The 63,697-nt window shown below is 43.5% G+C and overlaps 1 protein-coding gene across 1 annotated transcript; it reads right to left on the minus strand.

Annotated features, from left to right (window-relative positions):
• Positions 1-33,314: 33,314 nt before the first annotated feature.
• Positions 33,315-40,299, minus strand: LOC123156779 (T-complex protein 1 subunit alpha). Its single transcript, XM_044574955.1, has 17 exons — positions 40,111-40,299; positions 39,950-40,014; positions 38,693-38,782; positions 38,520-38,606; positions 38,369-38,428; positions 38,215-38,265; positions 38,025-38,120; positions 37,635-37,700; positions 36,820-37,037; positions 36,520-36,616; positions 36,001-36,087; positions 35,499-35,633; positions 35,290-35,394; positions 34,649-34,777; positions 34,461-34,564; positions 33,852-33,942; positions 33,315-33,764 (listed from the first exon to the last, which is right to left on the minus strand). Exons 1-17 carry the CDS (start codon positions 40,181-40,183, stop codon positions 33,681-33,683), a joined length of 1,638 nt encoding a protein of 545 aa, XP_044430890.1. The 5' UTR covers positions 40,184-40,299; the 3' UTR covers positions 33,315-33,680.
• Positions 40,300-63,697: the final 23,398 nt, after the last annotated feature.

Here is a 63,697-nt window from a genome sequence, read left to right on the forward strand (position 1 = left end):
ATATGATTTTTGGGACTAAGCTATTAATCTAGAGCCCAGTGTCAGTTTCTGTTTTTTCCTTGTTTTTGAGTTTTATAGAAAAGGAATACCAAATGGAGTCCAATTGACCTGAAAATTTGCGGAGATTGTTTTTGGACCAGAAAAAGCCCACAGAGCATCGGAGATGGACCAGAACAGTCCCGAGGCCACCACGAGGTTGGAGGGCGCGCCCTACCCCTTGGGTACGCCCACCTACCTCGTGGCTTCCGCATGGACCCCCTGACTTGCCCCTGATGCCAACACCTCTTATATATCCCAAAACTTCCAGAACAGAACCAAGATCGGGAGTTCCACCGCTGCAAACCTCTGTAGCCACCAAAAACCAATTGGGACCCTCTTCCGGCACCCTACCATAGGGGGGTTCCATCACCGGTGGCCATCTTCATCATCCCGGCGCTCTCCATGACGAGGAGGGAGTAGTTCACCCTCGGGGCTGAGGGTATGTACCAATAGCTATATGTTTGATCTCTCTCTCTCTCTCTCTCTCTCTCTCTCTCGTGTTCTTGATTCGACACGATCTTGATGTATCGCGAGCTTTGCTATTATAGTTGGATCATATGATGTTTCTCCCCCTCTACCTTCTTGTAATGGATTGAGTTTTCCCTTTGAAGTTATCTTATCAGATTGAGTCTTTAAGGATTTGAGAACACTTGATGTATGTCTTGCATGTGCTTAGCTGTGGTGACAATGGGATATTCATGTGATCCACTTGATGTATGTTTTGGTGATCAACTTGCGGGTTCTGTGACCTTGTGAACTTATGCATAGGGGTCGGCACACGATTTCGTCTTGACTCTCCGGTAGAAACTTTGGGGCACTCTTTGACGTTCTTTGTGTTGGTTTGAATAGATGAATCTGAGATTGTGTGATGCATATCGTATAATCAAACCCGCGGATACTTGTGGTGACATTGGAGTATCTAGATGACATTAGGGTTTTGGTTTATATGTGTCTTAAGGTGTTATTTTACTACGAACTCTAGGGTTGTTTGTGACACTTATAGGAATAGCCCAATGGATTGATTGGAAAGAATAACTTTGAGGTGGTTTCGTACCCTACAATAATCTGTTCGTTTGTTCCCTGCTATTAGTGACTTTGGAGTGACTCTTTGTTGCATTTTGAGGAATTGTTATATGATCTAATTATGTTATCATTGTTGAGAGAACTTGCACTAGTGAAAGTATGAACCCTAGGCCTTGTTTCGAAGCATTGCAATACCGTTTTCGCTCACTTTAACCACTTGTTACCTTGCTATTTTTATAATTTCAGATTACAAAAACCTATATCTACCATCCATATTGCACTTGTATAACCATCTCTTCGCCGAACTAGTGCACCTATGCAATTTACCATTGTATTGGGTGTGTTGGGGACACAAGAGAATCTTTGTTATTTGATTTCAGGTTTGTTTGAGAGAGACCATCTTCATCCTACGGCTCCCACAGATTGATAAACCTTAGGTCATCCACTTGAGGTAAATTTGCTACTGTCCTACAAACCTCTGCACTTCGAGGCCCAACAACTTCTACAAGAAGAAGGTTGCGTAGTACACATCAAGCTCTTTTTTGGCGTCGTTGCCGTGGAGGTTAGTGCTTGAAGGTATATCTTTAGATCTTGCATTTGAATCTTTTAGTTTCTTGTTTTATCACTAGTTTAGTCTATAAAAGAAAACTACAAAAAAATGGAATTGAGGTTGCCTCATATGCTTCATCTTTTTAATATCTTTCGTGAAAATGATGGCAAGGAAAATTGTGCTCAAGTGTTAGAAGAAGAAGTCTATAAAATGTTTGGCACTAAATTTTTGAATGATGAGCATGATTGCAATGTTGTTAGTATGAATTCTTTGAATATCCATGATGCTAATGATATGCAAAGCTACAAGCTTGGGGATGTTATGTTTGATGAATATGATATTTTTAGTCCCCCAAGTTTTGATGAGAATATTTATTATGATGAAAGCATGCCTCCTATTTATGATGATTATATTGATAAAAATGGGTTTGGAAGAGTGTCAACTTTAGGAAGTAATGATCCCACTATTTTGGAGGGTGTTGAATCTTATTGTGATAATTATTAAAGTGGATTTGAAGTGGTCATGACTTTATTTAGTGATGAATCCACTATTTCGGAAGAGGTTCCAATTGATTATGAGAACAAAGTTGCTATCTATGATGATTATTGTGATGACATGTATTCTATAAAGAATAATGGTAACCATTCATCTTGATTTTAATTTTCAATTGGGTTATGCCTCACATGATAGTTATTTTGTTGAGTTTGCTTCCACTACAGTTCATGAGAAGAAATTTGCTTATGTGGAGAGTAATAAAAATTATATGCTTGTGCATCATGGAAAGAATGCTTTATGTGATGGTTATATTGTTGAATTCATTCATGATGATACTGAAAATTATTATGAGGGAGGAGTATATGCTTGTAGGAGTTGCAATAATATCAAGTTTCCTCTCTGTGTGTTGAAAATCTTGAAGCTATGCTTGTTTTGCTTTCCTATGCTAGTTGATTTTTGTTCTCATAAGTTGTTTTCTCACAAAATCCCTAGTCATAGGAAGTGGGTTAGACTTAAATGTGCTAGTCATATGCTTCATGATGCTCCCGTTATGTTTCAATTCTTATCTTTTATGTGAGCATCATTGAAATCATCATGCCTAGCTAAAAGGCATTAAATAAAAGTGCTTGTTGGGAGACAACCCAATATTTACCCTTACTATTTTTGTGTGTTCACATAATTAAGCTATTGTATTAATCATGTTTCATAGCTTTATTTTCAATAAGGTGCCAAGTAAGACCTTTGGGATGGCTTACGGTAATAGTTGATTTGATCTTGCTGAAAAACAGAAACTTTTGCACTCACAAAAAGAATTTTCGTAATTCACAGAAGCGAGATTTTAAGTTTATTATTTTTTCAGAATATTAATAAACAAATTTATTAGGACTTCCTAATTTCTCAGGATTTTTGGACTTACAGAAGTATTCGAGAGTTACATATTACTACAGACTGTTCTGTTTTTGACAGATTCTGTTTTGTATGTGTTGTTTGCTTATTTTGATGAATCTATGAGTAGTATCGGAGGGTATGAACCATGGAAAAGTTGGAATACAGTAGATATAACACAAATATGAATTTAGAATGAGTTCACAACAGTACCTAAGTGGTGATTTATTTTCTTATACTAACGGAGCTTACGAGTTTTCTGTTGAGTTTTGTGTTGTGAAGTTTTCAAGTTTTGGGTAAAGATTCGATGGAATATGGAATAAGGAGTGGCAAGAGCCTAAGATTGGGGATGCCCAAGTCACCCCAAGGTAATATTCAAGGACAACCAAGAGCCTAATCTTGGGGATGCCCCGGATGGCATCTCCTCTTTCGTCTCCGTTCATCAGTAACTTTACTTGAGGCTATATTTTTATGCACCACATGATGTGTGTTTTGCTTGGAGCTTCATTTTGTTTTGTTTTGTTTTGCTTGCTGTTTGAATAATATCCCAGGATCTGAAATTCTTAAATGTTAGAGAGTCTTCACATAGTTGCATAATTATTCTACTCCTCATTAATCTTCACTTATATCTTTCGGAGTAGTTTGTCGTTTGCTCTAGTGCTTCACTTGTATATTTTTAGAGCACGGCGGTTTATTTTAAAGAAATTGATGAACTCTCATGCTTCAATTATAATATTTGAGTGTCAGGACCCCGACTCAATGCCACATCGATCTAGCATGTAACACCTCATATCACTTTGCGGCCTCACGCACAGTATTCCCACGGGTGTCGCCTTACCTTTGCCCGGGACCGTTTGCGCCTTTTGGCACACGTATATGACAGTGTCGCTAGCATCCATATGATAAGGAGCCCGGGCTGACATGGCTAGTCGTAAACCCAAAGTGGCACAGACTTACAGGGACAGGCATCCATGACCCAGCATCGAACGTGTCGGTCATCAACGAGTGAATCCAGGCTGTAGCACTGGGCTAGCAGGACTCCGGTGAACCGGGCTGTAGTAGGCTAACAGGACTCCGGTATTCATCGCGTGACATTTCCCCGAAGGGACAGACACAGGAACGAAGAAGGACACATGCCGGCCAGCCTAAGTGTTCCGGAGCAGTAGCAAGCTACCATGGCTCGGTGGAAACACTAGGAGACATTTCCCGGTAAGAGAGGCTACTAAAGATAAACAACTAGATGGTCAGATCCCACACATACCAAGCATTTCAATAACATACACACAATATGCTCGATATGTGCAAATACAACATGGCATCACAACATGACTCTACGACTCAAGTATTTATTCAATAGGCTCCGAGGAGCGAGATATTACAAACATGGGTCTCATGACCCAACAATCAGAGCATACAAGTCAAAGCACAAGCGGAAGCTATCATGTCTGAGTACAGACATCTATAAATGAAAAAGGCTGAGAAGCCTGACTATCTACCAGATCCTGCCGAGGGCACAAGATCGTAGCTGAGGTAACAAGCTAAACGTCGAAGTCCACGTGGAACTACTAGTGAGACTGAAGTCTCTCTGCAAAAACATAAAATAGGCAAACGTGAGTACAAATGTACCCAGCAAGACTTACATCAGAACTAACTACATATGCATCATTATCAACAAAGGGGATGGTGGGGTTTAACTGCAGCAAGCCAGCTTTGACTCGGTGGCTATCCTAAACTACGACTGCAAGTAACTCTTTTGAGGTGGCGCACACGAGTCCACATATTCACCATATCAATACACCACTATGGATCCGCTCCCGTCTCCCTACGAGAACGCCATCCATAGCACTCACGCTTATCTTGCGTATTTTAGAGTATCCACTTTCACTTGTCTATGAACTGATATAAGCAACCCAGAAGTCCTTTACCGCGGACACGGCTATTCGAATAGATGATGTTAACCCTGCAGGGGTGTACTTCTTCATACATGTTTCCACCACTTAGCGTCTGCACACGACATGTGCTCGGCAGACTTCAAGCGAAAGCCGACGTGGGTGTAGACCACGACCTACCTAAACACTCAAGTCTCTAGTCCAGGTTTATCGCCTATTCGGGTTCCATCCATGAGGAGATCCGGCCGGAGTTTCGCTCACAGCCCCAAACGATGTGAACAGGGTTCCGTGACACCAAACGGGCGCCCGGTTTACCCGGCCACGTGCCTACCGCATCACAGCCCACCCCTACGGTCAGCGCTGTCCACGGCCTCCAGCATACTACAAACACCAGAAACTACTTGCAACTCCTGGACAGAGGACTAGGGTGAATAAGAAGTCGAGCGGGGTCATATTTCAGGGCCCAATGTATGGTAGTAGCTGAATCATGGATCACAAACACAGAACTCAGTTCCTGAGGACGGCTTCAATGAGACAACCCACCATGTACTCCTACATGGCCTCTCACCGCTACCTTTACCAAATTGTGTTCACACACTTAGCTCACACACAGTAGGACATGTTCACACGCCTCTGATTCATCCCCGATGAATCAGACCTGACTCAACTCTAAGCAGTAGCAGGCATGACAAACAAACATGAATGAGTAGGCACAACAGGGCTCAAACAACTCCTACTCATGCTAGTGGGTTTCATCTATTTACTGTGGCAATGACAGGTCATGCAAAGGATAAAGGGGTTCAGCTACCGCAGCAAGTAACAGATGAATCGTTGTTGTCCTAATGCAGTAAAAGAGAGCAGGAGCGAGAGAGTAGGATTGTATCGGAATGAACAAGGGGGTTTTGCTTGCCTGGCACTTCTGAAGATAACATTGAGTCTTCATCAGTGTCAACGATCACATCATCGGTATCACGTCTATCGAGAGGGGACAAATACCGGCAACATAGAAAGGAACACAATCAATGCAATGCACAATATGATGCATGATCATGACATGGCAAAATGAATGTGTTTTGGGCTAATGCAACTAAAACCAGATTAAATGAAGTTGGTTTGAATACAAGATTCAAATTCAAACTCCATATGTGATTATTCAAATGCCATTTAATTGATTTGTGCTAAACAGCACCTATAAGTTGTTCTAACATGCATGAAAATGGTACAGATGGATTCCTTGAATTTTTCTGATAATTTTTCATATATAAATTATTTAATTTGGAGTTACGGTTAATTTTCTATGATTTATAGAAGTTTTAGCATTTTCTGGAATTATTAAATCATTTAAGATTATTTAAATTCCAGAAAATACTTATTGCGTCAGCCTGACATCATCATGACGTCAGCAGGTCAACAGGGCGCCTCCAGGTCAAACCTGACCAGTGGGGTCCACTGGTCAGTGACCCAGGGCTGTTTAGCTCGCTGACAGGTGGGCCAGGTCAACGGCCACGTCAGCAGGGTCAACTCTGACTGGTGGGTCCCGTGTGTTTATTAACTAATCTAAACAGAAATAAAACGTAGATTATTTAGAGCGTGGGGCCCAGGTGTCAGTGAGCTAGGTGGGTTGGTTAGTGGGGTCATTAGCGCTAATTAAGTGACACGTCGACTTCGCCGGAGTTCGGCCGGCGACGACCAAAACTGCGGCGGGAGCTCGCCGGAGTGGCGCTGCGAGCGGTTTTGGGCCAAGCCAAGGGCACCAGAGGGTTGCCCTTGCTTGCGCGCATCCAAAGGAGGCATGCGGGAGGCGCGGGGTGGCCGGAGCTCGCCGGAGTGGAGGCCGCGGCGGCTGCCGGAGCTCGGGTTTGGGCGGAGCGAGGTTACGGAGCGCTAGGGGGCTGGCTGAGGGGCTATGCGGACTCCTGGGGCAGCTAGGAGCACGCTAGGCTCGTCGGACTGGCCGCAACAGCACGTCAGTGCCATGCCCGGCGTCCATGGCGGACGGCGGCGCTCGGTACGGTGGCTAGCATGGCTACTGCACGGGAAACCAACGGGGAGAGAGGGGAAACGTAGGAGAGCTCACGGAGGGGCTAGCGGAGGAGACGACGAAGTCGGGGAAGCTCTGGACGCGCCGAATCGGTGGAGTCGATCTCCGGGCACCGGAGGTGAAGACGACGATGCTCCGGTCGGCTGGGGCCTCTTCTGGTCGCGTGCATCGAGTGTGTTGCTCCACGGGGTCGTGGCGGAGCTCGGGTACGCAGAGAGGGAGCGAGGGAGTGGCTGTGGTTGCGGTGGTTGCGAGCGGCGGCGGCGGCGGCTCTCGGTGGGGAGAACAGAGGAGGGGGAGGAGCGAAGAAGAGTGAGGGAGAGAGGCAGGGAGATGCGTGGCACCACCAGAGAAGGCCAGGGCGTCGAGGGGGAGCGGCAAGCAGGAGGTGGCCGAGGCGCGTGTGCGCGCACGGCGGCCACACGCCCTCCTGCCCACTGGCAGGAGGTTGAAGACAGTAGGAGAGAGGAAGAGGTGGGCTGGGCTGAGCTGGGCCGGTCCTGTTGGGCCACCAGGTAAGTGGACCAGGTGAGTACTGTTCCTTTTAATTTTTCTGTTCTGTTTCCCTTTTTATTTTATTTTGCCACTGTTTTCAAATTCAAAATAATTTCATACAGTGCCAAAACATTCTGAAATATTTTATGTTACCTCTCTGGACTATTCCAAAAGTACATAAAACATTTCAAAGCATTTGAAAATATATTCATTATATATTATGAATATATCCCCAAATTCAAATAGATTATTGATTTAAATTCAGAGACCAAATAATTCCTTAAAAATATTCCAGAATTTTGGTTTGATATATAACTCTTGCCAAAATTCACAAAACTATTTTTAGGGCATTTTGGATTCACAGAATGCAATTTAAAGGGTGCTTGCCCTTCTTTTAATTAGATTTTGAGGTTTCCAAAATTCCTCAGTTCAGGTTTCAGAAATTTAAATATGATGCACACATGAGCTAGCCTAGAGCACTACCAGCAGCTAGGGATGTGACAACTCACCCCCACTAAACAAGAATCTCGTCTCGAGATTCAAGCTTAGGGTAGGATGAAGGGGAAACGCAAACTAGTACAATCTTCACGATCCAGGGTGCACTTCAAATGAACGTTGATTTGAACACCATCTTTGTCTTGTCGTCTTGCTCTGAGAAATCCTGTCAACATGACATGGAGGGAAAAAGGAGACTCTAGAAGGGTCGATCTCCTCGAAGATCGAACAACTCAGGACTAACTCGCGGAATGAGACATAGAACCATCTCTCGAGCTGAGAGACGAAGCATACCTCTAGAGGGATGGAGTGGAGCAGGTGACGAGGTTCACTAGGTAGACAACAATTCCAGACTTAAGAATGTGGCGATCGGTTGTCAACGTAGCGAGGAGTTGAATTGCCATGATACCACGACGAAACATCCTGGAGAAGGGTGATTCGTAGATTATTATCTTAAGTGGCAAAAAGAATTACCTTTGATTCAGAGATCATTGAAACTCTTTAAACCAGCCTAAGGCAACTCTCGAGCGATCATTTGGAGGGGGTCGGTAGAATGGCATACTCGGACTTGGATGATGTGGATTACCTTGTTGAAGACAACGCAATGGATGAATTTGCATATCACCGGAAATGGAAGGGACCCATGGTTGAATGGCACATTGGTGGTGCAAGCTGGGAACAAAATGCAAATGCTGGGAACGATTCTGGTAACTGGGGAAGAACCCAACAATAGGGAGTGAATTCACTGTTTGAAAAGGTCGTAGCATTGCCGGGGAAACTGAGAGGAATCCCAGTTTGTGCCGATGATAACTCGTAGCGCTTGTGCGTGCTCTCAAGAACTTGAGCATTTCCATAATCATCAAGGTTTTACCAACATCCGTGTCAAGGGTCCGGCAACACAACTTGCCACCATGATGAATGATGATGGAGGATGCAGATGCAAAGAAAGATAACACCTTCTCAGATTTCATCTTAGCGAGGCCAAGGAAACAAAATCTGGATGATCGACCGAGAGACATTTAGCACTCCGCTTCTAATGTTCTCCTTGATGTGCTAGTGTAACCCATTCATAGAAGTGGTCTGGTATCTAGGACATCAAGTAAAAGGTCGGACTTCGGGATCCCAAAATCCATAGGGGCAACTAGGGAGTAAATCCTACGAAATCCCTATGGGGAGGTGGCCAACTTCCTCAATCAAGATACTACAATAATAGGTCTTCCGGCTGGGTGTGTTGGCCACGACATTCACTTTACCGGTTATCGAGGGACCAATTCTATAGTTCTTGGGAAAAGTTCCAAACCATCATATCTGCCTGAGATTCAGATCTGGTTGGTGTCAGGATATTCCAGACTTATCAAGTCTAGGAAGAAAAATGAAAGTTTGCAACACAAATCGACGAGATGACGTTGCGGGATTCTCGGAAGATGAACTACGATAGCAAGCTCCAAAACATGAGCTGGTTCTGCTACAAACATGTGAACACGTTGTCCAAGACAAGCATGACCACAAAGTAGTCTTATAATAAAACACTACCGAGTTCAGGTGGGGAACCATTATTAATGACATCGAAGTCTCCACGCGTGGAAGTCCAAAGAGTTCACCTTGGACAGACTCCTTTATCTTTGAACAACTCAATCAGTGGCTTGGTGTGCTCGGAACACATATGGAATGAAGGTTGCAAGTCTCCAGACCACAGAATACTTCGCACGTATGCATGACTGACTTGGGATGATTCCAGAGGAAGCAAAACTAACTTTCTCAGATCCACGGCGGCAACTTTCACCAAATGCACGTGTACAAGAGGAAGTCACTCCTTTCATCAAACAAATACTTCATGAGTTAGCATGAAGAAATGCTTTCAAAAGTTTCCAACACTAGCTTAATGTTCAACAAAATCATGGAGGAGATAAGGATGTTGTCAATGGGCTCAACAACAATTCTTCCGGGTTTCCCTTTAAAAGGAATTCCATAGTTAAGAGAACAAGTGTTAGCATTGGTCAGACCCAAAAGATATAATGGTGTATGCTCGAGGGATCAACCACGAGTAAGACAACATTACGAATATCGTTGGTTCTGGTCTGATTGGATGATAGCCCATACTCAAATTATAGATGGGGTAAGACAATAGGTCCAACAACTGATCACAAGGACCAATTAATGAAGATATCATCTTTCTTCAACACACACACATACACAGAAAGATATCCCTTAACATGAACTAAGTCAGACAAGCTTTTATCTTCCAACTCTCCGAGTTGTTGTCTAGCTTAACCAACTAGCTCCGGGATATCCATCACAGATTCTTGGAGAAAGGGTGGTTCACAAGAACCCGACTTGATCACGAGCTCAACATAGCAGTCAGGTGACAACCTGGTAATACTTCCGAGAAGATATTCGGAAAATCACGAACCACCGGTATGTTACTAAGCTTGAGAACAATCTCGCTTTTGAGGGCAAGACGATATGATCAAATGAGTGAGGACTTGACAAGATCCTAACTCATCAATCGAAGGGTGCACCGAAATAAGGACTAGGTAGCACGATCAGTCTTAGAAGGATGATTCAAAAACCAACATACTAAGAATGAAATTATTATCCTTTAACTACCAAGCAACGAGGTTGCTGGGAGTATTGATTTCACACATCACAATTCATTTGTCGGTATTCCGGTTGCATCAACACGAGGGCCGAGGAATGACTAATGATGGTGAGAAGTATCACTGTACCAAGAGTTCATAGGATGGTGTGCAATTCCTATAACAATCTCGATATAGAATAAGGTAATACTCCAAGGTAGAACAGAACCAAAAGCTGGATTGGCATTTGATCTGCGGAATACAACTACTTTGACCCAATCCTAGATATGGATGAGGTACTGGAGTTTGTTTCTCCTAGTCATTCCGCGATAGAATGGCTTGACGGACCACAAAAGTAGTAGGCATCGATAAACGAACGCATGCATACTCTTGACTATCAATTGATAGACGAAGGTCGGTAGACAACTAAAGAGGGACAACTCAAAGGAACATATAACTTTCTGAGTTGTGGATGCATAGACTAGTATGTCGAACCAAGTTCAACATAATTCTTCCGGATAACCCATGCAGAAGGGTTGAGCTGGCAGAGTCACAATATAGCATGGAGAACTCATCGACAGCACTCTTGTTGTCATCTTTTGGTTCAGAAGAACTCCTGCCAAGAATGGTTCATGGTAATTGGAAGAAGGATGTACCACGAACCTCGAGGACTATCGCAAAGGTTACTACTATCCTAAAGGGACTAGCAAACACTATCAACATGAAGTAAGTAGAGTGAATCTCGGGTTCAAGAACCCAGGAATAGAATGCCTACTAACTAAATGGCATCACAGGATGCTTTCGATAATAAAGGCCAGAATCTTCACACTGGGAACACAAAACGTTGCTAGATTACTAGGTGACTCTCTAAAACACCTAGGGTCATAATAATTATTCCAACATATATGTCGAGGCAATAAAGTACCTCAACTCACTAATTTGTGTGATTAATCTGACCAAAGGCACATCGGAAACAGAAGGAAGGGATTTGCAAATGCATCGGACTATTTAGAAACCTGGGATGACTCCGATAGCATAACGGCTGTAAATGCTCAAAGGATTGGAGACATGCTACAAAATGGTGGCATAGCCACTCAGAAGCACAATATCAAGGTTTCGAGATCAACAATTAACATACGGAAGTAGAAACTAAACTCAAGCTTAGAACCATCAATCCTACAAGTCTGCAGATTAGTAACACGTGATCCTGATAGAAAGAAGAGATAGCCTAGTTCTTAAACCCCGTAGGAAAGATAAGATGACTCAGATCAGAAGGGCATGAGGTAAAGGAGTAAAAAGAGCCTTACGTTCCATCCCACAATCAATTCCCTTATATAACTAAAGAATTTCTAGACTCAACTTCGATCAGCTTGGCTTGGTAATCCTACAGGCAGTCAAGCTCTGATACCAACGCTGTCAGGACCCCGACTCAATGCCACATCAATCTAGCATGTAACACCTCATATCACTTTGCGGCCTCACGCACGGTATTCCCACGGGTGTCGCCTTACCTTTGCCCGGGACCGTTTGCGCCTTTTGGCACACGTATATGACAGTGTCGCTAGCATCCATATGATAACGAGCCCGGGCTGACATGGCTAGTCGTAAACCCAAAGTGGCATAGACTTACAGGGACAGGCATCCATGACCCAGCATCGAACGTGTCGGTCATCAACGAGTGAATCCAGGCTGTAGCACTGGGCTAGCAGGACTCCGGTGAACCGGGCTGTAGCGGGCTAACAGGACTCCGGTATTCATCGCGTGACATTTCCCCGAAGGGACAGACACAGGAACGAAGAAGGACACATGCCGGCCAGCCTAAGTGTTCCGGAGCAGTAGCAAGCTACCATGGCTCGGTGGAAACACTAGGAGACATTTCCCGGTAAGAGAGGCTACTAAAGATAAACAACTAGATGGTCAGATCCCACACATACCAAGCATTTCAATAACATACACACAATATGCTCGATATGTGCAAATACAACATGGCATCACAACATGACTCTACGACTCAAGTAATTTATTCAATAGGCTCCGAGGAGCGAGATATTACAAACATGGGTCTCATGACCCAACAATCAGAGCATACAAGTCAAAGCACAAGCGGAAGCTATCATGTCTGAGTACAGACATCTATAAATGAAAAAGGCTGAGAAGCCTGACTATCTACCAGATCCTGCCGAGGGCACAAGATCGTAGCTGAGGTAACAAGCTAAACGTCGAAGTCCACGTGGAACTACTAGTGAGACTGAAGTCTCTCTGCAAAAACATAAAATAGGCAAACGTGAGTACAAATGTACCCAGCAAGACTTACATCAGAACTAACTACATATGCATCATTATCAACAAAGGGGATGGTGGGGTTTAACTGCAGCAAGCCAGCTTTGACTCGGTGGCTATCCTAAACTACGACTGCAAGTAACTCTTTTGAGGTGGCGCACACGAGTCCACATATTCACCATATCAATACACCACTATGGATCCGCTCCCGTCTCCCTACGAGAACGCCATCCATAGCACTCACGCTTATCTTGCGTATTTTAGAGTATCCACTTTCACTTGTCTATGAACTGATATAAGCAACCCAGAAGTCCTTTTCCGCGGACACGGCTATTCGAATAGATGATGTTAACCCTGCAGGGGTGTACTTCTTCATACATGTTTCCACCACTTAGCGTCTGCACACGACATGTGCTCGGCAGACTTCAAGCGAAAGCCGACGTGGGTGTAGACCACGACCTACCTAAACACTCAAGTCTCTAGTCCAGGTTTATCGCCTATTCGGGTTCCATCCATGAGGAGATCCGGCCGGAGTTTCGCTCACAGCCCCAAACGATGTGAACAGGGTTCCCGAGATACCAAACGGGCATCCGGTACACCGTGCCACGTACCTACCGCATCACAGCCCACCCCTACGGTCAGCGCTGTCCACGGCCTCCAGTAAGCTACAAACACCAGAAACTACTTGCAACTCCTGGACAGAGGACTAGGGTGAATAAGAAGTCGAGCGGGGTCATATTTCAGGGCCCAATGTATGGTAGTAGCTGAATCATGGATCACAAACACAGAACTCAGTTCCTAAGGACGGCTTCAATGAGACAACCCACCATGTACTCCTACATGGCCTCTCACCGCTACCTTTACCAAATCGTGTTCACACACTTAGCTCACACACAGTAGGACATGTTCACACACCTCTGATTCATCCCCGATGAATCAGACCTGACTCAACTCTAAGCAGTAGCAGGCATGACAAACAAACATGAATGAGTAGGCACAACAGGGCTCAAACAACTCCTACTCATGCTAGTGGGTTTCATCTATTTACTGTGGCAATGACAGGTCATGCAAAGGATAAAGGGGTTCAGCTACCGCAGCAAGTAACAGATATGTCGTTGTTGTCCTAATGCAGTAAAAGAGAGCAGGAGCGAGAGAGTGGGATTGTATCGGAATGAACAAGGGGGTTTTGCTTGCCTGGCACTTCTGAAGATAACATTGAGTCTTCATCAGTGTCAACGATCACATCATCGGTATCACGTCTATCGAGAGGGGACAAATACCGGCAACACAGAAGGGAACACAATCAATGCAATGCACAATATGATGCATGATCATGACATGGCAAAATGAATGTGTTTTGGGCTAATGCAACTAGCAACAGATTAAATGAAGTTGGTTTGAATACAAGATTCAAATTCAAACTCCATATGTGATTATTCAAATGCCATTTAATTGATTTGTGCTAAACAGCACCTATAAGTTGTTCTAACATGCATGAAAATGGTACAGATGGATTCCTTGAATTTTTCTGATAATTTTTCATATATAAATTATTTAATTTGGAGTTACGGTTAATTTTCTATGATTTTTAGAAGTTTTAGGCATTTTCTGGAATTATTAAATCATTTAAGATTATTTAAATTCCAGAAAATACTTATTGCGTCAGCCTGACATCATCATGACGTCAGCAGGTCAACAGGGCGCCTCCAGGTCAAACCTGACCAGTGGGGTCCACTGGTCAGTGACCCAGGGCTGTTTAGCTCGCTGACAGGTGGGCCAGGTCAACGGCCACGTCAGCAGGGTCAACTCTGACTGGTGGGTCCCGTGTGTTTATTAACTAATCTAAATAGAAATAAAACGTAGATTATTTAGAGCGTGGGGCCCAGGTGTCAGTGAGCTAGGTGGGTTGGTTAGTGGGGTCATTAGCGCTAATTAAGTGACACGTCGGCTTCGCCGGAGTTCGGCCGGCGACGACCAAAACTGCGGCGGGAGCTCGCCGGAGTGGCGCTACGAGCGGTTTTGGGCCAAGCCAAGGGCACCAGAGGGTTGCCCTTGCTTGCGCGCATCCAAGGGAGGCATGCGGGAGGCGCGGGGTGGCCGGAGCTCGCCGGAGTGGAGGCCGCGGCGGCTGCCGGAGCTCGGGTTTGGGCGGAGCGAGGTTACGGAGCGCTAGGGGGCTGGCTGAGGGGCTATGCGGACTCCTGGGGCAGCTAGGAGCACGCTAGGCTCGTCGGACTGGCCGCAACAGCACGTCAGTGCCATGCCCGGCGTCCATGGCGGACGGCGGCGCTCGGTACGGTGGCTAGCATGGCTACTGCACGGGAAACCAACGGGGAGAGAGGGGAAACGTAGGAGAGCTCACGGAGGGGCTAGCGGAGGAGACGACGAAGTCGGGGAAGCTCTGGACGCGCCGAATCGGTGGAGTCGATCTCCGGGCACCGGAGGTGAAGACGACGATGCTCCGGTCGGCTGGGGCCTCTTCTGGTCGCGTGCATCGAGTGTGTTGCTCCACGGGGTCGTGGCGGAGCTCGGGTACGTAGAGAGGGAGCGAGGGAGTGGCTGTGGTTGCGGTGGTTGCGAGCGGCGGCGGCGGCGGCTCTCGGTGGGGAGAACAGAGGAGGGGGAGGAGCGAAGAAGAGTGAGGGAGAGAGGCAGGGAGATGCGTGGCACCACCAGAGAAGGCCAGGGCGTCGAGGGGGAGCGGCAAGCAGGAGGTGGCCGAGGCGCGTGTGCACGCACGGCGGCCACACGCCCTCCTACCCACTGGCAGGAGGTTGAAGACAGTAGGAGAGAGGAAGAGGTGAGCTGGGCTGAGCTGGGCCGGTCCTGTTGGGCCACCAGGTAAGTGGACCAGGTGAGTACTGTTCCTTTTAATTTTTCTGTTCTGTTTCCCTTTTTATTTTATTTTGCCACTGTTTTCAAATTCAAAATAATTTCATACAGTGCCAAAACATTCTGAAATATTTTATGTTACCTCTCTGGACTATTCCAAAAGTACATAAAACATTTCAAAGCATTTGAAAATATATTCATTATATATTATGAATATATCCCCAAATTCAAATAGATTATTGATTTAAATTCAGAGACCAAATAATTCCTTAAAAATATTCCAGAATTTTGGTTTGATATATAACTCTTGCCAAAATTCACAAAACTATTTTTAGGGCATTTTGGATTCACAGAATGCAATTTAAAGGGTGCTTGCCCTTCTTTTAATTAGATTTTGAGGTTTCCAAAATTCCTCAGTTCAGGTTTCAGAAATTTAAATATGATGCACACATGAGCTAGCCTAGAGCACTACCAGCAGCTAGGGATGTGAGATTGAGAGTCTTAAACAACATGGTAATTTTCTTTGGTTATGAATTTAGTCCTAATATGATGGGCATCCAAGAGGGATATAATAAAAACTTTCATATAAAGTGCATTGAATACTAAGAGAAGTTTGATTCCTTATGATTGTTTTGAGATATAAAGATGGTGATATTAGAGTCATGCTAGTGAGTAGTTGTGAATTTGAGAGATACTTGTGTTAAAGTTTGTGATTCCCGTAGCATGCACGTATGGTGAACCGTTATGTGACGAAGTCGGAGCATGATTTATTTATTGACTGTCTTATGAGTGGCAGTCGGGGATGAGCGATGGTCTTTTCCTACCAATCTATGACCCTAGGAGCATGCGTGTAGTACTTCGTTTCGATAACTAATAGATTTTTGCAATAAGTATGTGAGTTCTTTATGACTAATGTTGAGTCCATGGATTACACGCACTCTCGCCCTTCCACCATTGCTAGCTTCGCTAGTACCGCGCAACTTTCGCTGGTACCATACACCCACCATACCTACCTATTATGGCAGTTCCATAGCCATTCCGAGATATATTTCCATGCAACTTTCCACCATTCCGTTTATAATAACACGCTTCATCATTGTCATATTGCTTTTCATGATGATGTAGTTGACATCGTATTTGTGGCAAAGCCACCTTTCATAATTCTTTCATACATGTCACTCTTGATTCATTGCATATCCCGGTACACCACCGGAGGTATTCATATAGAGTCATGTTTTGTTCTAAGTATCGAGTTGTAATTCTTGACTTGTAAGTAAATAGAAGTGTGATGATCATCATTTTTAGAGCATTGTCCCAGTGAGGAAAGGATGATGGAGACTATGATTCCCCCACAAGTCGGGATGAGACTCCGGATGAAAAAAATGAAAAAATAATAATATTAAAAGAGTGCCCAAAAAACAAAAAAATGAGAGAAAAAGAGAGAAGGGGCAATGCTACTATCCCTTTACCACACTTGTGCTTCAAAGTAGCACCATGATCTTCATGATAGAGAGCCTCTTATTCTGTCACTTTCTTATACTAGTGGGAATTTTTCATTATAGAACTTGGCTTGTATATTCCAATCATGGGCTTCCTCAAATTGCCCAAGGTCTTCGTGAGCAAGAAAGTTGGATGTACACCCACTTAGTTTCTTTTTGAGCTTTCATAAACTTATAGCTCTAGTGCATCCGTTGCATGGCAATCCCTACTCACATTGATATCTATTGATGGGCATCTCCATAGCCAGTTGATACGCCTAGTTGTTGTGAGACTATCTTCTTCTTTTTGTCTTCTCCACAACCACCATATTCTATTCCACCTATAGTGCTATGTCCATGGCTCACGCTCATGTATTGCATGAAAGTTGAAAAGGTTTGAGAACATAAAAAGTATGAAAAAATTGTTTGGCTTGTCATCAGGGTTGTGCATGATTTGAATATTTTGTGTGATGAGATGGAGTATAGCCAGACTATATGATTTTGTAGGGATAGCTTGCTTTGGCCATGTTATTTTGAGAAGACGTGATTGCTTTATTAATATGCTTGAAGTATTATTGTTTTATGTCAATATTAAAATTTTGTTTTGAATCTTATGGATCCGAATACTCTTGCCACAATAAAGAAGATTACATTGATAAATATGTTAGGTAGCATTCCACATCAAAAATTATGTTTTTATCATTTACCTACTCGAGGACGAGCAGGAATTAAGCTTGGGGATGCTTGATACGTCTCCAACATATATATAATTTTTTATTGTTCCATGCTATTATATTATCTGTCTTGGATGTTTTATATGCATTTATATGCTATTTTAGATGATTTTTGGGACTAAACTATTAACCTAGAGCCCAGTGCCAGTTTCTATTTTTCCGCTGTTTTTGAATTTTTACAGAAAACGAATACCAAACGAAGTCCAATTGACCTGAAAATTCACGAAGATTGTTTTTGGACCAGAAGAAGCCCAGGGAGCATCGGACATGGACAAGAAGAGTCTCGAGGCCACCACGAGGGTGGAGGGCGTGCCCCCTACCTCGTGGCTTCCTCGCGGACCCCCTGACTTGCCCCCAACGCCAACACCTCTTATATATCCCAAAACTTCCAGAACAAAACCAAGATCGGGAGTTCTGCTACCACAAGCCTCTATAGCCACCAAAAACCAATCGAGACCCTGTTCCGGCACCCTGCCGGAGGGGGATCCATCACCGGTGGCCATCTTCATCATCCCGGCGCTCTCCGTCACGAGGAGGGAGTAGTTCACCCTCGGGGCTGAGGGTATGTACCAGTAGCTATGTGTTTGATCTCTCTCTCTCGTGTTCTTTATTCGGCACGATCTTGATGTATCGCGAGCTTTGCTATTATAGTTTGATCATATGATGTTTCTCCCCCTCTACCTTCTTGTAATGGATTGAGTTTTCCCTTTGAAGTTATCTTATCGGATTGAGTCTTTAAGGATTTGAGAACACTTGATGTATGCCTTGCATGTGCTTATCTGTGGTGACAATGGGATATTCACTTGATCCCCTTGATGTTTTGGTGATCAACTTGCGGGTTCTGTGGCGTTGTGAACTTATGCATAGGGGTTGGCACACGTTTTCGTCTTAACTCTCCGGTAGAAACTTTGGGGCACTCTTTGACGTTCTTTGTGTTGGTTTGAATAGAGGATCTGAGATTGTGTGATGCATATCGTATAATCAAACCCGCGGATACTTGTGGTGGCATTGGAGTATCTAGATGACATTAGGGTTTTGGTTTATATGTGTCTTAAGGTGTTATTTTACTACGAACTCTAGGGCTGTTTGTGACACTTATAGGAATAGCCTAATGGATTGATCGGAAAGAATAACTTTGAGGTGGTTTCGTACCCTACAATAATCTGTTCGTTTGTTCTCTGCTATTAGTGACTTTGGAGTAACTCTTTGTTGCATTTTGAGGGATTCTTATATGATCTAATTATGTTATCATTGTTGAGAGAACTTGCACTAGTGAAAGTATGAACCCTAGGCCTTGTTTCGAAGCATTGCAATACTGTTTTCGCTCACTCTTACCACTTGTTACCTTGTTGTTTCATTTTTTTCAGATTACAAAAATCTATATCTACCATCCATATTGCACTTGTATCACCATCTCTTTGCCGAACTAGTGCGCATATACAATTTACCATTGTATTGGGTGTGTTGGGGACACAAGAGAATCTTTGTTATTTGATTTCAGGTTTGTTTGAGAGATACCATCTTCATCCTACGCCTCCCATGGATTGATAAACCTTAGGTCATCCACTTGAGGGAAATTTTCTACTGTCCTACAAACCTCTGCACTTGGAGGCCCAACAACGTCTACAAGAAGAAGGTTGCATAGTAGACATCAATGTGAAGTTGAGTAAGACTCAAAGCCTGACCACCGCAGAAGATAAAGAGAGAGTGAAAGTCATTCCCTATGCCTCAGCCATAGGTTCTATAAAGTATGCCATGCTGTGTACCAGACCTGTTGTGTGCCTTGCTATGAGTTTGGCAAGGGGGTACAATAGTGATCCAGGAGTGGATCACTGGACAGCGGTCAAAATTATCCTTAGTTACCTAAGAGGACTAAGGAAATGTTTCTCGATTATGGAGGTGATAAAGAGTTCGTCATAAAGGGTTACGTCAATGCAAGCTTTGACACTGATTCGGATGACTTCGAGTCTCGATCTGGATATGTATTGAAAGTGGGGGCAATTAGCTAGAGTAGCTCCATGCAGAGCATTGTAGACATAAAAATTTGCAAAATAGATACAGATCTGAATATGGCAAACCTCTCTCACAAGCAAAACATGATCATACCTTAGTACTCTTTGGGTATTAATCACATGGCGATGTGAACTATATTATTGACTAGTAAAACTCTTTGGGTGTTAGTCACATGGCGATGTGAACTAGATTATTGACTCTAGTGCAAGTGGGAGATTGATGGAAATATGCCCTAGAGGCAATAATAGAGTTGTTATTATTATGATTCCTTATTCATGATAAAGGTTTATTATTCATGCTAGAATTGTATTGACCGGAAACTTAAATATATGTGTGGATATATAAACAAATACTGTGTCCCTAGTGAGCCTCTACTTGACTAGCTCATTGATCAAAAGATGGTTAAGGTTTACTAACCATAGACATGAGTTGTCATTTGATAATGGGATCACATCATTAGGAGAATGATCTGATGGAAAAGACACATCTGTTAGCTTAGCATATGATCGTTCAGTTTATTGCTACTGCTTTCTTAATGTGAAATACATGTTCCTTCGACCATGAGATCATGCAACTCTCGGACACCAAAGGAATGCCTTGTGTGCTATCAAACGTCTCAATGTAAATGGGTGATCATAAATATGCTCTACAGGTATCTCTGAAGGTGTCTGTTGAGTTGGCGTGAATCGACATTGGGTTCTGTCACTCCATGTGTCGGAGATGTACCTCTGGGCCCTCTCGGTAATACACATCACAAGAAGCTTGCGACCAAAGTGACTAAGGAGTTAGTTACAAGATGATGTATTACGGAACGAGTAAAGAGACTTGCTGGTAATGAGATTGAACTAGGTATGGAGATACCGACGATCGAATCTCGGGCAAGTAACATACCGACAAACAAAGGGAATTACATATGCTGTCATAAAGGTTTGGCCGATAAAGATCTTCATAGAATATGTAGAAACCAATATGGGCATCTAGGTCCCGCTATTGTTTATTGACCAGAGAGGTGTCTCGGTCATGTCTACATCATTCTCGAACCCATAGGGTCCGCACGCTTAAGGTTCGTTCATGATATAGTATTATATGAGTTATGTGGATTGGTGACCGAATGTTGTTCGGAGTCCCGGATGAGATCACTGACATGACAAGGAGCTCCATAATGGTCCAGAGGTAAATATTGATATATAGGATGATGTTATTTGGTCACCAGAAAGGTTTTGGAATGTACCGGGTATTCATCGAATCACCGGAAGGGGTCCCGGGAGGCCTCGGGAGGTTATTGGGCCATATGGGCCAAACAAGGGGAGCACACCAGCCCACAAGGGGCTGGCGCTCCCCACCTCTAGGTCGCCGGCCTTAGAGAAGGAAAGGGGAGGGCTAGCCCCTCCTGCCTTCCCCTCCTCATGGGAGAAAGGAAAGGGGGGCACCACCCCTCCTACCTTCCACCCGTGCGCCTAAGAAGCAAGGGGCATGGCTAGGGCAGGGGCCAAGGTGGCCGCCGGCCCCCTTGGGTTTCCCTAGGCTGCCTTCCCGCCTCCCCTCCACCTATATATGTGTGTGGAGGGAGAGGGGCAACACACACCACAATCCCCAAGCCGTGTGCGGTGCTCCTCTCCCTCTAGTTCGCCCTCAGTCATATTTTCATAGTGCTCGGCGAAGCCCTGCGGAGATAGTTGCATCACCACCATCACCATTTCACCATGCCGTCGTGATGTCGGAACTCATCTACTACTTCGTCCGTCTTGCTAGATCAAGAAGGCGAGGATGTCATCGAGCTGAACGTGTGCTAAACGCGGAGGTGTCGTACATTCGGTACTTGATCGGGCAGATTGTGAAGGTGTACGACTACATCAACTGTGTTGATAAACGCTTCTGCTTAACGGTCTACGAGGGTACATAGACACACTCTCTCCTCTTGTAGCTATGCATCTCCATGGATAGATCTTGCGTGTATGTAGAATTTTTTTGTTTTTCCATGCAACTTTCCCCTACACCAAGTTCTAGCAGGATATCGAACGATGCCTGTTCGAGATTGAAGAACACCGAAAGCATGCTCCACATCCTTTCCAGCACTCTCTTGTGCTTGGGCAAATCTTTGCCTCTTCTCTCCTATCGGGTTGGAAATTATCTTGACAAGAGTAGTCCACTAAGAATGGATATCATCAGCTAGGTAGTATCATTTGTTGTAGTAGTGGCCATTGATCTTAACGTTGACCTCTGGGCAGTTGCCTTCTGCAAACCTTGCAAACACTGGATAGCGCTGAAGCACGTTGATGTCATTGTGAGAGCTGACCATGCCAAAGAAAGAGTGCCAAATCCAGAGATCTTATGAAGCTATGGCCTCAAGTATGACAGTGCAAGCTTTTACATGGCCCCTATACTGCCTCTGCCAAGCAGAAGGATGGTTCTTCCACTCCTAGTGCATACAATCTATACTACGAAGCATCCCGGAAAGCCCATATCGGCATTGATCGCCAACAACCGGGTTGTATCTACAACAGTTGGTTCTCTCAAGTACTCCGGGCCAGATACTTCTACCATAGCCTTGCAGAACCGCATGGATTCTAGGCAAGTGGACCCCCTCATGCGGACATACTCATCAGTAAGATCACTGGGTATTCCATATGCAATCATCTGAATATATGTAGTGCATTTCTAATAAGAGGAGAAGCCAGCCTTTTCCAATGCATCCTCCTTGGGTTTGAAATACTTATCATATGCCACCAACCCCTCCCAGATACAATTGAACACATGTCTAGCCATCCGGAAGCAATGCCGGAATAGGTTCTGTTTGAAGAGTGGGTCAACAGACTGGAAGTAGTCATGCCAGAGTAGGCAATGGCCGCTCTCTCTGTTGCAATTCAGCGCCGGAGTATGCACCGAGATCAAGCCCCTAAACATTGGCCACTGCCTACTACTATGGTCATGGACGACCAAAGTAGAAACCACAAACTCGTCATCGTCGAACGATGAATCATCTGAATCGCAAATGAAGTTGTTGAAAAAGTACTCATCAGCACTATCTATTTGTACCTTGTGGGTGAAACGTCAAACACCTAGCAGACTTGGAGAAAGAAGTCGGTCGGTGAAGAGCCTCGCATCTCTCCCAGACCAGGCAGCAGGCCTGTCAGTGTGGAGGCGACCGGCGACGAGGTAGCCGAGCTTGGAGCGTGGCTGGCGGCAGCAGAGGCGAGGGGGTGGTGTGGACGTGGCGGTGCTACACGGCTGCAAAATAGTCCACCAACGCTAGCAAGAATGGCCGCCGGGCGTGGTGTGCTGCTAGGGGAGGTATGTGGGTGTAGGCGGCTGCCTGGCCAGCATACAACCAAAACTAGGCGGCGAAGGCGAGGATGGGTTGGCCGGGTGTGTTGGTTGTCGATGGGAAAGAGGAGGAAATGACCAATGTGGCACTGACTGCCGGATAAGGAGGAGCACAAGAGCGGGCCGCTCTGTGTCAGCATCGACGACTCAAATTTAAGTCTGAAATGGATCATAAAAAGTGAACGCTCGTCCATTTGTGTCGGTCGGTTAGACCGCGATTTGTTTTCATTTTAACTCAAACTGGCACACACAGACAACTTTTGTGTAGGCACATTGGAGTTGCCCTTAGGACCGACCAGTGAGCCAAACTAACTTGGACACCAACAGTGGTGCTACACTTTGCGCCGACCGGACGCTGCCACGAGTACCGCTGATTCATTGGTCGTTACGCAGTTTGCAGGTTAGTGCGATATAGGAGAGACCAATAAAAGCGTACAGTCCGGACTAGTACTCAAGATGGCATCGAATCCTGAATTTCGCTCACCCTTCCCTAACCATACATGCTCTTGAACTGGATCGACTGCCAACAACCCAACCATAATCAAATCTCTCTACTGCTTCTTCTTTGGTATATCGATCTTAAGGAGTTGTTCAATTCCACAATTCCAAGAGCGGACTTGGCGGAGCTGCAGTTTCCCGCATTCCTGGAGCGGGTGATTAGCGAACAGGGTAGAGTCCGCTGCACACATTTGACACTAGACGTACACCAGAGATCTAGGTTGTACGTCCAAGTGTAAGATACTAGTAATTGCTGAAATTTGAGATGGACCTTAGGCCCATATAGCAATTTCTGAAAATCTCTAAGGGCCCATATGGGTTTATTGGCACTAATTGTAGTGGGAAGTTTAGTCTCATCCCGGAAGTGGAAGAGGAGTTAGACCTCCTTATAAGGGTTTGTCTTCTACATGCTATTGGAGCTTGAGAAGAGAAGAGGCCCTCGCGCACTCCTCCTCCGCCGCCCGCCTCACCACGCCTCGTCACGATGCGCTGCGGGTTGCGGGAACGAGCCGAGCTCACACCTACACGCTTATTGTTGCCAGTCACTAACGGAGAGTTTCTGACAGCTGGGCCATGATCTGAGACGTCCTAGCTGCCACGAACAGATCACATCTGCTCCCACGCGAACCACCCACGTCATTCCTTTGATGATGTTGCCGCCGGTGACTCCATCCCGTCCGACGCATACACGGTCGACGAGAGAGCAGGTCTCCGAAACCCCGTCTCTCTGGCTCCTATACGGGAGAGAGGCGAATAGGTTTTTGGGAAGCGACTACGTGACTGCTCGCCTCCGATCCACTACTTCCTCTATGTCTGAATCGTCTTCGTCATCACCATGTCCACCGACGCCGAACGTGCCGCCGCCGAGAAGAGCGAGGCCGACAAGAAGGCCGCCGAGGATGCCGCTGCTACTGCCACCGCTGCCGTGGCTTCTGAGGGTATAACGTGTTTATCCCGCTCCTGTTTATTTTCGTATTAGCAGTACTAGCCGCATGTGTAGATTTGTCTACTGTTTTCTTAGTGCATGCATGTTTAGATCAGAGTCATATGTCGTCAATGCAGTCAATGCCATGCTAGTGGTTTATCTATGGATTAAATTAGTCAAAAAATTGCCTATTTACTCAACAATACAAAAACCTATTATGTGTAGGAATTTTTGGCAAGTGGCTTTGCCGCTGCACTGAAACCAGATAAGTTTACTGGTACGTACTTTAAGTGTTGGCAGACTAAGACCACTTTATGGCTCACGGCTATGAATGTGTTCTGGGTCACCGGTGTCTCCACGGGGACGATTGCTCCTGAACAGGAGAAGGCATTCAGGGAGGCCACCATTTTGTTTCTCGGAGCAGTTCTTAGCGTGATCAGAGATAAATTGGTCGATGCATATTTAGATGTGCATGTCGTCAAGGACTTGTGGGAGGCGCTCGAATCTAAGTTCGGGGCCACCGATGCCGAGAGCGAGATGTATATTATAGAGCAGTTCCACGATTACAAGATGGTTGAAAACCGTCCTATATTGGAGCAGGCTCATGAGATAATATGCATCGTTAAGGAGCTTGAGATTCTTAAGTGCGATTTACCAGGCAAGTTTGTCGCAGGCTGTATAATCGCTAAGCTTCCTAGTTCCTGGAGGAACTTTTCCACCACTGTGAAACATCAGAGGCGTGAATTCTTAGTGGAGGATGTCATTGGCCATCTAAGTGTTGAGCAGAATTCGAGGGCAAAGGACTCGCACGGAAAAGGGGCTGAAGGGACTTTTGTCGCCAACATGGTGAACCAGAGGAACTTCAACTCCCACAAGCCCAAGGGAAAGAATGGTGTCCAACATAATACTAACTTTAAGAAGAAGGGTAAGAAGACCTTCAAGAATAACAAGAAGGATGAGGGTTGCTTTACTTGTGGTTCGGTTGAACATTTGGCCAACAAGTGCCCAAACAAGTTTAAGAAGTCAGGATAGGACTCCAAGTCTGTCAACATGATTGTGGGCAACAATGATAATGGTGCATCTGGGTACGGTAATTTATTTACTATTTTTTCAATGTTTCAGCCCACCGATTGGTGGGTGGACACAGGTGCAGGTGTTCATGTGTGTGCTCACATTTCATTGTTCTCTTCTTACCAGGTCACAGGCCACGGGTCCGTATTGATGGGGAATGGAGTGAGTGCTTCTGTTCATGGTGTTGGCACGGTCGATCTGAAGTTTACTTCGGAAAGGATCGTGCAGCTGAAGAACGTGCAGCATGTCCCCGCCATCAAGAAGAACCTCGTTGGTGGCCCCCTTCTTTGTGGAGAAGGGTTTAAGTTGGTATTCGAGTCTAATAAATTAGTTGTTACTAAATATGGACTATTTGTTGGAAAAGGTTATGATAGCGGAGGGATGTTCCGCCTTTCCCTCGTAGATTTTTGTAATAAGGTCGTGAACCATATTCATTCGAGTGTTAATGAATCTGAAGTTTGGCATTCACGTCTTTGTCATATTAGTATCGGTGTTATGACGCAGCTAGCTAAGTTGGATTTAATTCTGAGTTTCACTTTAGCCAAAGGTTCTAAGTGTCTTTCATGTGTGCAAGCTAAGCAACCTCGCCAGCCTCAAAAGGTTGCGGAGGAGAGACACTTGGCACCATTAGACCTCATATATTCTGATCTTTGTGAGATGAATGGTGTGTTGACTAAAGGTGGAAAGAAATACTTCATGACATTGATAGATGATTCCTCTAGATATTGCTATGTGTATCTATTAAATACTAAAGATGAGGGTCTACACTACTTTAAAATCTATAAGGCAGAAGTTGAGAATCAACTTGAAAAGAAAATTAAACGAGTCCGATCAGATCATGGTGAGTTTGATTCCTTTTGTGCGGAACACGACATTATTCATAAGAGGACGCCTCCCTATTCACCTCAGTCAAACGGGGTTGCCGAGCGGAAAAACCGTACTCTAACTAATTTGGTTAACGCCGTTAGATACATCGGGTTTATCCAAGGCATGGTGGGGGAGGCTATATTGACGGCATCTCATGTCCTGAATAAAGTTCTGACAAAGGATAGTGAGATCACTCCCTATGAGAAATGGGCGAAGAGAAGGACAACACTCTCGTACTTGGGGCTGTTTGGCGAAAGTCAATGTGCTGATCCCCAAAATGCGTAAGCTTGGACCAAAAACTGTGGACTGCGTTAATTTGGGTTACGCTAAGAACAGTGTTAGCTATAGATTTCTAGTAGTGAAATATGAGGTACCTGACCAGAAGGTCGGTATAATTATGGAGTCTAAGGATGCTACATTCTTGAAGGATATTGTTCCTATGCAAAGCACTTCTAGACAGGAATCTGAGGAGACTCCTGAGCCTGCCATTCCTATGGAATATTATGAAGGAACACATGATGAAAATCCTGAGGAGGATGACGAGGAAACCCTTGGTAGGGGCAAGAGACAAAGGACTGCAAAGACCTTTGGTGATGATTTCTTCGTGTACCTCGTGGATGATACTCCCACTTCTATTTCAGAAGCGTACACTATAGGAATCAGGCACTTTGCCATCAGCCATGGCTGACAGCAAAGGCATGGATGGCTGACGGCAAAGGCCTTTGCCGTCAGCCAGCACACGACAACAGGTCCGCGTGAATAGGCTATGGCAAAGGCCTCTTTGCCGTCTGCTAGCTAACGGCAAAGATGCAAAGGGCTTTGCCATCTGCTGGCTGACGGCAAAGAGCCTAGACGGCACACGTGGCAATTCAGGTCCGTTAAGTGGTTAACGGCGTGCTTTGCCGTCAGCTGGCAGACGACAAAGGCCTTTTCATCTTTCCCATCAGCCAGCGGATGACAAAGATGCAAAGGCCTTTGCCATCTGCTGGCTGACGGCAAATATGCCAAATAGGCCAGCCCACTCCACCCTAGGTTGCACAGGTAGCTGCCACGTGGCGGCTTTGCCATCTACTAGCGGACGGCAAAGAACTTTTCCGTCAGCTAGCAGACGGCAAAGTGGCTATATAGCCCCTGTTTTTCCTAAATTCATTCAATTTGACAGAATTTCACATATATATATATATACACATTTCCGGAGACTCGGCGGGGGGTGGCCGCGAGGAAGGCAGAACAACCTTCCTACTTCTCCCAGCGCCCCGTCCGCCTCTACCTGCACCCCTCTTCTTCCCCCAACCTCCTCTCCCGACCAAAGAAGAAGCACCCGCCGAAGGTGCTGGGGGTGTCTGCATGTTGTCTACCAGCGCTCTCCGAAGGTTCTGGGGTGCAATAACAACACCCCTCCCACGCGCCGAGGTAGGAGGCTCAGAGCGCTCTCGACCCAAGCCCACCATCTGTCAACACCTGCAATGACAAAGAGTAAACGAAATTAGTACAACATAAACATAATAAAAAAAATTAGTGTGTATCAACATCATGAACATAATAGAAAATTGAATACCAACTAATTAATATCGGGGTGTCGTGTCGGGATCTCGGGGTGTCGTGTCGGGGGTCAGGGTGTCGGTGGTGTTGTGTCGGGGTGTTGTGTCGGGGTCGGCGTGCCCCTCGGCAACCCTCGCCCATCAGCAACCCTCGGGGGTCGGGGTGTCGGTGGTATCGTGTCGAGGGTCGAGGGGTCGGGGTGTCGGGGTGTCATGTCAAGGGTCGAGGGGTCAGGGTGTCAGGGTGTCGTGTCGAGGGTCGAGGGGTCGGGGTGTCGGGGTGTTGTGGCGAGGGTCGAGGGGTCGAGGTGTCAGGGTCAGGGGGTCGGGATGGCAAATCCTCGAACCCTCGACCCCTCGGCGACCCTCGACCCCTTGACCCTCGACATGACACCCCGACCCCTCGACCCTCGACATGACACCCCGACACCTCTTCTTCTTTTACTTCTTTTTTTCATCTTTCTTGTTTATTCTTAAACAAATAGAAGAAAAAAACTACCTAAACTAATTAAACTAAATAACCTAAACTAATTAAACCTAAACTAACTAAACTACAAAACCTAAACTAATTAAACTAAATAACCTAAACTAGTTGAACCTAAACTAAACAACCTAAACTAATTAAACTAAATAACCTAAACAAATTAAGCCTAAACCTAAACTAAAAAACCTAAACTAATTAAACCTAAACTAACTAAACTAAAAAACCTAAACTAATTAAACTAAATAACCTAAACCTAAACTTAAAAACCTTAACTAATTGAACCTAAACTAACTAAACTAAAAAATAGGAGAAAAAACAAGAGATGGGATGGCAGGGGCTCACCGTGGGGGCGACGACGGGTCGGGGAGGGGGCGGCGACGGGGCGCGGTGGCGACGGGGCAGGGAGGGGACAGCGACGGGTGGCGCCCCTCGGGGGTGGTTCACTAGCGGCTGCGACGAGGAGGCTCGGGAGGGGGTGGGGAGGCAAGGAGAGGGCGGCGACCGGGCGGGGCAGCGACAGAGAGGCGGCGAGGCGGTGGGGCGACGAGGCCACAGCGGTGCTCGTCGGGCGGAGAGGAGAGGAGAGGAGAAAGAGAGAGGGGGACGGCGGGGGCGTGGGCCGTTAACTTATTTTGAAGCTTTGTCGTCCGTGTCGCCTTTGATGTCTGCTAGCTGAGGGCAACGGACGCGTTGTCGTCTGCGGGCGGACAACAAAGAGGGGGGCCGTTAGGGCTTAACAACCAGTGGGCCAAACACCCTCTTTGACGTCAGCTAGCGGATGGCAAAGAAGCTTTGTCGTCAGCTAGCAGACGGCAAAATGTTGGCTGATGGCAAAGCCTTCCTTTGACGTCCACTGCCTCTTTGCCCTATGCTTTTTGGTGGTTGATGGCAAAGCCATTCTTTGCCGTCTGCTAGCTGACGGCAAAGAGGGGGTAGACGGCAAATCTTCTGATTCCAGTAGTGGTATGCCTCTCCAGAAGCTGACTACTGGAAGGATGCGGTTCGTAGCGAGATGGATTCCATCATGGCTAACGAGACATGGGAGATCACTGAGCGTCCCTATGGTTGTAAACCATTGGGATGTAAGTGGGTGTTCAAAAAGAAGCTTAGGCCCGATGGTACGATTGAAAAATACAAGGCTAGACTTGTGGCCAAGGGCTATGACCAGAAAGAAGAGGAGATTTCTTTGATACTTATTCACTTGTGGCTAGACTGACCACCATTCGAGTATTACTCTCGTTGGCGGCCTCGCATGGTCTTCTCATCCACCAGATGGATTTTAAGACGGCTTTTCTGAATGGATAGCTAAACAAGGAAATCTGCATGCAACAGCCAGATGGCTTTGTGATAGATGGTCAGGAAAGAAAGGTGTGTAGGTTGCTGAAATCTTTATATGGCCTGAAGCAAGCACTTAAGCAATGGCATGATAAGTTTAATACAACTCTGACATCTGTTGGCTTCGTTGTTAATGAAGCTGACAAATGTGTATACTATCGCCATGGTGGGGGCGAAGGAATTATATTGTGCTTGTATGTTGATGACATACTGATATTTGGAACCAATCTCAAAGTCATTAAGGAGGTCTAGTCGTTTCTGTCTCAGAACTTTGAGATGAAAGACCTTGGTGTGGCTGATGTTAACTTAAATATCAAGCTACTGAGAGATAATGAGGGTGGGATCACACTTCTGCAGTCCCATTATGTTGAGACGGTGTTGAGTCGTTTTGGATATTCAGACTGCACACCATCTCAAACACCATATGATCCCAGCGTGTTGATTCGAAAGTCCGAAGGCACGACTAAGGATCAACTGAGATACTCTCAAATCATTGGTTCACTCATGTACCTAGCGAGCGCAACAAGGCCTGACATTGCAATTGATGTGAGCAAACTGAGTCGGTTTGTTTCCAACCCGGGTGATGTACATTGGCATGCTATTGAGAGAGTTATGCGCTATCTGAAGGGTACTATGAACTACGGACTTCACTATATGGGATACCCGTCGGTACTTGAAGGGTATAGTGATGCGAATTGGATCTCTAATGCTAATGAGATGAAGGCCAAAATTGAGTATATGTTTACTCTTGGAGGTGGCGCTGTTTCCTGGAAGTCTTGCAAGCAAACGATTTTAACGAGATTGACAATGGAAGCAGAATTAACAGCATTAGACACATCTGGTGTCGAAGTAGGATGCCTTCGAGATCTTTTGATGGACTTGCCATTGGCTGATAAACCGGTTCCGGCTATCCTTATGAACTGTGACAATCAGACTGTCATCACCAAGGTAAAGAGTTCAAAGGACAACATGAAGTCTAACAAACACATAAGAATGGGATTAAAAGTTGTCAGAAAGTTAAGAAACTCCGGAGTGATAGCGTTGGAGTATGTCCATACGGCTAAGAATCTAGTAAATCCCTTTACAAAAGGGCTATCACATGTTGTGATAGATAGTGCATCGAGGGAGATGGGTATGAGACCCACATGAGTTGCCATGGTGGTAACCCAACCTATGTGATCGGAGATCCCGTGAAGTAGGACCTGGGAAAACAAGCCAATGGTGAACTGAGAAGAGTAACTACACTAACCCACTCCATTGGAGATGCAATACTCTCGATACTGTATGGTAGGATGACTACTATCTTAATGTGTTCCAAAGCTTATATAAGCAAGATGCTATCCTACAGAGTGATCTTTGAAGGAACACGCCTATGTGAGCCCGACTGCTGGTCACAGTCTATGAGATTGGGGTGATCTCTAGTAAGCTCATGAATAGGCCAGAAGTGTGACTTATATGCTCCACCCGTGGGGTCAGCCTTCGGCAGCCTAGTACTAGTAAGACATGTAGTGAAGCTTCTTTACGCCAAACTGACAATTCAAGGCATAGTCCATTGTTCAGTTGTGAAGGAGTGTAACTACTTGCTCTAGGTGAAGCTCAACCTTAACAGGTCTTCACTAAAACACTAGTATATCGAAACAGCAATTGAAACAGAGGACACAATGGGCCCTCGAGATCTGGTGGGGGATTGCTGAAATTTGGGATGGGCCTTAGGCCCATATAGCAATTTCTGAAAATCTCTAAGGGCCCATGTGGGTTTATTGGCACTAGGTGCAGTGGGAAGTTTAGTCCCACCCCGGAAGTGAAAGAGGAGTTGGACCTCCTTATAAGGGTTTGTCTTCTACATGCTATTGGAGCTTGAGAAGAGAAGAGGCCCTCGCGCACTCCTCCTCCGCCGCCCGCCTCGTCACGTCGCGCCGCGGGTTGCGGGAATGAGCCGAGCCGAGCTCACACCTACACGCTTATTTTTGACAGTCACTAACGGAGAGTTTCTGACAGCTGGGCCACGATCTGAGACTTCAGATCGTAGGCTATCACAGACTCAGACGTGGGTCGAGCCCATGTCTCTCCACGCGGCTGCGCCTATATAAGTGTGCGGTGTCTCCTAACCATAGCCGCCACGAACAGATCACATATGCTCCCACACGAACCGCCCTCGTCGTTCCTTTGCTGCTGCTGCCGCCGGTGACTCCAACTCATCCGTCGTGTACACGGTCGATGGGAGAGCAGGTCTCCGAAACCCCGCCTCTCCGGTTCCTGTACGGGAGAGAGGCGAATAGGTTTTTGGGAAGCGACTACGCGACTGCTCGGCTCCGATCCACTACTTCCTCTACGTCCACGTCGTCTTCGTCATCACCATGTCCACCGACGCCGAACGTGCCGCCGCCGAGAAGACCGAAGCCGACAAGAAGGCAGCCGAGGATGCCGCTGCTGCTGTCATCGTTGCTGCAGCTTCTGCCTGGCCTACTGGAGGGTATAACGCGTTCATCCCGCTCTTGTTTATTTTCCTAGTAGCAATACTAGCATTATATGTAGATTTGTCTACTGTTTGCTTAGTACGTACATGTTTAAATCAGAGTCAGTATGTCGTCAATGCAGTCAATCCCATTGCTAGTGATTTATCTATGGATTAAATTAGTCGAAAAATTGCCTATTTACTCAACAGTAATAATAAGCAATGTGAAACCTGGGAAAATACACATGAGCTCTTGGGTGCTTCACACCCCCATACGAATATTAAATATAAAAAATACCAAAAAAATCTAAAAATTCTGCAATTTTGGGATACCAAACATGTGTTCTTAATCTACTCTCATGTGAAATTTCATGAAAAAATACCGAAAAACGTATCCGTGGCAAAGGAAATATTGTCTGAACAAAAATTTGTCCAAACAGTTTTTTCTATACATAGGAATTTTTTGTCTTTTTTGCCACGATTACATTTCATGGTATTTTTTCACGAAATTTCACAGGGGAGTAGATCAAGAACCCAGGTTTGATATCCAAAATCTTAGAATTTTTTTCAAATTTCTTGGTTTTTTTTTGAATTTAATGTTCGTATAGGGTGTGGAGCACCCGGGTGCTGCAAATCCACTTCCGTGAAACCTGTGCATCTTTCGTCGAAAGAAAAGAAACACAAACATGCTCACCTGATCCAAAAGAAACAAAGTTGCCAACATGATTTGATATGCATACATACATACATACTCAAATAGTATGTATATTACAGAAAAAATTACTCAAGTTGCAATCTTGCCACATAATTATTACTATAACCTTGAATGTGCAAGAATTAAAATTATGGGAAAACAAACCTACAGAAGCTACCAACACAAACGTGGAAAAGGTGTAAAATTCTAGTCTTTTTTTACATACAAAGATTTCAAATTATTAGACCAAATTTAGGTCTACTTTATTTTGGCTAAACATCCTTTTCATCAAGTATTAAGTGTCTAATTGCTCACATATATTAAACCAAAGCAACTGCGGCCGAACATGATGCAGCAGCTTCCTGTGAAGCAGTGGTAACAGTGGATCAATACATATATGACAACAATGTTACTTGCATGAACTATCAGCAATGCCCTAAAGCTGCAGGCAGGCAAAATTTGCTTCCATTCACGAGTCCTACTACCCACACATAATGATACACTCAATCACCCATACATCCATCTTCCGTACAACATTCTACGAGAACGTCCGCCAATACAAAGAGGAAGAAAAGGAAAATCACAAGCAGCATCTAAGAGTCTATAAGCAACCAGCCATGGCATAACAAACAGCAACCAGGGGTCGTAAAATGGCAAGTGGCTACTCTTCTTGGCCAGACTCTTCCTTGTCAAGCTTGATCATGTCGTCAATCCTCACAATGGTAATGGCTGCTTCTGTTGCAAACTGCAGAGCAAAAAGGTATGAGATGTGCCATGGATCTCGGCATGAAGACCGTGGGTGAACAAGCAGCCAACAAGTGCGCTAACAAACCTGAATGATCTTCACTTTGCTCATTGCTGGCTCAATCACGCCATGTTCAAGGTTGTTGCGGATTACACCTTTTGTCAGATCAAGACCCATGCTGCAGCAAATTCAAACAAAGTTGAACATGTGCAGTAGCGGAAGACACAAACTGAACATTTAAAGTAGCAGAACAAAACAGCAGTGGGCAAGTACATTGAATGATGATTGAACTACAAAAAATATCTAAAAGCAGTTGCTTTACCAAATTATGCATTTAGGTGCACTTACCAACGACTTAAGTTCAAAATTAAAACCACAAGTACTCTGGTGCGATACAAAAGAAAGCTCAAAGTGGACACTGAGATGGAGCTTGCAGTGTACAGGAAACCAAGGAGATATTGTGTTATACTCCCTCTATGAAAATATAAGACGTTTTTTGACACTATATGAAGTGTCAAAAAACGTCTTTATATTTTGTTGATAGAGGGAGTATGTCATTGCTCAATATGCACATCCCAGAGTGCATAACTACTTTCCTCAAGAGGGTGGTGAAACTAGTCTTCGAAGGCCTATGCAACATAGCGGAGCCATAATCCGCTTAGATCTTTAACAGAGATAAATAAACTCAAGAAGTACCTTGACAAGTGCTGCTTATCAGCATTTGTTTGAGCTTTATGATGATATGACCTAAGCTTTGCAACAAGGTCAGTTGCATCTTTTGCGGCATTAACAGCGAGGACCTGTCATCACACAGCCTTGCTCCCATTAGCATATCATGTGGTTCAGTATGCAAGTATCATAGGTATAAAGATAACTGAGCAAACCTTTGGTATGATCAACAAAGATTCTGCAAATTCAGCAATCGCCAGTTGTTCCCTGGATCCAAGAGTTGTAGCAAGATTCTCCAGGTACACAGATAATGCAGCTTCTACAGCACCACCACCAGCAACTACCTGCATGACCAATATACATGTTAAATACACTACTGACAATAATTAGTTTCTGCCTACAAGAAAACGACAACTTACAGAACTATATTCACTGACCAGGAAAGAAGGTCTAATGCTAGCACTATTATATGAAATGGCAGACGAGATATGCAGATACTACAGAACAAAGTGGTTCATTTAAATGATGCCTTTTAACTGTTCCTATTCTCCTTCAAGCATGCAAAAAGTTATCAAGACTGGGATTGGGGCTATTAAAAACATGGCCTCAAATAAAACTGCAAACAAAAATGCCATAGTATGGACCAGCAACAAGCATGGTATACAAAAGAATCTTGGAAAAATAACAAAACTGGGAACAAGAAAGCACCAGCTAAATTTTTAACTCCCGGGTCACACTTAGTAGCAAGAAAAATGCTAAAGAAAGACAATAAATAGATTGATCCCACACTCCATATAAATCATGACAACAGGGAAACAACAAGGTGACAAGGAAGAACAGCAGCAAAAGGTCCTACCGTATTGGATTCCAAAGTTCTCTTCACAATGCACAGTGCATCGTGCAAAGACCGTTCAATCTCGTCTAGCATGAAGTCATTTGCTCCTCTGAGTATAATGGAAACCTGCATAAAAGAAATGCAATTGTGATGCCTCTAGCTTTGAAACTAATGCTGTTGTCGTTCGTCGTAGTAAAGCTAGCTCAACATTGGCATGAAGAAATACTTACCGCACTTGTGTTCTTTGTGCCTTTCACCAGAATTATTTCATCATCAGAAATTCTTTCCTCAACGACCTCGTCAGCATGTCCAAGGAATGATGGATCAAATGTTTCTTCACCCTCCATGTCAGCAAAAGTAGTCACCTGCAGATTCTTATTACTTTAGGATACTGACAAGCAGTTCATTTTGGCTTGAGAAAGTAATTGTTTGCATTATTACTTGGGAATATCAATGATAGAAGTTGTTTTATTACTAATAAAGTCATACTGCAAAAGATTGGTATGCTGCTACGATGTAATAGCAAATATTCAGAAACAGGAAATCATCAAATAAATGCATTCCGATATTGCAAATTTCTTTAGAATCTTTAAAACAGAAGCAAGCAACTTTAGTAATATTTCAACAAAATCAAGTTAAGACATGAATGAGATTAAAGAGTGAAATTATGAAAATACTACTTGATCATAAATATCTAATCGGCAATATGGCATATGAAGAAATAAGCCGTACCATTGTTGCACCTGTTGCCTTGGCAACATGGCGCAAATCCTCCTTACGAACACGTCTTACTGCAATTGCTCCAGCCTCAACAAAGTACTGAAATGATGTTTCAACAAACGCCAATACAGCAGATTTAGTTACAGTCAACACAAAGTGATATCAACATACACAACAACAACCCAGTACATCTTTTCAAATTCATAAAAATCAAATCAAATAAATTATGAAACAGACACTTCCGAGGACAAAACATCAGACTGAGTACTATTGGAAGGAATGTAAGGTCGCAGTCATATGCAATAAATTCTGCCATAAGGCTTAATTAACAAACATATTATGCTGACTGTAGTATAACAGATTCTGTCTGCACCACCCCAAAAGTACCAGCAGCTATGAAAAATATGACATTCACTAACGTGGACCAGTCCAACCAAATACATAAATTGTTTGTGTGCTGGCAAACAGTATACAAAATTATATTAAGGATGGAAAAAGCAATCTAACTCTGCCTGAGGTATGAAAACATACCTTCAATGACATATCATCGATTCCCTTGGTGGTAAATACAACATTAGCACCAGCCTTGAGAACTTTCTCTATTCGCTCCTTTGTTATGTCAGATTCTCTGCGAAAAGAAGCAAGGTACTATTGAGTACCCTAAAATAGAAAATAAATTGATTGTAAATGGCAAAAGGCATGAAGACCCATCACAGGAAATTAGAAACAAACAGGTTATTTGAGAGAGCACATTCATTGCAGATTAATTCTGGAGATAACAAAAAGAAATATAATAATGAACTGCAAACTAATTAAGAAAAATGCATATACCTCTCACGGATCTTCTCCAGTTCCCTTGGATCAGATACAAGGACTTGAACACCCATTTGCATTTTCGTCTTCTGAAGGTTGAAATCAAGACATGCAATTCTAGCAGGGGTTACTCTGGTAGGCATTCCTTGAGCTGCACGGCCAGTGTTCAGCGCATAACCATTCAGCAGATAACTTTCCTTGGCACTTTTGCCATGAGCTTTCAAAATATTAATACTCTGCAGAACAAAAGAGAAGCAGTTTACAAGCAAAATTGTAAGTGGCACAGATTACAATTCCCCTAACCGTATTTTAAATGAATCAAACATAATTTCCAATACATAAGAAGGCATTACAGTATTAATACGGGAGAATAATTTTAAGTGGCAGTAGAATTGAATGAATATCAGGAAAAGGACAGCCCAACATGAAGCTAGACGCGAGATTACTATACACTAGCACGTGTAATATCAAGATGTCTAATACATCCAGCAGGAAATACAATTGGTGTGTAAAGCAAAACAAAAGCACAAAACTGTAAAATAAATTTTGCCTAAAGAGTCCACAAAGGCCGTGCAGCTTATATCTACTCCCTCCGTAAAGAAATATAAGAGTGTTTAGATCACTAAAGTAGTGATCTAAACGCTCTTATATTTGTTTACAGAGGAAGTACATTCAGAGAGAAGGGACCCAGCAACTTAAATCTACAATTCCAATAGCACTGCTAGATACATCCATTTGAGGGACAAGCTTTTTCGGACGGAGGGAGTATATAGCAATTACGAATGGAAAACTTTCATTTAATGTAGTATTGTAACCATATGCACTTTGCTTACCTTGATTGGATACTTTACTTCTCCCTTGGAGTTTGTAGTCTTCACAGCTTGAACTGCTTCTACAACCTAAGAAACCACTGCCACGTTAATTAATTATCACATTGTTTTAGCCAAGGCTAATGGAAAAACAACGCAACGCCTAGCTTTTGGTTCCAAAGATGAGTAACTTAACAGATAAACACCATAACATGGCAGCATTATCAAAATAAATAATAGACCGGCAGCTGAAAATGCATGCATGGACTAAATAAATATTTTAGGTTTAACAAACACCACCAAAGTCAATATACTACAACTGTACCATCAATTTCTGAGCTCCACCATGCACAGATATGTAAAAGAGAAGGCATAATCAAGAAACCTGAAGAACACGTGACCATAGGAACTTACCAGATTTGCAAAGAAATTATCGTCCGTTGTAATAAGTTTCGATGACATGCTAGTTTTTGCACAGTTTATAAGAGAGTCTTTTCCAAGTTTATCCACCTACAAGTGTGGACGAATATTCATGTTAGTGAGAGTGAGCACGGAATAGAACAAAGTTGTATTGCCATTTGTTCCTCATAGAGTATTCATTTACCTTGACAGACAGCTTTTCCTCAACATACTTGCATGCTTCACGCATAGCAAGCTGGCAGAATATGAAGGTAAAAAGTGTATTAGTAATGTAAGACATTACATGTTTTGTTCAAAATGGAAGGGGTACTGCAACAAACATATAATTATAAGCTTACCCTGTAGCCACTAATAATAGAGGTTGGGTGAATCTTATTCCTCACAAGTTCATTGGCTCTCTGGTAAAAAGAAAAGGAGCATCATGTGTAAGCACAATAGTAGAGAAACTCATAGACAAGAAAAACTTGGCACTGAAGCTCCATCCATTACCTTGAGCAACTCTGCAGCGATGATGACGACAGAGGTAGTTCCATCTCCAACCTCCCGGTCTTGGAGCTCAGCCAATTCCACGAGAACCTACAAACAGAAAGAACCACAGCAAAATCTAAGAACAAAGCAATGGTTCAAACAAAACAAGGTCAGCTCTGCCTGCCAGGCATCACCTTCGCCGCAGGATGCTCGACCTCCAACATCCTCAGAATGGTGGCTCCGTCATTTGTGATCGTGACATCGCCAATATCATCCACCAGCATCTGCAGGTCCCATACGCTAACTTAGTGGACTGTAACAAGGGTTGTTTTCAAAAAACTACTCTGGCTCCAGAACCTGTCTACTCGTATGAATGTGTTCCACATACCAGTAAAATTTTATTAAATAATATTATATCAGTTCCAAAATATAAGACGTTTCGTTAGGAAGGTAGTACATTAATTTGTACGCTACACAAAAAAACGACAAATTTGTGGCTCCAAAAAGGCAAAAGATTACTCTATTTTGATCTACATATTTCTTCTTTTTGTGTACACCATAACTGAGAAGATATATTGATAAAATTTTTGCATACATGCTACACATCTATATGTACATGTATAATTCCAGTGGAACATTCTGAGGATTCAAGAAACTGTTTTTTTCTTTGTAAAAAGAGCTCAGTGTAGGGTATGTAATCAAAGGAAAAGTGCTGAGTCAAAGCACTCTTCAAGGCTGTGTTTCGCATTGCGGTGGATTTCATAATCCTGTTTTCATCACCTGCTTTAGGCTATTTTTCTGTCTCTCTGACCTGCTTTTACATTATTTTCTGGCTAATTTTCAACAGAAGATTATAAAGGAAGCAAGCGCAACACAGTTCAGCAACCACAAACTGAGCCTGACTCGCCACATTCTCATAGCGCTCCCAAAAATACCACTTAATAGTTACAACATCCATCTAGTACTCGATTAGAATACACGTCACACATGTTAACACCCTACCAAAACCACTCATCTATTCAACAGAAAATGTGGGTGATGAATCAGAATTGATCCATCAGATAAACCGGCTGGTGGACTACGAATTTAATTTCCTTCTGGAGATGTTTGAACTTTTGAGAAAATTGGAATATATCTGCAGAACTGCAGCCAAAAGTTCACTACTAGTTGGCATGCACAGAGGTAGAAAGTTCACCACCACACAAGGCAAAACCAGTGAGCATGTCCAGTACATGTCTAACATGAAAAAAACATGAACACGGCTAGAGGTAGAAAGTACAGTAGTATTTTATCTGAACAAAGAATAAGAAAAAGGTGCGTTTGCCAAATGACATATGCTTGACCCAAAAACGTGACCACCATTATGAGAATATACAGCCAGTGAACTCTTCGGTGCATAACTTATAGCCTGAGTAACAGGGTTCGTTTGCAGAGTGGAAGCAGCGTAGTACCTTGTCGAGCCCGACGGGGCCGAGCGAGGACTTGACGATGTTGGCCACCGCCTGGCACGCCGAGACTGCAGCCGGAGGAGATTGCGCAGCGAGTTAGACATAGATCTCGCACGCGACCCCGCGGAATCAGGCGTGAAGAGCGGGGTGGGGAGGGGCGTTACCGTTCTGGGTGCGGACGTCCTGGCCGGACTGCCGCTCGCCCATGATGTCGGGAACCTGGGCGGTGATCGCCATGGCGGCGGCGGGGAGTGGGGAGGGGGGCAGTGGGACTGGAGAGTCGGAGAGAATGGGGTGCTAGGTTTTGGTGGAACGAGATCCTACCACGTACTCCAGTACAAACGAGCTACTTGTGCTGTTGTGCATCCGAACCCGAGGAAACACAGCAGCGGAGGAATAGGCCCAAAAACATTAAAAAAATAGGGGTGGGCCCAAAAACATGATACAACCGCGAAACAAGCGAAGCCATCGGCCCAGAAACAGTTTGCAGCCCAGTCTGATCCTAGCTAGCATGGAAGATTTTGACAAAACGAAAAAACTAACGCCCATACATGTAGCATCTTGCACATCACCCACACGCCTCATCATCACTTATTTTGCCACGTATGAACAGATGACATCAACAGAAATTTTTTTGGTTTTTGGCTTAAAAATGTTTTATCTCCTAGTTAAAAATTTGAATTAAAAATTCGTTTTCACCATTAAATTCGTCTCGACAAGATCTTCAAAACTAGACCACACGTTGATATGTTTCGACAAAAAAAATTGCTCAAAAGTTGTCATGATGTTTACACTGTAGTTGCCATAGTGCTTAAACTAAAGTTGTCATGTGGCAATTTTAGTTTGTAGAGCATGACAATTTTAGTTTTTTGATGATGACAATTTCAGTACTTTGACCATGAAAAATATTTTTTGTATGAACCATGGCAATTTTAAATGCATGTATCATGGCAATTTTAAGTGCATGTATCATGGCAATTTTAGTTTATGGTTCATGGCAAGTCTAATTCTTAATTCCCCATTTTATAATATGTCAAAAATTACTTTTAAATGTACAACAAAATAGTTGAAACATATCATGGCAACTTAAAATCATGGCAATTCATATGCAATAGACATGGCAACTTTTAACCCCCAAAAAATCGTCGAAATATAATGATATGAGATTTAGTTTTGAAGATCTCGTCGCGAGGGATTTATTGGTGAAAACGGATTTTCAATCGGATTTTTCATTTAAGAGATAAACCATTTTAAAAGCTGAAAATTCAAATAGATTTCCACATGCATGCATGCGATGGCGTGGCGCAGACTGTGTGCTATAAGGCGTGTGGGCTGGTTTGGCTTCCACCACACGTGTGGGCACTAGCGTTGTCCTTGACAAAATAATGGTTTCCTCCCATTAAGCATCGTTTTTTGGGTTGCTAAGCTCAACCTTATATCTCAGTTATCGTTTCAGGGCTCCGGTGGCCTGAGACTCTCTTTACTTACCACACATACTCGCTTAGCTGGGGGAACATACTTCTCTCTCACTCATGGCTTCGTCAGGAAATACCTCACTATTTCTTTGTCGCATATTCTAAAGGTTACTTTCCCTTAGGCACAGTCCAACGTTGCATCTCCGGTGTTTAAAAATGTCCTACCAAGAATAATAGATAGTTTTTCATCCTCGGGCATATCGAGAATAACAAAGTTAGTGAGTACAATATGTCCATCTAATCTCAACAGCACATTTTCAGCCACTCTGATTGGCTTCTTCGTAGATTTATCCGCCATCTCCAAGGTTATACCTGTGGGCACAAATTCTGCCAAGTTCAACTTGTGATAAAGAGCTAGAGGCATTATGCTCACCCCTGCTCCTACATCACAAATAGTGTTACTTATATCAAGATTACCAACTGAACAAGATATGGTAGGTATACCTGGGTCTCCCAACTTCTTTGGTATCCTATCCGCGAAGGGATGTTTCGTTATTGTAGCCACTTGTTCCTATAAATGCATACTTCTTTTATTGTTAACGATATCACACATGAATTTAGCAAAAGTAGGAATTTTTAATATGTGAGTTACATGCATCGAAACTTCAAGGTCAGCTATAGCTTGTAAAAAGGAGGAATAAAGTGCATCATTTGAAGGTGGTCTTACAGCTTTGGGGTAAGGAAGTGTTTTCTTAGCTGTACTTTTATCTTTCTCCTTTTTTGTACCTTCTTCTTTATTCCTCGATGCCTGGTTGCTTTCTCCTCTGGTGGGATAAGATGGTCGGGTGTTCTTTTCCACCCTAGGTTCTTACAGCTTCTCGAACTGTTTCTTCTTCGTTATTGTCACCATCTACAATTTCAGCATCAGAATCAACTTCTTTATCTGCTCCTACTTCATTATGTTGAGCATCTTGATGGACCTATTCTTCCGGTTCTTCCACACCAAAGAGGATTTCTATGTTCTCTTGAGTTTGACTCTGACTCTCTCTTCGCCTTTGTTCTTGTTCCTTCTCCTGCCACTCTGGGCCTTTAGGGCCCTGTGTTCTTTTGCCACTACAAGTCTCAATTTTGTTAGTAGAAACAAGATGATCATTATCTAACTGAGCATGGATTAAAGATTGGGTCTCCGAAATTTGAGGGCGTTGGGTTTCTATCACGCGAGAGTGTTTATCAAGTTTTTTACCGCATGACTTAACCCTTCCACCTCATCAGAAAGGTAAGTTATAACCTTTTCATTATGATGAATGCATATTTGAAAGTCTCTGTTGTAGTTGTTGTCTTGATGGAATCTAAACTTATTCATTGTTTCTTGAAGTTCATAATCCTGCCGATAGATACTAAATATATCCACTTTTTCATTAATAACTTGTTCAACTAGCTTACCTTTTTTTGAGTAATCCTTTTAAATTCCTCCATATCTTCGATATGGTATACTTTTCCAGTGGACTTCGTTGGCTCCATAATATTCCATTGTTCTTTTGCAACCATATTTTTTTTTGTAAGTGTCCTTCCTTCTGCAAGAATTAAAGACATGAATTGTCCTCCTACACTTAAATCAATAACAGATTTTGTTTCTTCGTTAATTTCATGATAAAACATATGAAGTATAACATATTCGGCATAACCATGATTAGAGCATAAATTTTAAAAAGGGAAAAGGGAGAGGGGGGCGTCGACTGCTACGTCTTGAGCTTGCGTTGGTTTTTCTTGAAGAGGAAAGGGTGATTGATACGTCTCCAATGTATCTATAATTTATGAAGCATTCATGCTATTTTATTATCTATTTTGAATGACTATGGGCTTTATTATACACTTTTATATTACTTTTGGGACTAACCTATTAACCGAAGGCCCAGCCCATATTGTTGTTTTACTGCCTGTTTCAGTATTTCAAAGAAAAGGAATATCAAACGGAGTCCAAACGGAATGAAACCTTCGGCAGCATGATTTTCTGGAAGAATATGATCCTGGAGACTTGGAGTTCACGTCAGAAGATCCTCGAGGAGGCCAGGAGATAGGAGGGCGCGCTCCCCTGTCTCGTGGGCCCCTCGAGCACCCCCCGACCGGCTTCTTTTGCCTATATAGTCCCACGTACCCTAAAAAACATCCACGGAGAAGATAGATCGGGAGTTCCGCCGCCGCAAGCCTCTATAGCCACCAAAAACCTCTCGGGAGCCCGTTCCGGCACCCTGCCGGAGGGGGAACCCACCACCGGTGGCCATCTTCATCATCCCGGCGCTCTCCATGACGAGGAGGGAGTAGTTCACCCTCGGGGCTGAGGGTATGTACCAGTAGCTATGTGTTTGATCTCTCTCTCTCGTGTTCCCTCTATGGCACGATCTTGATGTATCGCGAGCTTTGCTATTATAGTTGGATCTTATGATGTTTCTCCCCCTCTACTCTCTTGTAATGGATTGAGTTTTCCCTTTGAAGTTATCTTATCGGATTGAGTCTTTAATGATTTGAGAACACTTGATGTATGTCTTGTCGTGCTTATCTGTTGTGACAATGGGATATCATGTGCCACTTGATGTATGTTTTGGTGACCAACTTGCGGGTTCCGCCCATGAACCTATGCATAGGGGTTGGCACACGTTTTCGTCTTGACTCTCCGGTAGAAACTTTGGGGCACTCTTTGAAGTAGTTTGTGTTGGTTGAATAGATGAATCTGAGATTGTGTGATGCATATCGTATAATCATGCCCACGGATACTTGAGGTGACAATGGAGTATCTAGGTGACATTAGGGTTTTGGTTGATTTGTGTCTTAAGGTGTTATTCTAGTACGAACTCTTGAATAGATTGATCCGAAAGAATAACTTTGAGGTGGTTTCGTACCCTACCATAATCTTTTCGTTTGTTCTCCACTATTAGTGGCTTTGGAGTGACTCTTTGTTGCATATTGAGGGATTGTTATATGATCTATCTATGTTATTATTGTTGAGAGAACTTGCACTAGTGAAAGTATGAACCCTAGGCCTTGTTTCCTATCATTGCCATACCGTTTGTGCTCACTTTTATCATTAGTGACCTTGCTGTTTTTATAATTTCAGATTACAAATACCTTTATCTACCATCCATATTGCACTTGTATCACCATCTCTTCGCTGAACTAGTGCACCTATACAATTTACCATTGTATTGGGTGTGTTGGGGACATAAGAGACTCTTTGTTATTTGGTTGCAGGATTGTTTGAGAGAGACCATCTTCATCCTACGCCTCCCACAGATTGATAAACCTTAGGTCATCCACTTGAGGGAAATTTGCTACGGTCCTACAAACCTGTGCACTTGCAGGCCCAACAACGTCTACAAGAAGAAGGTTGTGTAGTAGACATCAAGCTCTTTTCTGGCGACGTTGCCGGAGTGCTTGAAGGTATATCTTTAGATCTTGCAATCGAGTCTTTTAGTTTCTTGTTTTATCACTAGTTTATTTTATAAAAAGAAAACTAAAAAAATGGAATTTAGTTTGTCTCATACACTTCATCTTTTTAATATCTTTCGTGAGTATGATGGAAAGGAAAATTGTGCTCAAGTGCTAGAAGCAGAAATCTATAAAATGTTTGTCACTAAATCTTTGAATGATGAGCATGATTGCAATATTGTTAGTATGAACTCTTTGAATATCCATAGTACTAATGATGATTGCACTAGTTATGATGAAAATGTCTCTCATAAGCATGTCAACTTTTGTGGAGTGCATGTTTGCATGAACACACCAAATAGAGAATATATGTATTGCAAGAGGCATAAGCATTTAGAAACTAAATTGTTGCAAGAAAAGTTAAATGGGAGTGCTAAAAATTTACACTTCCTTTGCCGTACTTGTGAACTATGCAATGAACATGGTCATCTACATCTCCTATGCAAATTCTTTTATGATCGAATCGTGTCTAGAAATTGTGATGATTTGATTTACCTTGCACATTATAATGAACTTAGTTTGCTTTTGGGTTATGAAGAATTGAAACGTTTAACTAAGGATCTTCCAGATTTTTCCCTTAAGAAATTCCTTGATATTGATCTAGAGAAGATTTATTTGTATTGTACGGTGAATTGCATTGAAAATCCTTATATTGCCAATTACCTAAAGAAAATAAAACAAATAGAAGATGAAGATAATACTAATGAAAGGGAAGAGACTTCCCATTATCCTCCTATTATTTCTTATGATGAATCAGGTATCGAGGAGGAGCCTTCTATTCAACCAATCTCATCAATAAGGAGCTCAAAGAAGAGGGTTGAACCCATACATAATGTGAAGAAGAAAAGGAAGAGAAGGGGCAGCAAAGGTAAAAAGGTATCCCTCCCAAATGATGTTGCTCCTACTACTCATTGTGATGATGATAATTGCTATACTATTGGTGCTATCCATACTATTAATGATGAGAGTGATTATGCTTATGTTATGAAAAGGCCCAAGCCTGGGGAAGCTATGTTTGATGAGGATGAAATATTTGAGAATATATTTGCTGAAATTAATGTTTGTCCCAAGGTGGGGATGCTACGTTTAATGAAGATGATATTTTTAGCCTCCCAAGTTTTGATATGCAAAGTTGTTATGATGATAACATGCCTTATACCTATGATGATTATATTGATGAAAGTGGGTTTGGAAGAGTGTCAACTTTAGGAAGTAGTGATCCCACTATTTTGGAGGATATTGAATCTTATTGTGATGAATATGAAAGTGGATTTTGAAGAGTGTCAACTTTATTTAGTGATTCCACTATCTTGGGAGAGGTTTCAATCGATTATGATGAGAACGAAGTTGCTACTTATGATGATTATTGTGATGAAACTTATGCTATAAAAAGTAGTGATGATTATATTTATAAAACTTGTCATGATTATGATTACCCTTTTTCTGAACATTACTCTTTTAATGTGGAAACAATTTATAGTATTCAAGTCTTTTATGATACTCCCACTATTCCAAATAAGAAGAATTTTGCTTGTGTGGAGAGTAGTAAATTTTCTATGCTTGTAGATCATGAAAAGAATGTTTTAGGTGCTGGTTATATTGTTGAATTCATTCATGATGCTACTGAAAATTATTATGAGGGAGGAACATATGCTTGTAGGAATTGCAATAATGTCAAGTTTCCTCTCTATATGCTTAAATTTTTGAAGTTATGCTTGTTGTACCTTCCTATGCTAGTTGATTATTGTTCCCATAAGTTGTTTGCTCATAAAATCCCTATGCATAGGAAGTGGGTTAGACTTAAATGGGCTAGTCATATTATTCATTATGCTCTCTTTATGTTGCAATTCTTATCTTTTATGTGAGCATCATTGTCATCATCATGCCTAGCTAGAAAGGAATTAAAGAAAAGCGCTTGTTGGGAGACAACCCAATATTTACCCTTACTGTTTTTGTGTGTCCACATGATTATGTTACTTTAGTAATCATGTTTTATAGCTTTTGTTTTAATAAAGTGCCAAGTAGAACCTTTGGGAAGACTTGGGTGAAGTCTATATGACCTTGCTGTAGAAAACAGAAACTTTTGCACTCACGAGATTAGCTGCCATCTTTTACAGAAGAGTGATTTTAGGTTGACTATTTTTTCAGATGATTCATAGACAAATTCCTCAGGTCCACCAATTTATTTCATAATTTTTGGGGTTCTATAAGTATACGTTTGATAGAGATTACTATATATTGTTCTGTTTTTGACAGATTCTGTTTTCATTGTGTTGTTTGCTTATTTTGATGAATCTATGGCTAGTATGTAAGGGTATGAACCGTAGAGAACTTGGAATACAGTAGGTTTAACACCAATATGAATAAATAATGAGTTCATTACAGTACCTTGAAGTGGTGGTTTGTTTTCTTTTGCTAACGGAGCTTACAAGTTTTGTGTTGAGTTTTGTGTCGTTGAAGTTTTCAAGTTTTGGGTAAGGATTCGATGGACTATGGAATAAGGAGTGGTAATAGACTAAGCTTGGGGATTCCCAAGGCACCCCAAGGTAATATTCAAAGACAACCAAGGGCCTAAGCTTGGGGATGCCCCGGAAGGCATCCCCTCTTTCGTCTTCGTTCATCGGTAACTTTACTTGGAGCTATATTTTTATTCGCCACATGATATGTGTTTTGCTTGGAGTGTCATTTTATTTTGTTAGTATTTGCTTGATGTTATTTATAATAATGTTTTGCATCTTTATTTTTAATAAAAATTTCAAGGATAGCCTTTACCATGTTTATTTTGCTAGTATACATGTTGCTGTTTCAAAACAGAAAGTTTACCGCTGTTGCAAAAATTCCCTAGAAAAGTCAGAGAATGATATAATGTTGAATATTTTTGCATAATGTTCTCTGATAAATCTTTTACAACATAGTATTTTTTCCTATAATTTTTGGAGTTAGGGAAGTATGGTGAATCTTGCATTCTTTACAGACTATACTGTTCTGGCAGATTGTTGTTATGTTTGCATTGTTTGCATATGCTCGCTTGTTTAATGATTCTATTTGAGGATAGGACTATTAAATATGCGGAGACATTTAGTATGCAATGTTGAATAATAATGTTAGTGATTTGTTACAGTAGAAAATGATAAGGTTTTGCATTGGTTTATACTAACCTATCTCACGAGTTCTTGTTGAGTTTGTTATGGATGAAGCTTTTGATAAAAAAGAAGAGAAACCATGATATGAGAGGAATTAAGGAGACATAAAAGCTTAAGCTTGGGGATTCCCAAGGCACCCCAAGATAATATTTCAAGAAGTCTCAAGCATCTAAGCTTGGGGATGCCCCGGTAGGCATCCCACCTTTCTTCTTCAACAATTATCGGTTAGTATCGGTTGAACCTAAGTTTTTGCTTCTTCACATGAGTTGTGCTATCCTCGCAATGTCATTTTGTTTTGTTTTGCTTGCTGTTTGAATACAATACCAAGATCTGAAATCCTTTAATGAGAGAGTCTTCACATAGTTACATAATTATTTAACTACTCATTGATCTTCACTTATATCTTTTGGAGTAGTTTGTCATTTACTCGTGTGCTTCACTTATATCCTATGAGTAAATGGTTGAATGAGTTGAATGTCATAAATCTGAAATTATATATGTCTCATTTGCTTATCCCATGGGGAGAAATGACTTCACATCTAAGAAGTAGAGGTTGTAAATTTATTGACGGTTAGCAAGCATTCTATTGGTCATTTGAACAATTCATGAAAGAATATTGAAGGAAGAGAGATTTCACATATAAATATATTATCATGGACATCTTTTATAATTGTGAGCACTCATTAAGTATGACATGCTAAAGAGTTGATGTTGGACAAGGAAGACAATGTAATGGGTTATGTTTTCTCGCATCTCAGTTAAAGTATATTGTCATGGATCATTCAAACATGTTAAGCTTGCCTTTCCCCGTCATGCTAGCCAAAATTCCTTGCACCAAGTAGAGATACTACTTGTGCTTCCAAATATCCTTAAACCCAGTTTTGCCATGAGAGTCCACCATATCTACCTATGGATTGATTAAGAGCCTTCAAATAAGTTGTCATCGGTGCAAGCAATAAAAATTTCTCTCTAAATATGCATGAGTTATTAGTGCGGAGAAAATAAGCTTTGTACAATCTTGTTATGGAAGCAATAAAAGCGACGGACTGCATAATAAAGGTCCATATACAAGGGGCAATATAAAGTGACGTTCTTTCGGATTTAGATTTTGTGTATCCAACCCTAAAAGCGCATGGCAATCTCTGCTTCCCTCTGTGAAGGGCCTATCTTTTACTTTATGTCTTTTACTTTATGCAAGAGTCAAGGTGATCTTCACCTTTCCCTTTTTCATTTTATCCTTTGGCAAGCACTTTGTGTTAGGGTGATCCTGATATATATATCCAATTGGATGTACGTTAGCATGAACTATTATTGTTGACATCACCCAAAAGTGAATATGTTTGGAGGCAACATTATAAGCCCCTATATATCTCTGTGTCCGATTAAAACTTCATAACCACAAGTATTGTGTGAGTGTTAGCAATTGTAGAAGACTATATGATAGTTGAGTATGTGAAGTTTGCTAAATCAAAGCTTTGACATAGACCCTTCCTGAAAATAAGATGAATTGCAATTGTTTGATGGCTAAGAATGAAGTTTGCTAGTTTTCAAGAAAGTTTATGGTCTATGCTTTGACATGTGAATAGCTTGTTACTTGATCATGAAAAGTTTTATGAGATGAACTATTGTTATGACATATAAACATGCTAGAAAAGGTGATTGAAATTATCATTGATCAAACTTGTGCGCCTACTAGCATTCACACTTCATAATTTCTTTCTTTATCATTTACCTACTCGAGGACGAGTAGGAATTAAGCTTGGGGATGCTGATACGTCTCCAACGCACTACAAAAAAAAGACACATCCGTGACATTTTGGGCCGAACAATTTTTTTTCTGTCATACATATGACACTTCTATGATGATAATTGTGACAAAACTCGGTATCATCATAGATGTGGTGGGCTCCTACTTCTATGACAAAAAATCATGATAGAAAATGGGCTTTTCGTCCTAGGCGGGCCGGAGACGCAGCTGCATGACATTCTTTGGGCCGTCCATGACGGAAAAAACCATGGTAGAAGCGAGGGGGAGGAAAATTTCGGGGAGTTGCCGGTTACGGTGGGAGGTCGGGGGCCGAGCAATGCGCGTTTCTCTCGTACACATACGCGCGTGTGTGCGAGGCGTTGGCTCTAACTGAACCCGAGCGAGGCGTTGGGCTCTAACTGAACCCGAGCGATTGCACTGCAGGCTACGCGTTACTGAATCCGAGCGATCGATCGATGGCTGTTAACTGAACCCGATGGAGCGATTCCTTCGCTACTGCTGCTAACTGAAGCCGGTCGATTGGATGAACAGTGAGTGTTGCGGGGGGGAGGGGGTGGATGAACAGTGAGCGGTGGCGTTGCCTCTGGATGAACAGGACCCCATGGCGTGGAGGGCTGGATGAACAGTAGACGGTGGAGGGGTGGCCGTGGAGGGGTGGTTAAACAGGACCCCGTGGTGTGGAGGGCTGGATGAACAGTAGACGATGGAGGGCTGGATGAACAGTAGACGGTGGAAGGGTGGTTGAACAGTAGCCGGTGGAGTAGCGCGCGGTGGAGGCTGGATGAACAGGAGCTCGTGGAGGCTGGAGGAGGTCGACGGTAGCCCGTGGAGGCTGGAGGAAGTCGATGGTGGAGATGAACAGTATCCCATGGAGTCCCGTTTTGTGGTACGCCACACCCCTCCCGATGAACAGGTGATGTCTACTACACAACCTTCTTCTTGTAGACGTTGTTGGGCCTGCAAGTGCACAAGTTTGTAGGATAGTAGCAAATTTCCCTCAAGTGGATGACCTAAGGTTTATCAATCTGTAGGAGGTGTAGGATGAAGATGGTCTCTCTAAAACAACCCTGCAACCAAATAACAAAGAGTCTCTTGTGTCCCCAACACACCCAATACAATGGTAAATTGTATAGGTGCACTAGTTCAGCGAAGAGATGGTGATACAAGTGCAATATGGATAGTAGATATAGGTTTTTGTAATCTGAAATAATAAAAACAGCAAGGTAACGAGCGATAAAAGTGAGCATAAACGGTATTGCAATGATAGGAAACAAGGCCTAGGGTTCATACTTTCACTAGTGCAAGTTCTCTCAACAATAATAACATAGATAGATCATATAACAAGCCCTCAACATGCAACAAAGAGTCACTCCAAAGCCACTAATAGCGGAGAACAAACGTAGAGATTATGGTAGGGTACGAAACCACCTCAAAGTTATTCTTTCGGATCGATCTATAAAAGAGTTCGTACTAGAATAACACCTTAAGACACAAATCAACCAAACCCTAATGTCACCTAGATACTCCATTGTCACCTCAAGTATCCGTGGGCATGATTATATGATATGCGTCACACAATCTCAGATTCGTCCAACCAACATAAAAGTACTTCAAAGAGTGCCCCAAAGTTTCTACCGGAGAGTCAAGAACGTGTGCCAACCCCTATGCATAGGTTCATGGGCGGAACCCGCAAGTTGGTCACCAAAACATACATCAAGAGGCACATGATATCCCATTGTCACCACAGATAAACACGGTAAGACATACATCAAGTGTTCTCATAAAAGACTCAATCTGATAAGATAACTCAAAAGGGGAAACTCAATTCATCACAAGAGAGTAGAGGGGGAGAAACATCATAAGATCCAACTACAATAGCAAAGCTCGGGATACATCAAGATCATGCCATAGAGGGAACACGAGAGAGAACATGAGAGAGAGAGATCAAACACATAGCTACTGGTACATACCCTCGGCCCCAAGGGTGAACTACTCCCTCCTCGTCATGGATAGCGCCGGGATGATGAAGATGGCCTCCAGTGATGGGATTCCCCTCCGGCAGGGTGCCGGAACAGGGTCCCTATTGGTTTTTGGTGGCTACAGAGGCTTGCGGCGGTGGAACTCCCGATCTATCTTCTGTTCTGGAAGTTTTAGGGTACAAGAGTATATATGGGTGCAGGGGGTACGTCGGTGGACCTCCGGGGTGCTCACGAGGCAGGGGGGCGTGCCCAGGGGGAGGGCGCACCCCCCACCCTCGTGGGCAACCCGGGACTCCCGTGACGTGCACTCCAAGTCTATCAGGTGGGTTTCCTTCCAAAATTAACTTCTCTAGTTGATTTCGTTCCGTTTTGACTCCGTGTGATATTCCTTTTCCTCGAAACACTGAAATAGACATAAAACAAAAAATCTGGGCTGGGCCTCCGGTTAATAGGTTAGTCCCAAAAGTAATATAAAAGTGGATAATAAAGCCCAATATTGCCTAAAACAGTAGATAAAGTAGCATGGAGCAATCAAAAATTATAGATACGTTGGAGACGTATCAAGCATCCCCAAGCTTAATTCCTGCTCGTCCTCGAGTAGGTAAATGATAAAAAAAGAATTTTTGATGCGAAGTGATACTTTGGCATAATTTCAATGTAAATCTTCTTAATTGTGGCATGAATATTCAGATCCGAAAGATTCAAGAGAAAAGTTCATATTGACACAAAAATAATAATACTTCAAGCATACTAATCAAAGCAATCATATCTTCTCAAAATAACATGGCAAAAGAAAGTTCATCCCTACAAAATCATATAGTTAGGCTATGCTTCATTTTCGTCACACAAAGATGTTCCCAACTTCTATACCCCCGATGACAAGCCAAGCAATTGTTTCATACTTAAATAATCTCAAACTTTTTCAACTTTCACGCAATACATGAGCGTGAGCCATGGATATAGCACTATGGGTGGAATAGAATATGATGATGGGGATTGTGTGGAGAAGACAAAAAAGGAGAAAGTCTCACGTTGACGAGGCTAATCAACGGGCTATGGAGATGCCCATCAATTGATGTCAACATGAGGAGTAGGGATTGCCATGCAATGGATGCACTAGAGCTATGAATGCTCAACAAAAGAAAACTAGTGGGTGTGCATCCAACTTGCTTGCTCACGAAGACCTAGGGCATTTGAGGAAGCCCATCGTAGGAATATACAAGCCAAGTTCTATAATGAAAAATTCCCACTAGTATAAAAAGGACAACTTATGAGATTCACTACATGAAGAACAAGGTGCTACTTTGAAGCACAAGTGTGGAAAAAGAGATAGTAGCATTGCCCTTTTTTGGGCCTTTCTTTTTTTCTTTTTGGCCTTTCTCTCTTTTTTTTAATTTGGGCAATGCTCTAATAATGATGATCATCACACTTCTATTGATTACAACACAAGGACTACAACTCGAAACTTAGAACAAGATATGACTCTATATGAATGCCTCCAGCGGTGTACCGGGATGGTGCAATGAATCAAGAGTGACATGTATGAAAAATAATGCATGGTGGCTTTGCCACAAATACGATGTCAACTACATGATCATGCAATGGCAATATGACAAAAGTAATGTATGTCATGATGATTATGATGGAAGTTGCATGGCAATATATCTCGGAATGACTATGGAAATGCCATAATAGGTAGGTATGGTGGCTGTTTTGAGGAAGATATAAGGAGGTTTATGTGTGATAGAGCGTATCTTATCACGGGGTTTGGATGCACCAGCGAAGTTTGCGCCAACTCTCAAGGTGAGAAAGGGCAATGCACGGTACCGAAGAGGCTAGCAAAGGTGGAAAGGTGAGAGTGCGTATAATCCATGGACTCAACATTAGTCAAAAGAACTCATATACTTATTGCAAAAATTTAGAAGTCATCAAAAACTCAAGTACTACGCGCATGCTCCTAGGGGGATAGATTGGTAGGAAAAGACAATCGCTCGTCCCCGACCGCCACGCATAGGGATGCACAAGCCAGGTACACTTCATGTTTCAAATTTGTTACACAACTTTAACCATACGTGCATGCTATGGGACTTGCAAACTTCAACACAAGTATTTCTCAAATTCATAATCACCCAACTAGCACAACTTTGATATTATCACCTCCATATCTCAAAACAATTATCAAGCATCAAACTTATCTTAGTATTCAATTCACTCAAAAGAAAGTTTCACATATCTTGAACACCAAGTGTATTAACATTAAGCAAATTACCATGCTATTAACGACTCTCAAAATAATCTAAGTGAAGCATGAGAGATCAAATAGTTTCTTTAAAACAAATCCACCACCGTTCTCTAAAAGATCTAAGTGAAGTACTAGAGCAAAAATTATCATGCTCAAAAGATATAAGTAAAGTACTATGAGAAAAACTATCAAGCTCAAAAGATATAAGTGAAGCACATAGAGTATTGTAACAAATTATAATTCATGTATGGCTCTCTCAAAAGGTGTGTACAGCAAGGATAATTGTGGTAAACTAACAAGCAAAGACACAAATAATACAAGACGCTCCAAGCAAAACACATATCATGTTGGTGAATAAAAATATAGCTCCAAGTAAAGTTACCGATGAACGAAGACGAAAGAGGGGATGCCTTCCGGGGCATCCCCAAGCTTAGGCTCTTGGTTGTCCTTGGATATTAACTTGGGGTGCCTTGGGAATCCCCAAGCTTAGGCTCTTTCCAATCCTTATTCATAGTCCATCGAATCTTTACCCAAAACTTGAAAACTTCAACCACACAAAACTCAAAACAAAACTCGTAAGCTCCGTTAGTATAAGAAAATTAAACCACCACTTAGTTAATGTAATGAACTCATTCTAAATTCACATTGGTGCAATATCTACTGTATTCTAACATCTCTATGGTTCATACCACTTAATACTAGCCATAGATGCATCAAAATAAGCAAACAACACAATGAAAACAGAATCTGTCAAAAACAGAACAGTCTGTAGTAATATGTATCAAACGTATACTTCTGGAACCCCAAAAATTATGAAATAAATTTCTAGACCTGAGTAATTTGTCTATTAATCATCTGCAAAAAGAATCAGACTAAAATCACTCTCCAGTAAAAAATGGAATCTAATCTCGTGAGCGCTAAAGTTTCTGTTTTTCACAGCAAGATCACATAAACTTCACCCAAGTCTTCCCAAAGGTTCTACTTGGCACTTTATTGAAACAAAAGCTATAAAACATGATTACTACAGTAGCATAATCATGTGAACACACAAAAACAGTAAGGATAAATATTGGGTTATCTCCCAACAAGAGCTTTTCTTTAATGCCTTTCTAGCTAGGCATGATGATGACAATGATGCTCACATAAAAGATAAGAATTGAAACATAACGGGAGCATCATGAAGCATATGACTAGCACATTTAAGTCTAACCCACTTCCTATGCATAGGGATTTTGTGAGCAAACAACTTATGGGAACAACAATCAACTAGCATAGGAAGGTACAACAAGCATAGCTTCAAGAATTTAAGCACATAGAGAGGAAACTTGATATTATTGCAATTTCTACAAGCATATATTCCTCCCTCATAATAATTTTCAGTAGCATAATGAATGAATTCAACAATATAACCAGCACCTAAAGCATTCTTTTCACGATCTACAAGCATAGAAAATTTACTACTCTCCACATAAGCAAATTTCTTCTCATTCGGAATAGTGGGAGTATCATGAGAGACTTGAACACTAAAAATTATTTCCACATTAAAAGAGTAATGTTCAGAAAAAGGGTAATCATAATCATGACAAGATTTGTAAATATAATCATCACTACTTTTTATAACATAAGTTTCATCACAATAATCATCATAAGTAGCAACTTCGTTCTCATCATAATCGATTGAAACCTCTCCCAAGATAGTGGAATCACTAAATAAAGTTGACACTCTTCCAAATCCACTTTCATATTCATCACAATAAGATTCAACATCCTCCAAAATAGTGGGATCACTACTTCCTAAAGTTGACACTCTTCCAAACCCACCTTCATCAATATAATCATCATAAAGAGGCATGCTATCATCATAACAACTTTGCATATCAAAACTTGGGATGCTAAAAATATCATCTTCATTAAACGTAGCATCCCCAAGCTTGGAACAATCATTAATTTCAGCAAATATATTGTCAAATATTTCATCCTCATCAAACATAGCTTCCCCAAGCTTGGGCCCTTTCATATCATAAGCATAATCACTCTCATCATTAAAAATACGGATAGCACCAATAGTATAGCAATTATCATCATCACAAGTAGTAGGAGGAGCAACATCATTTGGGAGGGATACCTTTTTACCTTTGTTGCTCTTTCTTTTCTTTTTCTTCTTCACATTATGTGTAGGTTCAACCTTCCTCTTTGAGCTCCTTATTGACGAGATTGGCTGAATAGAAAGCTCCTCCTTGTTACCTGATTCATCATAAGAAATAATAGGAGGAGATTGGGAAGCCTCTTCCCTTTCATTACTATTCTCATCATCTTCCATTTGCTTTCTTTTCTTTAGGTAATTGGCAATATAAGGATTTTCAATGCAATTCTCTACACAATACATATAAATTTTCTCTAGATCAAAATCAAGAATTTTATCAAGACTAAATTTTGAAATACCCTCAGTTATACGTTTCATTTCTTCATAACCCAAAATAAGGCTAAGCTCTTTATGATGCTCAAGGGTAATCAAATTATCACAATATTTGGACACGACTTGATCATGAAACAAATAGCATTGGAGCTTTAAATGACCATGTTCATTGCAAAGTTCACAAGGAGCGCGAAAAATATTGAATCTTTCAACACATTCATCTAGCTCTTCTTGCAACAATTTGGTTTCTAAGTACTTATGCCTCTTGCAATATCTATCTTCCCTATTTGGTGTGTACTTACAAACCCAATGCACTCCACAAAAATTGACATGTTTATGGGAGACATTTTGATCATAACTACTGCAATCATCATTAGCATCATGGATATTCAAAGAATTCGTACTAACAACATTGCAATCATGCTCATCATTCAAAGATTTAGTGCCAAACAATTTAGAGATCTCTTCTTCTAGCACTTGAGCACAATTTTCCTTTCCATCATACTCACGAAAGATATTAAAAAGGTGAAGCGTATGTGACAAACTTAACTCCATTTTTTTGTATTTTTCTTTTATAAACTAGACTAGTGCTAAAACAAGAAACAAAAAGATTCGATTGCAAGATCTAAAGATATACCTTCAAGTGCTAACCTCCCCGGCAACGGCGCCAGAAAAGAGCTTGATGTCTACTACACAACCTTCTTCTTGTAGACGTTGTTGGGCCTGCAAGTGCACTGGTTTGTAGGACAGTAGCAAATTTCCCTCAAGTGGATGACCTAAGGTTTATCAATCCGTAGGAGGTGTAGGATGAAGATGGTCTCTCTCAAACAACCCTGCAACCAAATAACAAAGAGTCTCTTGTGTCCCCAACACACCCAATACAATGGTAAATTGTATAGGTGCACTTGATACAAGTGCAATATGGATAGTAGATATAGGTTTTTGTAATCTGAAATAATAAAAACAGCAAGGTAACAAGCGATAAAAGTGAGCGTAAACGGTATTGCAATGATAGGAAACAAGGCCTAGGGTTCATACTTTCACTAGTGCAAGTTCTCTCAACAATAATAACATAGATAGATCATATAACAAGCCCTCAACATGCAACAAAGAGTCACTCCAAAGCCACTAATAGCGGAGAACAAACATAGAGATTATGGTAGGGTACGAAACCACCTCAAAGTTATTCTTTCGGATCGATCTATAAAAGAGTTCGTACTAGAATAACACCTTACGACACAAATCAACCAAACCCTAATGTCACCTAGATACTCCATTGTCACCTCAAGTATCCGTGGGCATGATTAAACGATATGCGTCACACAATCTCAGATTCATCCAACCAACATAAAAGTACTTCAAAGAGTGCCCCAAAGTTTCTACCGGAGAGTCAAGAACGTGTGCCAACCCCTATGCATAGGTTCATGGGCGGAACCCGCAAGTTGGTCACCAAAAAATACATCAAGAGGCACATGATATCCCATTGTCACCACAGATAAACACGACAAGACATACATCAAGTGTTCTCATAAAAGACTCAATCCGATAAGATAACTCAAAAGGGGAAACTCAATTCATCACAAGAGAGTAGAGGGGGAGAAACATCATAAGATCCAACTACAATAACAAAGCTCGGGATACATCAAGATCGTGCCATAGAGGGAACACGAGAGAGAACACGAGAGAGAGAGATCAAACACATAGCTACTGGTACATACCCTCAGCCCCGAGGGTGAACTACTCCCTCCTCGTCATGGATAGCACCGGGATGATGAAGATGGCCTCCGGTGATGGGATTCCCCTCCGGCAGGTTGCTGGAACAGGGTCCCTATTGGTTTTTGGTGGCTACAGAGGCTTGCGGCGGCGGAACTCCCGATCTATCTTCTGTTCTGGAAGTTTTAGGGTACGAGAGTATATATGGGTGCAGGGGGTGCGTCGGTGGACCTCCGGGGTGCTCACGAGGCAGGGGGCGCGCCCTCACCCTCTTGGGCAGCCCGGTGTCGTGGTTCTAAGTCTGACAGTAGAATGGGGGGTAAGTATGAGAAGGCAAGGTCCTAGCTATGGAGTAGTTGTACACACGAGTGTTTAGCGAGTTCAGGCCCTTCTCTGAGGAAGTAACAGCCCTACGTCTCGGAGCCCGGAGGCGGTCGACTGATCTCTGTGTATATGAGTTACAGGGGTGCGAACCCTTCTACCAGTGGAGGGGGGTGGCTTATATAGAGGACGCCAGGACCCCAGCCAGCCCACGTAGAGGAGGGTTAAAGTACATTAAGGCCGGGCGTTACTGGTAACGCCCTACATAAAGTGTCATCATGACCATTAAGACTATTTAATTACAGACCGTTTGGATGCAGCATAGATCCTGAACTTCTGATGGTCGAGTGCGTCTTCATGGTCGAGTGTCTTCTAGCCAGTCGAGTGGAGTCTCCCTTGGTCGAGTGGAACTTCTCTTGGTAGACTGGAAGGTAGCTTCGTATGATGATGTCCTTGGGCATGGTATCCTAGATAGGTCCATGACCCTACCCTAGGTACATAACCTCATCGTTAGCCCCCGAATGGATCGAGGTTCGAGTGAGGAAGGAGTTGATGATTTTCTCCGACTTGTTTACTGTACTTTGGTTATGTCATAACTTGGATCAGCGATTCTTCTTTCGGCGTTGGCGTCGACTTTTACTTCAGTCGCCTTGATCCATTCCTATCTTTTGTCGAGTGAACTTTTGAACTTTGGTGAACTTCCGAGCGACGGATCGCGGGAAGGATATCGTCTGACAGATTGATCTGCTGTTAGCGGATTTTGCGGGATTTGAAATTTGGGAAGCGCGCGAAGTGGGGCGATCCACGGCAATCGGGCGGGATAAGGCATGGACGCCTCGATTTCTGCGCCGCCTTTTTCGCCACGTATCGTACGTGTGCGACTGTTTCGGGATGTGACAGATCTGCTCGGACCCACTCGTCGGCCACTCGGAAGCGCCCTTATATAAAGCGTCGGGGGTGAATTTTTGAACAGTGCCTCCCCATTTTCCTCTCTTCCCTCTCTGCCTCCGCCCATGGCGCCTGCTCCTACCTCCGCCTTATCCACCTCTCGAGCGCTTCGCCGGTGATAATGGTGAAGGAGAAGACGGCAGCTCTAGAGCGCGCGAAGAAGGCGACGGCGGCGGGGCAAGCGAAGGGGAGACCGTCTAGTCGGGGCGGATCTTCGTCGAGGTCCCGCCTGCCGAAGGGTTGGGTCCAAGGGGATTGGATCCGCTCGACCATCACTGGAAAGGACCTCGATGACCTGGCCGATGAGGGACTGATCCCCCACGGGTCAGCGAGGCTCCCGGGGTCCGAGTGTCAACCGCAGCCGCAGGAGGGTGAGTGCATTCTCTTAGCCACTCACGTAGATCGTGGTTTTTCTCTGCCGCCGAGTGTGTTCTTCCATGGGTTTCTGAATTTCTTTGGGGCGCAACTCCACCATTTCAATCCCAATTCCATCGCCTATCTTGCTGCCTTTGTGTCCATGTGCGAGAACTTCCTGGGTTGTCGACCGCACTGGGGTCTCTTCAAGCACATATTCACCTGTCGGTCACAGACAGTAAAAAAGGCGAGCCCGGGTGATGAGAGGACCAAGGTTATACAGATATGCGGGGGTCTTGGGATCCAGTTGAGGAATCAGAGCACTTTCCCGGCCATGACCCTTCCTGAGTCGGTCAGAGGGTGGCAGTCGACTTGGTTCTACTGCCAAGACGAGTCGACGCCGGGGCAGTCGACCGGTCTCCCTCCGTTCTCCATGGTCCGAGTGGACAAACTGTCTTCTCTGAAGGTGCTTCCTGAGGAGAAAGCCGAGGTAACAATGTTGGTGGAGCACGTGGTCCAACTCGTTCGGGACGGAGTGACGGGCATGGATCTTCTAGAAGTCTTCCTTAGGCGGCGTATCCCACCGCTCCAGTACCGAGGTCACCCGATGTGGCTGTACTACGGTACTGAAGACACCACTCGGGTCCATCCAGAGGCAGTCGACGACGCTACGCTGGAGAGGTGGGTGGCCGCCATCACAGGGAACAAGGATAACCCTCGAGGGGCGAGGAGGATCCCGCCACTCGACTGTACCTATACGCTGGACAAGGTATGGCCGCTTATCTCCGAGTGTAAATTTGTTTCATCCATTCTGCTTTGCCGTGAATTGGTCGGTTGATCTTTGTCTTGCTTTGTTGCTTGTCTGACAGGCCACCACTGAATTGTACTCGATGCCCAATGGGGCGCAGACGCCGACTAAGGAGGGGGAAGGAAGTAGGGGCGAAAGCCCGGAGGAGTGGGATTCGGATGCTGACGACGATGACGAGGGTGACGATTCTGGTGAGGAGGAAGAAGAGGAGGAGGAGGAAGTTGCACCTCCCCGCTCGGAAAGACGCTCGAAGCTTGCCCATGATCCAGCGACTGAGCGGGGTAAGGGGGTCGCGACCGCTTCCCAGTCGACCAAGCGCCCTCGGACCACTTCTCCGACGCCGACTGAGAAGGCTCCGAAGCAATCTCGAGTGGTACCATCGAAGCCCGCAAAGGTCTTGCCGAAGATGAAGATGGTGATCCCCACTATCTCAGGGTAATGGTAGTTTTGAGCTTTCTTTGTTTCACGAACTTGTCTTTGGTCGACTCATGGGCCAATCGACTGGCTTTTGGAACTGCAGCGCTGCTACTTTTGAAACTTCGGCCAAGGCTGAAGACCACGAGATGGAGGATGCTGTTACCTCGCAACCAGGTATAATTCTTGTGACGCCGTTTTCAGTCGACTGACTTATTGTCTCTAATTTTGATTCTTTCTGCAGCCTCATCTAACATTGTTATTGACCTTCCTGACGACGACGACGAAGAACCACCGAGGCAAAGGAGGAGCAAGAAAACGCCTGCTGGCAAGGCGACTCGAGATGTGCCAGCACCCGAGACGTTGGTCGTGGAGGGAGACAATGTCACTCGACCCACCGTAACCTTCGCGGTGCCGTTGACGAGTGCTCGTCCTTCGTCCTCGAGTGCTGCTCAACCCTCGCTTTTCTCCACCTACCCCGTTCCAGAAGACCAAGCCAGTGCTGCTAGAGAAGCGATACGCCAAGCGGGGGTCATGATGGAGCAAGTGAAGGCAATTCGAGAAGCCAGCCAGGCAGCCTATGACGCCAGTTCGGCACTCTAGAGTAATGTTCAGGTCAGTCGGTCACTGCCTGTTCTTCTTTCTGAAATTCTTAGAGTCTGTCCTACACCCACTAGGTGTGTGTCGATTGAAATTCCGGGTAAGTGGGTGGGGGCACGCCGAGTGCACCCACTGGGTGTAGTCTCCAAGGCTATGGTGGACTGCTGGCAGTCGACCATAGTCTTGATGTTTTTGTTTTTTTTTCTTTACTCGACAAGGTCGAATAGATTCATAGACCGGTGGGGACACACTGAGTGCACCAACTGGGTGTAGTCCCCAAGGCTATGGTGGACTGCTGGCAGTCGACCATAGTCTTTATGCTTTGAGTTTTTCTTTACTCGACAAGGTCGAATAGATTCATATACCGGTGGGGGCACGCTGAGTGCACCCACTGGGTGTAGACCCCGAGACTATGGTCGACTGCTGGCAGTCGACTATAGTCTAAAAAACATTGCCTCTTTCTTTTTTTGTGTGTTGGTTGACTGGTCGACTCTTGATGAAACTAGTGGGGGCACGCTGAGTGCACCCACTGGGTGTAGTCCCCGAGACTATGGTCGAATGTTTGCATTCAGCCGTAGTCTTAGAAACGCTATGATTTTTCCTTACTCACTCAGAAGTGAATTGTCTTTGACATCTGTCGATTGGTTCTTCGTAGAAATCCTGTGACCTTGCGGCTCGTTATACTGAGTTGGAGAACAAACACATTCAGCTCGAGCTCGATCTGAAACTGGCCCAAGAGAACTTGACGAAGGCGAAGGAGGAAGCTAAAGGTATGCTTGGTGAGGCTTTTGATGACTGCCTTTGCCTCTCACTTGTTTCCGAATCTAATCTCACTGTAATTTTGTAGGCAAAGTGAGGGACGCCCTGAAGAAACAAGAGCTTGACTTGGCTGAGATGCAAAAAACTGCTTTAGAGAAGACCAGGCTAGCGGATGAGAAGCTGTCTTCAGTGACTAAGCTTGAAGAAGAAAACACCAATCTGAAAGCTGCTCTTGATGCTGCCAACCAGGAGGTCACTCGACTGAAAAGTGACAAGACCACCCTGAATGACAAGGCCAGCGAGTTGGAGAGAAAGAAGAATGATCTGGAGGCTTATCTGGGTGGACTCGCCAAGAAGTTGTTCCTCATGCTTGAAGGTGATCCTTTGTATCAAACGAATATTTCAATTGTAACCTCTGACTGTTTGTCTTGACTCGGTGGTTGTGCTTGCAGAATTTTGTCAGAACTTTGAAGAGGAGACTGGTCGACTGGAAGTAAACCTGGACCCCATCAACTCTCCTGTGAAAGATGAAGTCGCCATGAATGTGCTCCAACTTGAATCTCGTGTTGCTGCCATCATCGAGTATCTCGGAAGGTTGAAGGTCGCAACTTCCCGCATCGACACAACACTTTGGCCCAGAGAGACACTCCAGAACGACCTCGAGTCTCTGATGACTCGACTGAACGAGGTCCCAAGTCGAGTGCAAGAGTGGAAGAAGTCCTTGTCCAGGAGCGGCGCGGATGTTGCTCTGTCTCTGGTCCACGTTCACTGCAAGGATGCACGAGAGGACAAGCTGGTGGCTCTCAGGGTGGCCAACACCAAGAAGCACGATTTCAGATCTTTCATGGAGACCTTCATCGCTGCTGCCACTCGGATTGCAGATGGAATTGATCTGGACGAGTTTGTGGCACCTTCCAGCCCTCCACAGGAGGGGTAAAAAACTTCTGAGCTTGACACTTTAAATTTGCCTCGGTATGCCGAGTGGGTTTTGTAACCGATAAACCTTAACAGGCTTAGCACCTGAGCACTTTCGGTTCTGTTAGGTATTATCCGAACTTGGGTTCGTTACTGAATATGCTTGCGTTTGGTTTGAGGCATCCTTTGCAGGTTGAAGCAAAGCGCTTATTGCCATCGGCTTGCATCCTAATTCACTTAGGCGAGCACTGGGCTGCAGCTAAGCCTCCGAGTGGGAGGTCTGCTCTCCACTCGGTAGGATTTCAGACACTTAGGCGAGCACTGGGCTGCAGCTAAGCCCCCGAGTGGGAGGTCTGCTCTTCACTCGGTAGGATTTCAGACACTTAGGCGAGCACTGGGCTGCAGTTAAGCCTCCGAGTGGGAGGTCTGCTCTCCACTCGGTAGGATTTCAGTCACTTAGGCGAGCCCTGGGC

This window comes from Triticum aestivum, chromosome 7B, assembly GCF_018294505.1.
Source record: "Triticum aestivum cultivar Chinese Spring chromosome 7B, IWGSC CS RefSeq v2.1, whole genome shotgun sequence".
NCBI classification, from domain to species: Eukaryota; Viridiplantae; Streptophyta; class Magnoliopsida; order Poales; family Poaceae; genus Triticum; species Triticum aestivum.

What these genes read in the sequence shown, in the direction of transcription:
- LOC123156779 (XM_044574955.1), bottom strand. Translation starts at nt 40,183, where the DNA reads ATGGCGATCACCGCCCAGGTTCCCGACATCATGGGCGAGCGGCAGTCC. An exon ending in TCGATGATATGTCATTGAAG is followed by an intron (nt 36,088 to 36,519) that starts GTATGTTTTCAT and finishes ACATCATTTCAG; the next exon opens with TACTTTGTTGAGGCTGGAGC. An exon ending in GAACTTTGGAATCCAATACG is followed by an intron (nt 34,778 to 35,289) that starts GTAGGACCTTTT and finishes TTGGTCATGCAG; the next exon opens with GTAGTTGCTGGTGGTGGTGC.